Source organism: Euleptes europaea, chromosome 1 (assembly GCF_029931775.1).
Source record: "Euleptes europaea isolate rEulEur1 chromosome 1, rEulEur1.hap1, whole genome shotgun sequence".
NCBI lineage: Eukaryota > Metazoa > Chordata > Lepidosauria > Squamata > Sphaerodactylidae > Euleptes > Euleptes europaea.
Window position 1 is genome coordinate 10,460,807 of NC_079312.1, and position 71,707 is coordinate 10,532,513.

The 71,707-nt window shown below is 45.9% G+C and overlaps 1 protein-coding gene and 1 non-coding gene across 2 annotated transcripts; both read left to right on the top strand.

The window, feature by feature from the left end:
• The first annotated feature begins 12,439 nt into the window (after positions 1 to 12,439).
• LOC130488556 (zinc finger protein 665-like) lies at positions 12,440 to 28,458 on the top strand. Its single transcript, XM_056862224.1, has 5 exons — positions 12,440 to 13,490; positions 13,659 to 13,750; positions 13,835 to 14,086; positions 27,075 to 27,162; positions 28,421 to 28,458. Exons 1-5 carry the CDS (start codon positions 12,440 to 12,442, stop codon positions 28,456 to 28,458), a joined length of 1,521 nt encoding a protein of 506 aa, XP_056718202.1.
• Positions 28,459 to 33,268: 4,810 nt separating this feature from the next.
• Positions 33,269 to 33,398, top strand: LOC130493653 (small nucleolar RNA SNORA55). Its single transcript, XR_008934015.1, has one exon. It is a non-coding gene; the product is annotated as a small nucleolar RNA SNORA55 (small nucleolar RNA).
• Positions 33,399 to 71,707: the final 38,309 nt, after the last annotated feature.

Below are 71,707 nucleotides of genomic sequence, written 5' to 3' on the forward strand. Positions count from 1 at the left end.
ACTTTGGCATGAGGCGGAAGGGTTTTTTTTTAGGTGGACAAACCCCTCCCATTTTTGCATCTACATAAAAGGCTCTGCCGGTCCATCTGTCTATGGCTGACATAACTCATCCAGAACTAAAGCTAGGGGCCTCAAAATTGGCCACCTGCGTCAGGGCGATGGTCAGATTGCAGTGCCAAAAATATAGGGAATCTGAGCATCCTGGCATGGATCAACTGCACAACATCCCTCTGGTGCTTGCGATGGAAGCAAAGGTTGACTGATGAGAAGCCAGGTAAGTGCCAGCAGCACAGATGGAGAGGGTGGAAAATACTTCCTCGTGAAAAAACACGGGGAGAGAGGGTGTTTACTTGATCCTTAGAGTCATCATGAAGAACAATGCCACACTCGTCCTCCTGATGCTTCAGTTATGCCGATCTACCTATCTTCATCTATGTCACTGTAGGCTAGGAAGCTAAGAGGTGTGATGTGCCCCAGACAGCGTCCCAGCTCCCTTGCCCTCAGCCGCCCTTCCTTTGGCCTCAGAATGGGGTCAGGCTGCCAACCGGGCGTCCTGGCTCCACCAGCTGCTCGGTTCCAGCCTCACCTGAACCGGCCAGCCTGCTTCCTCCTCGACCATCTGGGCCTCCGCCCTTTTATGCTTCTCCCTCCCTCCATCCTTGTCCCTAAAATCATAGAGTTAGAAGGGGCCATACAGGCCATCTAGCCCAACCCCCTGCTTAATGCAGGATCATAAGAACATAAGAAAGACCCTGCTGGATCAGACCAAGGCCCACCAAGTCCAGCAGTCTGTTCACACAGTGGCCAACCAGGTGCCTCCAGGAAGCCCCCAAACAAGACAACTGCAGCAGCACCATCCTGCCTGTGTTCCACCGCACCCAAAATAATAGGCATGCTCCTCTCATACTAGAGAGAATAAGTGTGCAGCATGACTAGTATCTATTCTAACTAATGCCCTCCAAGCTGGCAGCCATCACCACATCCTGGAGCAGGGAGTTCCACAATTTAACTGCGTTGTGTGAAAAAATATTTCCTTTTATCTGTTTTGAATCTCTCATCCTCCAGCTTTAGCAGATGACCCTGTGTTCTAGTATGATGGGAGAGGGAGAAAAACCTCTCCCTGTCCACTCTCTCCAAACCATGCATAATTTTATAGATCTCTATCACGTCTCCCCTTAGCCGCCTTCTTTCCAAGCTAAACAGCCCTAAATGTCTTAACCGCTCCCCATAGGACAGTTGCTCTAGTCCCCTAATCATTTTGGTTGCTCTTCTCTGCACCTTCTCAAGCTCTGTAATATCCTTTTTGAGGTGTGGTGACCAGAACTGTACACAGTATTCCAAGTGTGGTCTCACCACAGATTTGTACACGGGCAGTATGACATCAGCAGTTTTATTCTCTATTCCTCGTCTAATTATGGCCAGCATGGAATTTGCCTTTTTTACAGCAGCCGCACACAGGGTTGACATCTTCATTGAGCTATCCACTACCACCCCAAGATCCCTTTCTTGGTCTGTCGCTGCCAGCACAGATCCCATCGGTGTATATGTGAAGTTGGGAATTTTTGCCCCCATTATGCATCACTTTACACTTACTCTGAATCTCATTTGCCATTTTAATGCCCATTCCTCCAGTATGCAGAGATCCTTCGGGAGCTCTTCACAGTCCGATTTTGTTTTAACCACCCTAAATAATGTGGTGTCATCTGCAAACTTGGCTACTTCACTGTTTAACCCCAACTCCTGGTCATTGATGAACAGGTTGAAAAGCACCGGTCCCAACACAGATCCCTGAGGCACCCCACTGCCTACATCCCGCCATTGGGAGAACTGACCATTGAGTCCTACTCTCTGCTTCCTATTTTTCAGCCAGCTCTCAATCCATAAGAGGACTTCTCCTCTTATCCTGTGATGACGATGATTTTATTATTGCGGCGATAGCCAGATAAACCACAAACTTTATCAATTAAAATCGATTACAAATTTAAACAATTAAATCAAATTAAAACCTCTCTATACCAAATATAAAGTTATAACAATTAATAATCACGATAATCACAGGCATAAGGCGATTAAAATCAATTAAAACCACGAATACCCTTCTCCGACCGAATTTTAATAGCTACAGAGCAATACTTGGCTACTTGCAAAGATCGCTGAGAGTGACTATGACGTTTGCTTAGCGGTCTTTGGTGGGGGACTTTGTCAAAAGCTTTTTGGAAATCCAAATACACAATATCCACAGGCTCATTCAGCATCTCTCCAGCTGGTCCCTCTTCACGCAGTGGGGCCGTCAGAGGAAGCTGCAGCCCCAGAAGAGCCAAGAAACCCCCTCTGTCCAAAGACTTCTCTTCTGTTCCTCCCTCTGGGGCTGGTTGTTGCAGGGAACTACATTTCCCACAAGGCCTTGCGGGCACCATTGATCTCAACCCTGCCTTTCCCACGTGTTGGATGGGGCGGCTCTTCTCAGAGAGGGAGAAGGACGATTGTGGGCAATGGAGCCCCTCGGGGTCTCTCCTCTTTCTGGCTCCCCCCGGCTGGAGGGAGGGTCTGGCTTTTGCACGTCTGCAGGGGAGGTGAGTCGGTGGAGGGTTTCATGCAGCAAAGATCTTGGGCAAGAAGAAGGGAGGGGAGAGAAGACACGTGTGAACCGGAGGAAAAGAGGGAGAGGGGGCCGGAGGGAGCACCGAGAGCCTTCCCCGGGCAGGATCTGGGCATGGGGGGCGGGGAGGGGGAGTCTTGTTCCCCCCCCCCCTTGGGGATGTTTCCTGCAACCAGCCTGAGTTTATTTCAGGGTCAGCAGCTGGACGGACCCTGGATCTGACCCAGCAGGGCTCCTGGACCCTCACTGCCACCCCACCCCCCTGTGGCTCTGGCGTTTGGCCATCATATTTTGCTCAATGCATTTTCCGTGCCCAGCGTTGCTTTCTCTGCAGGATCCCCACGAGCATCATCCTCCAGGAGACCAACGAACTGGCAGCTGGTTTGTGAGAAGAGTGGATCTAATTCCCGCTCCCTGCCTATCTGGCCTCTGGAGAGTCACCCATCGCCTCCATTGCAGAGTATTGGATGGACTTTCTCTTCTCTGAGAAGGATGGGAGCCAGCATGGTGTCGTGGTGAAGAGCGGTGGTTTGGAGCAGTGGACTCTGATCTGGTGAACCGGGTTGGTTTCCCCACTCCTACACATGAAGCCAGCTGGGTGTCTTTGGGCCAGTCACAGCTCTCTTAGGGCTCTCTCAGCCCCACCTGCCTCACAGGGCGTCTGTTGAGGGGAAGGTGATTGTAAGCTGGTTCGATTCTCCCTTAAGGGTAGAGAATAGAATCCAACTATAAAATCCAACTTTTTCTTCTTCTTGTTCTTCTTCTTCCATTCACTGCATTTTTGCATTGCAACTCCTACACTCCTACACTCATTATGATGCTGGTGCCATTTTGATATTCTCAATGTTCATTTTGTTGTTATATGTAAAAATACCAGTAATCCCCTCCCATTTTGTAAATCTTCTGCAGTATGGTAATCTGTTTCTATTATATGACATTCTATATCTGTTGAGACGATGCAGTATCCTCCTTGCAGTTGAAAGGTGCCTTCTCCAAAAGGCAGCGATTCCACAGTGTGCAAATATCTGGAAAGGTCTCTCAGGTAGTTTGTGCTGGATGTTCTTTCCCCTGCATCTTTCCCCTGCCCATGCCTGAAGGATCACCTGGCCTGGGATTGTTAGGGGGGAAAGAGAACAGAAGGCAGGATGGATTTCATTAGAAGAAATGTTGGTTTTTATATACCGACTTTCTCTACCATTTAAGGAAGAATCAAACCGGCTTACAATCACCTTCCCTTTCCCTCCTAACAACAGACGCTGTGTGAGGTAGGTGGGGCTGAGAGAGCTGTGACTAGCCCAAGGTCACCCAGCTGGCTTCATGTGGAGGAGTGGGGAAACAATCCAGTTCCCCAGATTAGCCTCCTCCGCTCACGGGGAGGAATGGGGGATCAAACCCAGTTCTCCAGATCAGAGTCCACCGCTCCAACCAATTGCTCTTAACCACTACGCCATGCTGGCTCCCGGTTTATGTTTGCAGAGCTGGATGTAAGCTTAAAAGTAACACAGAAGACCTCTTCAGAAGTTGGCAGTTACATATGCAAGGTAGTTCAGTTGTTGAACCCAGTATACCATCAAATAGGAGTTGTTTGGGTTTGTTTTTTCATTTTATTGGACTTGACCAAGAGAAGGCGAGTTCTGTGCAATTTTATGAATTGGTATTTCTTGGCAGAGGTTGGAAAAAATGGTTCCAATTTTTATTGCTCTCAGTTTGACTGACCAATGGGATTCTTCTTTCTTGAGTACTCGGGGACAGGAATCGATGTTCAACTGGGCCATCTTTTCCTCTTGCAGAGATCCCCAGTGTCTCTTGAGGAGGTCGCTGTGTTCTTCACGGAGGAGGAATGGGCTCTCCTGGATCAAGGACAAAGAAAACTCTTCTGGGAAGTTATGGAGGAAAATTATGAGAATGTGGCCTCTCTGGGTAAGGATCTTTTTCTTTTTACTCTGAACGCATAAGAGAAGGGAGGGGTAGCAGCTTCCTTTGGCCCTCTTGACTTTCTAGACACAGTTGTGTTTGCCACAGAGGAACGGGCGGAGGTCCCACATCTTGGAATTTAACAGCACCTGAAAAAGAAATCATCAACATTTCATGCTGTAAAGAGAAATGTATTGATAAAGAGGGTTCTGAGTGGGAGAGACGGGCTATATCCAGTCATGTTCCTCTTAACAAGTCTCTGACTCCTGTTTTCTTCTCTGTCTTTTCCATGTTGGAGTGGCTGAGGCTGATGGGGGGAGAGGAGGGATGGCCTTGTTGATTTGACTAGGCCAGAGGAGGGGCCCTCGCTCAGCGGCAGAGCTCCTGTCCTGCATCTCAAAAGTCTGGAGTTTAGTGCTGGCATTTAGGATTAAGGGAGGAAGATTTTGGTTGGCAGGGCTGGGAAAGGGCCCTGCCTGAGACCCTCCTGAGGCACCACCCCTTTCATTGGCAAAATGGCATCTGGCCCTGGGCCTCCGAGATCCTTCTCAGACAGTCTACCCACTGAACCTAACTGGCTCTGAGGGACATTTTTACACACACACACCGTGTTTTTTCAGAGTGGAGATTTTCCACCCTCGTATCTCTACTACTGACAGTTTCTTGGCTTCTCATGAGTAAACCTTTGCTTCCCTGGCAAATAGCGGAGGGGTGTTCTCTGTGTGTGTGTTAAGTGCCGTCAACTCGCTTCCGACTCATGGCGACCCTATGAATGAAAGTCCTCCAAAATGTCCTCTCTTTGACCGCCTTGCTCAGATCTTGCAAACTAAAGGCTGTGGCTTCCTTTATTGAGTCAATCCATCTGTTGTTGGGTCTTCCTCCTTTCCTGCTGCCCTCAACGTTTCCTAGCATGACTGTCTTTTCCAGTGACTCTTGTCGTCTCATGATGTGACCAAAATACGATAGCCTCAGTTTAGTCATTTTAGCTTCTAGGGTCAGTTCAGGCTTGATTTGATCTATAACGCACTGATTTGTTTTTTGGCAGTCCATGGAATCCGTAACACTCTCCTCCAACACCAAATTTCCTTCACTGTCCAGCTTTCACATCCATACATAGGAATAGGAATACGATGGCATGAATTAATCTAGTCTTGGTGGCCAGTGACACATCCTTTGAAAATTCCTAATCCAGTCCACTTTAATTCACTTACTCCGAGGACTGAAATGTCCATACATTCCATTTCTTGTTTAACAATTTCAAGCTTACCCTGATTCATGCTTCTCACATTCCATGTTCCTATTATATGCTTCGAACAGCTTCGGACTTTCCTTTTGCATCTATTCATGTCAACCACTGAACCTCCTTTTGGCTTTAGTCCAATCACATCATTACGAACGGCGCTACTCGTACTTGTCCTCTGCTCTACCCCAGTAGCAGATTGAGTGCCATCCGACCTGGGGGTCCCATCTTCCAGCACTATATCTTTTTTCCTTTTGGATTGTCTCATCATAGGGTTTTCAAGGTAAAGGTTGGTCAGAAGTGGTTTACTTCTGCGCAGTACTAACCAGGGTTAGCCGTAGTGGCCCTGCCGTTGTCAAAGAAAGATCCTCCGCCGGTGTCACCTTCCACTACTGCTGCTGCCCAGTAGCTAACCTTCAGGGATTCCTCTGCGCCCATCCCCATTGGAACTGCCTGTTCTCTTCTGCGGATGCGGCCATTGATCCCTTAAGGGGGTGGATGCATCTTCGTCTGGTGTCTCAGCTGTGACCATTCCGTCTTGAGTTACTCTGCTAGGAGTTTAGTCCCTTTCTGGAGTCTAGACCCCTTACGGTATTGCTCTCAGCTTCCCTGACACACACAAACCCCCTCACCACGTTAAGGTGTGCATCCAGAAGGGATGTTCTGGAGCTGCTCTTTGCCAGGATGGTCTGATTCCGTTCCTTTTTGGCCCTGCAAGTCGCATCGTCATCCTGAAGCGAGGGGCCCATTTGGAGACCCCTCCTGGCTTTCTTTTCTGATGAGTTCTGCCCTCCACCATCAACCCTCGCTTCCAGTGCCAAAAGCACTTGGCCGGGGGTGGGGTCTGGGGATTCGGTGGTCCCGGATTTTCAGTTCCTTCCATGTTTGGCCTGGCTTTTTTTTTGGGGGGGGGGAGGGCTCATGATTACTCTCTCCCCTGTTCCACATTTTTTCCTTTTTGTTCTTGTGGTATAAACCTTCCCCTCAGTGACTTGGACAGCAGGGTTGTTTCATAAAACAGCAAAGATTTATTTATTGATATACATGTGAAGTTGCCCCACAGAGCCACAAACGTACAACGACACCTTTTCTTCCGCTTTCCCCAATTCTTTTGGTTATTTAGTCGTTTGGGGTTTTGTTGCAGGGAACTACACTTCCCAGGAGGACTTGCACACACCAGAGAAGTCAACCCTGCCTTTCCTAGGTGTTCATGGGTTCGTTTTTCCACAAGGCAGAGAAGGAAATGTATGGAATATGGAGTTCCATGGGGCCTCTCTTCTTTCTCATTTCCTCCGGCTGGAGGGAGAATTTGGCTCTTCCATCTCTGCAAGAAAGGTGAGTTGAGGATTTCATCAGCATCATGAATAGGGGAGGGGACGTCTGTATGAATGGGAGGGAAAGAGAAAGAGGGAGCACTGAGAGAGCGGCTTCCCAGGCGGGATCTGTGCATGGTGGGTGTGCTTGTGTTTTCACTCTCTTGAATGGGTTCTGTGCAACCAGCCTGGGTTGATTTGATGGTTAATCGCTAGATGGGCCCCTGGTCTGATCCAGCAGGGTTCATTTTCTGTTCTTTTTGGCCCCTGTAGGTCATTACGCTTACAATGGTGCTTTTTGCACGCTGCACAGGCTAACCCCCAAACATATTTTACTCCTCTAGTGGAAGCGTTTTAAGTCCCAATTGTTGTATCCTCTAGAATGGGATTCCCACGAGAATCTCCTTAAGAAGACCTCTGAATGGGCAGCTGATCTGACGGTTTGTTTTGTAACGGAGGGGATCTAATTCACCCTCCCTGTCTGTGCCGCCCTCCACCTTCCTGGCATCTTGCAAGTGAAGCTTTGCTTCCGCTTCTAATAACACAGGGATATTGTGGAGGTAATCTGGGCCAGCATATTGTGATTTCCATAATTTCTGGCATCACAACTCCCACAGTCATCCTGAATCTCACGCCAGTTTTGATGCTCCTACTTTTCATTTTATTGTTGGAGAAAAATTAGTAAGCGGGGGGGGGACATTTTTATATATAAGATTTTGTTGTTGTATACCATCCTCAAATCCCAAAATCAATTAGATGATGCAGCAGGTTGCTTGCAGTTGAAGGGTGTGTGTGGTACAAGCTGCAGCCATTCCACCATCCGCAAGTATCTGGAAAGGTCTCTGAGGCTGCAAGTTTGTGGTGGGTGTTTGGTGCCGGCATCTCTCACCCACCAAGCCCCAATGATCACACGGCCTGGAGTGAATGGGGTTTAGGTTTGTTTAGGGACAAAAGAGAGCAAAAGACACAATGGCCTTTATTAAACTAGTTTATGTTTAGAGAGTCGGAGGCAAGCTTTAAAGTAACACAGACTGCCTCTGCAGACAAAGCAGAAAGCTTCTCTGGAAACATAATTTTAATGTGTTTCAGAGGTTAAATGTGCAAGATAGTAAACCGGTAGTCAGTCAAATATGGTATTCTTTAAACATTTAATTGGACTTGGCCAAGAGAAGCCCAGTTCTCTGCAATTTCCTGAATTTCTCTTTCTTGGAAACGTTCAGTGTATTATATTTGCCAGAGGTTCAAAAAACGAATGCAATTTGCCTTGCTCTTGCTTTAATGCAGTGGTTCCCAACCTTTTTTTGACCAGGGACCACTAGGACTTTTTTGTTCGGTGCAGGGACCCCAAGGTTCAAAATAAAAATTCTGAGAATTTGAAAATAAACTTTAATCATAACTGTTAGTTAAACATTAAACTTAGAATAATATTTGAATATATATTTTTATAATAGAGAACTTTTAATTGAAAATATTAATTTATTATGGGTTTATAACTTTGTTTAGCGGACCTTAATTTAGTTCTTGCGGATCCCTGGGGGTCCATGGACCCCCGGTTGGGAACCAGTGCTTTAATGTATTGCGTTCTTTTAATCAACTGAGAGTCTGATGGGATCCTTCTTTCTTTCTTGAATGCTGGGGGCAAGAATCAGTGATAAACTGGGCCACATTTTCCTCTTTTCAGAGATCTCCCGTGTCCTTTGAGGAGGTAGCTGTGTTCTTCACGGGGGAAGAATGGACTCTCCTGGATCCAGGCCAAAGGAAACTCTACTGGGAAGTGATGAAGGAAAATTACGAGACCCTGGCCTCTCTGGGTAAGGACCTTTTTCCCTTTTATTATGAACACAGAAGAGAACGGAGGGGGTGGCAGCTTCCTTTGGCCCTCTTGAATTTCAGAACACACCTCCATTTGGAACGGTGGGCTCTGATCTAAAGAAACGGGTTTGATTCCCCACTCCTCCACATGAGCGGTGGAGGCTAATCTGGTGAACTAGATTTCTTTTCCTGCTCCTACCCGTGAAGCCAGCTGGGTGACCTAGTCACACTCTGTCAGTCTCACCTCCCATACAAGGTGTCTGTTGTGGGGAGGGGAAGGTGATTGCAAGCTGGTATTATTATTTCTTAAGTGGTGGAGAAAGTCTGCATATAAAAACCAACTCTTCTTCTTCATATTTTAATCATTTTTAACAAAAATTATTTTAATAAAAGCCAAGGTTTTTAAAAAACATTTCTTTTCCTAATCTGTTTTTGTGTGTTCCCGACACAAACACCAGAAAACTTACTGTGGTCTGGAGCACCTTTCTGCAACAGAAGCAAGAAATTCCTTCCCTCTTCCTTTGGTCACCCATTTCTCCTTTTCCAAGATATCTTGGTGTGTGGTTAAATATTGCTGAGGTTTTTCCAGGCCCCAGACATTTGTTGTAGAAAATACCATTGACCACTGACTGTATATGCTAACCCAGGGGTGTGGAACGTATTCGTTAGGAGTGCCGGATAGGACATAAATGTCATTTGGTTGGGCCAGGCAATATTATTTTTTTCCTTAAAATACAAACGTGCTTAAAACAAAAACACTCTTACAGACACCTCTTGGTCTGAGCTACTGCATCAAAATCTGAAGTCAAAGTCTGTGCTGTAGCAGTTTTGAGTATGCTGTTCAGGTGTGTCTCTGTAAGTAGAAAATGTGCTTTTGATTTATTGATGTTCATTACAGAGAAGAGCTGTGCACATGAATATTTTGTCCCAACCATAGACAGAATTTTAGCAGCAAACGCCTTAAGCTTGGGGTAATTAGGGACCAAAAACAAGTAAATGTGTTAATGCCAATTTCAGAAAATGTATCCTTAAGCACAGCATCACACTGCACATCAGTTATTTCCATCTGGAGCTCCTCTGGAACCTCATGGATATCCACCGAAAATGGAATATGGAAAATTCCAAAATCTCTGTAGGTTTCTGAAGGCCGAAAACCTTCCTTGGAATTGATTTCTGAGTTTTTCCTCCTGTCCCTCTTCAAGAGCCACTGTCCAGTCTTCTGCCTTCCTGACCTCCATGTTCCCATTAAGTGTCACACCCTGCCGGAGTTCTCTGCACACTTTTGCCCGCTCTGTTGATTGCTGACCCAGAGCTCCCCCTCCATAGTCTCTCTGTGGAAAACCCCATCCTGTACTCTAGGTCAGGGGCGGGGCCTCTGAGAGGAATTTTATGAGGTGGTGCTCCAAAAATTTCAGGGCCCCTTCTCCATTAGGCATCTTTTAAATCCTTTTTATAGAAGGTGAGAATGGAGCTCTTCATTGATTTTCTACATTTGAAGCCTTCTGTCCTATGCTCCCTCCTACAGAATAAAGAATGAACAGAGGGGTCAGAGAGAAGAATGCACGTTTGAACATCTTTATATGCTACAATGCAGATCGGGCGAAAAATATTCACATTTGAACATCCTTTTATTTATACTACAATTATGCAATGTATTTATATGAAAGAATTACTAATCAAAAGAGAAACACAACAGATTTTGTATTTACTTAAAATGAGCTTTCCTTGCCTTTAAAAAAATTCTTAATCAGCTTGAGTTTGCTAAATGATTTCTCTGCAGAAGCTGCTGTTGCTGGAATTGTTAAAAGAATTCATAAACTGACACAAACTTTTGGGAATACTTTTGGCAATGAGATGTGACCATTGGTAACATACTTTTCTATTTCATTTTGAGAAGGAATCGCAGTTGTGATGCAACCAATGTCGAGGCCTATGGTATTCTTCTCATTTTCCAAGCTCGCTTCCACCTGAGCCTGCTTTCTATTTCTTTCAGCTCATTTTTGTCATTTTCTGCATGTCTCCTTTTCAAAATCCTGTATATTATTACCCAAATCAACTGCTCCTTGTTTGGAGATAAGGTTTTCAAGAGTTTTTCCTCGTTCTAGTTCTATAGGTGGCTTGAATGAGAATTTTTTTGAAGGCGCCCTTAATCCAACTTGAACGATCTTTCGTTGCCCCCTTTTTCATGTTCCTCTCGTTCTTTCTTTTCCTTTCTGAGCTTCTGATTTGTGAGGATACATTTTCGATGGATGATTTATAATTTCTTCTTTTATATCTAAAAAAGGAAAAATTAATTCCTGACCAGCTCTGATCATTGTCATGTTGCTTCAACAAATCCTGAGCCTAATCTTACAAAATTTTAAAGTGAATGAATCTGTGAAATTGTAGCCTAATGTCACTAAAGTGATTAAGGAAAAGGATTAAAACATACCTTCCACTTAACTGTCCAAATTTCCTCTTTAAAGATGGTTTTTGAAAGTACTAGCGCACCAGCCCTTCCACTACAACAGTGGCCACCGGCCTAAACGTTTTGCCTGGCTGGCTGGAGTGCAGAGAGTCATGTCATCTTCTGACTGGTACATTCTGCCCCTGATGGAAGACCTTGCGAATGTAATGTAACGGACTCCAGGAAACCCCCGTTGGGCCTTCTTTGGGGCCCCTGTGGGATGCACCTGCTGAACCCCCCTCTCATAGGGCCTGGTCAGGGGTCTGTCATTCCAGTCACAGAGCACCTATTCTCTTCCTAGGGCCTGTCATTCCACTCTGCGACCTGTCATGACAGTCCCAAAGCACGGATTCTGTTCCTGGGGAATGTCATTCCACTCCCAGAACACTTCTGCTACTCCTCAGAGCTGTCATTCCACTCACTGACCTTGCATTCCAGTCACAGAGCACTGAGCCTATTCCCAGGGACCCCCATTCCTCTCTGTGACCTGTCAGTCCCCAGAGCCCTGATTCGATTGCTAGGGACTGTCATTCCACCCTGGGGGCTGTCATTGCAATCCCAGAGTAGTCTTATCTGGGCCCAGACACCTTAATTTTCTTTGCAACTGTGCTGTAATGTATTTCAATGGAGCCCATGCAGTTCAGTTGGCATTCCTGGCTCCCCTTCTCTCTAGCGGGCATTCATGCCTCTCCAGTTGTTTCCAATGGGCAATGCTGTCATACCTTTTAGTACATCCCTCAGGAGACGCTTGCCAGCCCAGTGTTGTGGGTAACTGTCTCCGCTGGCTCGTGGGCCAGATTTGGCCCACGGTCCATATGTTTAACACCCATGTGCTAACTAGTATTTGCACATTTTCATTCTTATTTGATTTCTGTCTCTCTCTTTCAGTCGCAGATATGAGGGAGATGGTGTGTGAGATAGCATCCGGAAGGAGAATTGTGGAAAAAGACAACAATCTGCAAGTAAAAGCAAAATCTGGAGATCAAGCAATACCAGTGCGAGAGCGCAGAAGGAAAAAGGCAAGGAAAGATTTGGTTGTCTGTCAGAGCAGAAATCATCCTGAGGCCTCAACCCAAAATGTAATATGTAAGAGGAAGAGAAGGCATAATGGTCCCATGAATCGGAAAGGGCTCAGCTGCGAATTCAGTGTTAAAACCTATGATAATGTTGCAACCTGCTGGAAAAAATGTGGAGGCTTGGAATACAGAAAGAGCTTTAGCAGGATTCGTGCACAAAAAGAACATGAAAGGATACAATCAGGGGAGAAGCCCTATACATGCTTAGTGTGTGGAAAGTGCTTCTCTCATAATTGCAACCTAACTACACATCAAAGGGTTCACACAGGGGAGAAGCCATATAAATGCTTGGCGTGTGGAAAGTGCTTCTCTCAAAATGTCCACCTAAGAATACATCAAAGGGTTCACACAGGGGAGAAGCCATATAAATGCTTGGCGTGTGGAAAGTGCTTCTCTCAAAATGTCCACCTAAGAATACATCAAAGGATTCATACAGGGGAGAAGCCATATAAATGCCTGGACTGTGGAAAGTGCTTCTCTTGGAATGTCTCCTTAACTACCCATAAAAAAATCCATACAGGGGAGAAGCCATATAAATGCTTGGAGTGTGGAAAGTGCTTCTATAGGAATAGCCATCTAACTTCACATGAAAGGATTCATACAGGGGAGAAGCCATATCAATGTTTGCAGTGTGGTAAGTCCTTCTCTAATAATAGCAACCTAACCTCACATGAAGGGATTCATACAGGGGAGAAGCCATATAAATGCCTGGACTGTGGAAAGTGCTTCTCTCGGAATGTCTCCTTAACTACCCATAAAAAAATCCATACACTGGAGAAGCCATATAAATGCTTGGAGTGTGGAAAGTGCTTCTATAGGAATAGCCATCTAACTTCACATGAAAGGATTCATACAGGGGAGAAGCCATATAAATGCCTGGACTGTGGAAAGTGCTTCTCTTGGAATGACTCCTTAACTACCCATAAAAAAATCCATACAGGGGAGAAGCCATATAAATGCTTGGAGTGTGGAAAGTGCTTCTATAGGAATAGCCATCTAACTTCACATGAAAGGATTCATACAGGGGAGAAGCCATATCAATGTTTGCAGTGTGGTAAGTCCTTCTCTAATAATAGCAACCTAACCTCACATAAAGGGATTCATACAGGGGAGAAGCCATATAAATGCCTGGACTGTGGAAAGTGCTTCTCTCGGAATTTCTCCTTAACTACCCATAAAAAAATCCATACACTGGAGAAGCCATATAAATGCTTGGAGTATGGAAAGTGCTTCTATAGGAATAGCCATCTAACTTCACATGAAAGGATTCATACAGGGGAGAAGCCATATAAATGCCTGGAGTGTGGAAAGTGCTTCTCTAATAATAGCAACCTAACTGCGCATCAAAGGGTTCACACAGGGGAGAAGTCATATAAATGCCTGGAGTGTGGGAAATGCTTCTCTCATAGTAGCCACCTAACCACTCATCAAAAGATTCATACAGGGGGGAAGCCATATAAATGCCTGGAGTGTGGAAAGTGCTTCTCTAATAATAGCAACCTAACTTCGCATCAAAGGGTTCACACAGGGAAAAAGCCATATAAATGCTTGGAGTGTGGGAAATGCTTCTCTCAGAATGGTGACCTAAGTAGACATAGAAGGATTCATATAGGGGAGAAGCCATATAAATGCTTGGAATGTGGAAAGTACTTCTCTCGCAATGCCTGCCTAAGAATACATCAAAGGGTTCACACGGGAAAAGCCATATAAATGCTTGGACTGTGGAAAGTGCTTCTCTCAGAATGTCTCCTTGACTGCCCATAAAAAAATCCATACAGGGGAGAAGTCATATAAATGCTTGGACTGTGCGAAATGCTTCTCTTGTAATTGCCAAGTAACTTCACATGAAAGGGTTCATACAGGGGAGAAGCCATATAAATGCTTGGAATGTGGAAAATGCTTCTCTCAAAATGCCCACCTAACTAAACATCAAAAGGTTCACACAAGTGAGAAACCATATGAAAGCTTGAAGTGTGGAAAAAGGTTCAGTCAGAGTTGAAGCGTTATCTTACACCAGAAGAGTCACACAAGCAAAGAGCCATCCAATCAAACTTAGGATGCAGGATACCAGTTGAAGTGGCTGACATGCCAGGATGTAGCCCTGACCTATCTTATGGTAGTTGCTCTGAACAAGACCCATCTCTATGCCCACTTCCCTCCTTTCTATCCCCCTGCCTTCTCCTTAACCTAATATATGTAGCTCCCTATTGAGCATAATCTACCTCTTTTTCACCCTCCTACTATATTCTCTGTAAAATCCTGTTATGTTAATGGGTTACTCACTAAGGAATTGAGATTGATTAATACCTTAGATTACCTCTTACAAAATGGAAGAGTGATGTTCTTTTCCAACGTGGATGTAGAACATTCTGGAACGGTGCCATATGGTGGATTAAATTTCATGGAGGACCGGTCTATCAGTGGCTACTAACCATGGTGACTAAAGCGAATCTCTATGTTCAGAGGCAGTCAATCTCTGAATACCAGTGCCAGGAGGCAGCATCAGGGAAAGGCCTCGGCCCCTTTGCTTTGCTGTTGGCCCTCCAGAGGAACTGTTTGGCCCCTGTGTGAGATGGTTTGTTGGATTAGATGGACTTCTGGTCTGATCCAGCAGGGCTTTCCTGAAGTTCTTACATTCCTAAATATCTGTCCTCCCCTTAGAAGACCAATGGCCAGTGTCAGCGGTATCCATCAGCGCTACAATATCCCTTTGTAAGAAGAAGAAAGTACCAAAGCAGAACTACACCTGAACAACAAGAAGATAAAAATAATGACTATTGGGGAATTACTCAACTTTAAGGTTGAAAACTTTAAGGTGGAAATTGCAATTGTTCAGGACTTTCTCTCCTTTGGCTCCATCATCAACCAAAAGGGAGACTGCAACCAAGAAATCAGAAAGAGATTGAAACTGGGGAGGCAAACGTGAAGGAGCTAGAAAAAGTTCTTAAATGTTAAGGATGTGTCACTGGCAACCAAAATCAAGCTACTTCATGCCATACTATTCCCTGTTACCTGGTATGGGTGTGAAAGGTAGACGGTGAAAAAAGCTGACAAGAAGAAAGTAGATTCCTTTGAAATGTGTTGGAGGAGAATTTTACAAATACTGTAGACCCCCCCCCATGCGCGCGCACAACAGGCACCTTGTGAGGTCAGTGGTTCTGAGAGAGATCTGAAAAAAAGGACTAGCCCAAGGTGTCCCAGCAGGCTTCATGTGGAGGAGTGGGGAATGCAATCTGGTTCTCCAGATTAGAGTCCGCTGCTCATGTGGAGGTGCGAGGAATCAAACCACTCTTAACGATTGCACCACACCCTAGGTTCTAGATCAAATCAAGCCTGAACTGTCCCTAGAAGCTAAAATGACTATACTGTGGCTATTGAATTTTGGTCACATTATGAGGAGACAAAAGTCACTGGAAAAGACAATAATGCTAGGAAAAGTTAAAGGTAGGAAAAGAGGAAGGCTCATGATGAGATGGATTGACTCTCTAAAGGAAGCCATGGCCCTAAGTTTGCAAGACCTGAGCAAGGCTGTTAACGATAGGACGTTTTGGAGGACGTGGATTCATAGGGTTACCATGAGTCTGAAGCGATGGCACAACACACGCACAAGAAGAAGGCTCTTTCCTTGAGCCGGAATGTCTCAAGGAGTTTGATGGAATAAAGCAGGGGACCTTCTGCCCTTGAATCCTTGTTCCTGGCTGATGTTCGATAGGTTTTGGGGTGTTTTGCAGAACACTACTCTGACGCAATGACGTCACTTTCTATTTCACACCAGAAGCAATGTTGAATATCTTTGTTGCTCCATAGTGCTCCCCCAGTCCCCGAATTCTCCAGCCTGAATGCCCCTGTCAGCTGGCAGCCACATCTGCTGTACAGGACTCCTTGGGAGAAAGGGTTTCCTCCAGAATCAGTAAAAGAAGGCAGGAGTTGGGAACTGCTAGACTAAAGGGAGGATAAAAGGCTGGAGCAGGAGGGATTGGGGGTCTGGCACAGGATGGAAGCTAAGTAGTAAACCAGCCAGTCAGGGCAGGCTGGGAGTCCTTGCACCTGGAAAGAAGTATAAGCTTGTTTAGATCAGAGAGGTAGGATCGCTGCCCAGATATACAGTCAGTAGCCTCTCCAAGGACCTTGGGACACTGGCCTCCTCAAGGCATCCCTGTGCAGGAAAGGGGCAGTGACTGGAAACTGCTGGAAAGGACCATGGGAAGGGGCTCTGCCTGAAGCAGCTCTTGAAGCAGGAGTGGAGGAAATGGGAGAATGGGCCTTTTGGCTCGAGCAGGACTGATCGTGGAAAGAGTTGGCTGTGATACAGGGTGAGAGAGTAGTTAAAGCGACTTCTCTGCAATTCTCTGGTTTGTGGGTTGTCTGTGCTGGAGACTTGGGAGCATGGGATACCCAATGGAGGAGTGGCCCTGGGATGGGTATTCAACCTTCAGTCATTTCGTGCTTTCATTTTCATAAGCCATTGGTATTGGCTATTTCATATTGGTTATTTAATTACTTTAATTGCAGTTCTTTGTGCATGTAGATGTGAGGAAGGCAGACTACAAATAACAAATAAATACACAAAATGGTTGAATATAATTAATATTAGCATATTTGTTAAACTGAATTATGTTACATTCTGGATCAGAAATGCATAATATTTGAAATGGGAACCAGCAGGAGCTTCAGGGGAAGTACATGGGGATTGTGGGCAGAATTATCTTTTCCAGGGCAATACTTCCAGGAAAAACCTGGAAGGGATGTCGGGTGGCTCTAGGAATTTCAGGAAACGCCATGGTTTTCCCTGGAAGTGACGTTGTGGCACAGATACGCTGTTTTCTCTTTGGTAATGAGGGCCGCTGGTGGGCTGGCTGCTTTACCCTGTTGTGTTTGCAAGTAATTGGTATTCGATGGCTAATATTTGTAATTTTCCTCACAAAATTTTCCACATCATTTTTGAAATGAGGCCTCCAGAACTGCACACAATACTCCAGGTTTGGCCTGACCAATATTATGTACAGCGGAACTATGACATCTTGCGATATGGATGTTATGCCTCTGTTGATGTACCCCAAGATTGCATTAGCTTTTTTTGTTGCTACATCGATTCAGCTGCTTGTATTTAACTTATGGTCCACCTGTACCGCAAGATCTTGTTCACACACACTGCTACCCAGAAGTGTATCCCTCATCCAGTATGCACGTCCCTAATTTTTGTTACCCAGATGTAGAACTCGGCACTTATCCTTGTTGAATTGCATGTTGTTCACTCCTACCTGACGACCTGTCACTCAGACCCCTTGAAGCAGTTCCATTTGGAAAAGAGGTGGTAGGGGGTAGCAGGTGCCCCCCCCCCATGTTCCCACCCTGGACCAGAGGGGGCAGCAGCCGTTTCCACTCCTCTGCAAAGACAACGGCTCAGCAGCACCTCCCCACTGCCTTGATCTGTTACAGGCTTTGACATATTAGGGCATATAAACTACTGTATTAATGTCGTACATGTGCAGCATTGTTCAATGTAAAACCCTAACAGCTCATAAAAGCCCCTTTAAAAGATACAAGCCTGAGCATTCTTGACCAAGGACAAATGTGACAAGCCAGAACTATGCTTGCACTTTATCCTCGAAAGACTTAAATGTCCCCTAGATTAATGCTCATCCTTTATCCTTGAAGGACCTAGAATACTGTTTGCATCCTATCCTTGAAGTGTCATGCAGGAATTACGCTTGTATTCCTGTACTAAAAGGACATCACCTTCACAACGTTTGTCCTACAACCTTGTATTTTGCTGATTAATGTATTGTAACATTATATTGGGTTTTAATACGATAAAATTATGGTAGAAACTTATCAATAGGTTCATTTTATTTGTATTATCCAGGAGATGAGAATGATGGTAAAATTAAAAATATAGAGAGATAACAAGACTCAAAACGGACTGTTTAAAGTTTAGCAAAATACCCTGGTGGAAGGGGAAGTCCTTATATGGTAGCCTGAAGGGAAGCCACAGAGCGTGTGCAGTAAAAATGTATCCTACTCGAGCTCAAGGTTCAAGCCCACTGGAGGTGACTTAAACAGTATAAATAAAAAGGGCAAGAGTCCAGTAGCACCTTAAAGACTAACAAAAATATTTTCTGGTAGGGTATGAGCTTTCGTGAGCCACAGCTCACTTCTTCAGATACAACTAGAATGTGAATCCATTGGTCTTTAAGTAGAAGAACAGTATGTAAATGTGAATAGCAGGCTTGATGGGATTAGGTGTGATATGCAGAAGAGTCTGTGAGAGATGGGTGTGGAGAAATCAGCATTGGTAATGAGCCATGAATGCAAAGTCTTTATTCAGCCCAGGTCAATGCATTGACTTTAGTTTGAATATCAACTGTAATTCAGCAGTTTCTCTTTCCAATCTCCCTTTGATATTCCTTTGTAAGAGAACTGCTACTCTTAAATCTGCAACAGAATGTCCTGGAAGGTTGAAATGTTCTCCCACTGGTTTTTGAATATTGTGGTTTCTGATGTCAGACTTATGTCCATTTAATCTTTGTCTAAGAGGCTGACCTGTTTGTCCAATGTAGATTGTGGAAGGGCATTGCTGGCATGTGATGGCATAAACCACATTAGAGGATGAGCAGGAATGTGAACCTGAGATAGTATGGCTGACATTGGTAGGTCCAGAGATGGTGTTCCTAGAATCTATATGAGGGCAAAGTTGACACCTTGGTTTGTTGCAGGCCTTTTTGTTAGTCTTTAAGGTGCTACTGGACTCTTGCCCTTTTTGACTACTGCAAACAGACTAACACGGCTACCCACTGTGAAGTATAAATAAAGGCACAGAAGGGCTAGAATCTCAGACCTCTCTCAGAGGGTCTCAGAACATTGGCTATTGGGTATGGATGGTTTTAAATATATTTTTCTTGATATTGTGAATCAGAATTTTTGAACTAAATCAGACCTTTAACTGTTATAAGTATTGGGTTTTAAAACTGAATAGTAAGTAGAACTTGCTTGCTTTATAGTATACATTGTTACTGAATTGTAAGACTTTGTAATACTTGCATATTGTCAGATAGGGCTTCTGACAGCCCCGGCCCCAAACAAGATGGTTCCCCCGCGAACTAAATGGAGTTCTCCGTGCACTCCCCCCCCCCGTTTTGCACACGAGCTCCAGCCAGGGATTTACAATTGTATTGGGACCCGCCCGTGTAAATCTCTGATCTGATATCGGGTCCCACACACAAAGCCGGGAGCTCAGCCATCTCCTCCACTGATTGCCCTTAAGTGTTTCTGTTTCAGTTTATCTTAAGTCGTTACCAGGAGGAAGCGACTTCATTGTTTTCTTTGTTACTGTAACCCAACCTTATCCATTGTATCAATCCTATATATGTATCCATATTGCTCCTGCCATGCATTCCAGCTTTGTTCGTCTCCTTATTGAAATCACTGACTTTCAGAATAAATCTCTAAATCACTGCTCTGTCTGGGTTTGAGTTGTATTGACTGAAACGCCGTGCATTTGCTGAAGCCTGACACATATACACATATATGCACATAATTTCATTGGAGCACATCAATAAAAAGACTCATTTTTATGTGAGTAAAGTAGTTGAGTCCTGTTTTGTGGGTGACTAACTGAATAAGATAACATACCACTTCTCAGGAAGTGGTCGATTCTAAGAGCATAGTCATCTGAAACGCGCTGACCCGCTTCAGATCTTGCTTGAATCCGGCTTCAGTCACCCCGACTCCCAGGGCCGCTCTTGGGGTCAGCTAGGATTGAGCCAATAAGCTGCCGGCCAGGGTTTGCTTGCCAGCAGGCCTGAGGGAAACATCCCGTCCCTTTAACAGAGGCTTAGTGAGTTGAAATCGGCAGTGGAAGCTTTTCACAGCAGGGAGAAAAATCACATCGCCAGGTAAATAACCGGTATCAGAAGGACAGGGCATTTTCTCTCCAGGCAGTTGGCAACCGCAGGTGGAAGGGGCGGCAGGCAGGGCTTGAAATGCTGCCCACCCCCTTCAGTCATCTGTGAGAGGAGAACGAAGGGCTGAAACCTGCCCTCTGAGCTCCAGAGCTTAGGGAGGGGAAGAGCAACCGTGCTGGGTGAGACCACGGGGCCCTCTCAGCCAGCATCCGCTCCCTGACAGGGGGCCTGTCAGATAACCTTCCCCAAAGACATGCAAGCCCAATTCTTCCCCTACTATTGGCCCCAAGCAGATGGCCTTCAAAGGTACGCTGCCCCCAAACAAGGAGGGGCCGTGGCAGAGCATCTGCTTGGCATGCGGAAGCTCCCAGGTTCAGTCCCTGGCATCTGCATCAGGTCGATGAAGGGTCTACCCCAGGGAAAGGCAGGTTCATTTCGGGAGGCCAAAACCTGGTGTCCCTCATCTCGCCCGCATTCGCCCACCTGAATCCCTGCGAAAGAGAGGCTGACGCTGGCTTTCCACCCTGCCAAGTGATCTCCTGAGGCCTGGGCCAGGGGCGACGTGGTAGTAGGGTTGCCAGTGCCAGGTCCCTCTTCACCACCGGTGGGAGGTTTTTGGGGTGGAGCCTGAGGAGGGAGGGGCGGGACTTCAATGCCTTAGAGTCCAATTTTTCTCCAGGGGAACTACCGGTAATCCCTATCGGCTGGAGATCAGTTGTAATAGCAGGAGATCTCCAGCTAGTACCTCGAGGATGGCAACCCTAATAACTTAACCTCTTCAGGGCACAAAGAAGAGACCATTTCCTGCCTCTGCCTCTCCTGTTTCCCAGCAGGAGTGGGAATGACACGGATTCTCCCTCTGCTCAGCCAGGAAGGAAACGTCCTGCCCTGTTTTTTTGAGGCCAGGCCTTCCTCTTCCCTCCAGCTCCCCTCATTTACATGAAGGGGAGAGAAAGAGGGAATCCTTCCTGCCATCTTTTGGGGGAAATGTCGGTCCCTTTAATGGGGTTGCCAACCTTCAGGCTGGGCCTGGAGATCTCCCGCTATTACAAATGATCTCCAAGAGAAAGAGATCAGTTCCCCTGGAGGAAATAGATGCTTTGGAGGGTGGGACTCTAATGGCAATGTAAACCACTGATGTCTAGGGTTGCCAACCTCCAGGTAATCAGCAGAGATGCGAAGATGTATAAACCAAGTACAAAAAAGGTAAGTATTCAGCAATTCCTTGCTGCACTTTCTGTATCCCCTCCCTCCTCAGGCTCCACCCCAAAAATCTCCTGCCGATAGCGAAGAAGGACCTGGCAACCCTACTGATGTCCCTATCCTCAGGATCCATCCCCAAATCTCCGGGGGTGTGGGGCTGTGGCTCAGAGGCAGAGCATCTGCTTGGCATGCAGAAGGTCCCAGGTTCAATCCCTGGCACCTCCAGTTAAAGGGAACTAGGCAGGCAGGTGATGTGAAGGACCTCTGCCTGAGACCCTGGAGAGCCGCTGCCGGGCTGAGCAGACAATGCTGACCTTGATGGACCAAAGAGGGTCTGATTCAGTAGAAGGCAGCTTCGTGTGTGTTCAAGTGTCCCCCAGCCAGAGCTGCAACAAAGTGCTGCAACAAACCGTAAAGACTTCGGGGGGAAAAGGATTTCAGCATCTCTCCAGCTGGTCTCTTATGCAGTGGGGCCGTCAGAGGAAGCTGCTCCCCCTCTTTCCACAGACTTCTCTTCTGTTCCTCCCTCTGGGTCTGGTTGTTGCAGGGAACTACATTTCCCACAAGGCCTTGCGGGCACCATTGATCTCAACCCTGCCTTTCCCACGTGTTGGATGGGGCGGCTCTTCTCAGAGAGGGAGGAGGATCATTGTGGGCAATGGAGCCCCTCGGGGTCTCTCTCCCTTCTGCCTCCCCTCGCCTGGAGGGAGGATCTGGCTTTTGCACGTCTGCAGGGGAGGTGAGTCAGTGGAGGGTTTCATGCAGCAAAGATCTTGGGCAAGAACAAGGGAGGGGAGAGAAGACACGTGTGAATCGGAGGAAAAGAGGGAGAGGGGGCCGGAGGGAGCACCGAGGGATAAGAGAGCCTTCCCCGGGCAGGATCTGGGCATGGGGGGCGGGGAGGGGGAGTCTTGTCCCCCCCCCTTGGAGATGTTTCCTGCAACCAGCCTGAGTTTATTTCATGGTCAGCAGCTGGACGGACCCTGGATCTGGCCCAGCAGGGCTCCTGGACCCTCACTGCCCCCCCCCCCGGTGGCTCTGGCGTTTGGCCATCATATTTTGCTAACTGTATTTTCCGCGCACAGCGTTGCTTTCTCTGCAGGATCCCCACGAGCATCATCCTCCAGGAGACCTCCGAACTGGCAGCTGGTTTGTGAAAAGGGGGGATCTAATTCACGCTCCCTGCCTATCTGGCCTCTGTAGAGTCAACCATCGCCTCCATTGCAGAGTATTGGATGGGTTTTAAGACAACGGCTCAGCAGCACCTCCCCACTGCCTTGATCTGTTACAGGCTTTGACATATTAGGGCATATAAACTACTGTATTAATGTCGTACATGTGCAGCATTGTTCAATGTAAAACCCTAACAGCTCATAAAAGCCCCTTTAAAAGATACAAGCCTGAGCATTCTTGACCAAGGACAAATGTGACAAGCCAGAACTATGCTTGCACTTTATCCTCGAAAGACTTAAATGTCATCTAGATTAATGCTCATCCTTTATCCTTGAAGAACCTAGAATACTGTTTGCATCCTATCCTTGAAGTGTCATGCAGGAATTACGCTTGTATTCCTGTACTAAAAGGACATCACCTTCACAACGTTTGTCCTACAACCTTGTATTTTGCTGATTAATGTATTGTAACATTATATTGGGTTTTAATACGATAAAATTATGGTAGAAACTTATCAATAGGTTCATTTTATTTGTATTATCCAGGAGATGAGAATGATGGTAAAATTAAAAATATAGAGAGATAACAAGACTCAAAACGGACTGTTTAAAGTTTAGCAAAATACCCTGGTGGAAGGGGAAGTCCTTATATGGTAGTCTGAAGGGAAGCCACAGAGCGTGTGCAGTAAAAATGTATCCTACTCGAGCTCAAGGTTCAAGCCCACTGGAGGTGACTTAAACAGTATAAATAAAAAGGGCAAGAGTCCAGTAGCACCTTAAAGACTAACAAAGACCCATCTCTATGCCCACTTCCCTCCTTTCTATCCCCCTGCCTTCTCCTTAACCTAATATATGTAGCTCCCTATTGGGAAGACCCAACAACAGATGGATTGACTCAATAAAGGAAGTCACAGCCTTCAATTTGCAAGATCTGAGCAAGGCTGTCAAAGATAGGACATTTTGGAGGACTTTCATTCATAGGGTCACCATGAGTCTGAAGCGACTTGATGGCACAACACACGCACAAGAAGAAGGCTCTTTCATTGAGCCAGAATGTCTCAAGGAGTTTGATGGAATAGAGCAGGGGACCTTCTGGCCTTGAATCCTTGTTCTGGGCTGATTTTCAATAGGGCTTGGGCTGTTCTGCAGAACACTGCTCTGACGCAATGATGTCACTTTCTATTTTACACCAGAAGCAGTGTTAAATATCTTAGTTGCTCCATATTGCTTCCCCCAGTCCCTGAATTGTCCAGCCTGAATGCCCCTGTCAGCTGGCAGCCATATCTGCTTTAGAGGACTCCTTGGGAGAAAGGGTCTCCTCCAAAATCAGTAAAAGAAGGCAGGAGTTGGCAACTGCTAGACGAAAGGGAGGATACAACGCTGGAACAGGCGGGATTGGAGGTCTGGCACAGGATGGAAGCTAAGTAGTAAACCAGCCAGTCAGGGCAGGCTGGGAGTCCTTGCACCCTGAAAGAAGTATAAATCTTGTGAGACCTGCGAGGTAGGATCGCTGCCCAGATATACAGTCAGTAGCCTCTCCAAGGATCTTGGGACACCGGCTTCCTCAAGGCATCCCTGTGCAGGAAAGGGGCAGTGGCTGGAAACTGCTGGAAAGGACCATGGGAAGAGGCTCTGCCTGAAGCAGCCCTTGAGCCCGAGTTGAAGCAGGAGTGGAGGAAATGGGAGAATGGGCCTTTTGGCTCGAGCAGGACTGATCATGGAAAGAGTTGGCTGTGATACAGGGTGAGAGAGTAGTTAAAGCGACTTCTCTGCAATTCTCTGGTTTGTGGGTTGTCTGTGCTGGAGACTTGGGAAGATGGGATACCCAATGGAGGAGTGGCCCTGGGTGGGTATTCAACCTTCAATCGTTTTGTGCTTTCATTTTCATAAGCCATTGGTATTGGCTATTTCATATTGGTTATTTAATTACTTTAATTGTACTTCTTTATGCATGTAGATGTGAGGAAGGCAGACTACAAATAACATAAATAAATACACAAAATGGTTGAATATAATTATTAGCATATTTGTTAAACTGAATTATGTTACATTCTGGATCAGAAATGCATAATATTTGAAATGGGAACCAGCAGGAGATTTAAGGGAGGGACATGGGGATTGTGTGCAGAATTATCTTTACCAGGGCATTACTTCCAGGAAAAACCTGGAAGGGATGTAGGGTGGCTCTAGGAATTTCAGGAAATGCCATGGTTTTCCCCGGAACTGACGTTGTGGCACAGATATCCTATTTTCTGTTTTCACCTTGGTAATGAGGGCCGCTGGTGGGCTGGCTGCTTTATCCTGTTGTGTTTGCAAGTAATTGTTATTCGATGGGTAATACTTGTAATTTTCCACACAAAATGTTAAATTGTATTTCATTTGCAGTATATTTCTATCACAAGCCAAATTCCAATGTATCTTGGGTTAGAAAATGTCCCACCATACAAAAAAATGTTCGTGTTCAAAGACTTCTATATCAGGAAAAGTGTTCAAACAAATCATCAGTTAGTCCTTGAGCATTTAGGAAGGATGGATCTGATCACTAAGAGCCAGCATGGGTTTCTCAAGGATAAGTCATGTCAGTCTAATCTTATCTCCTCCTTTGAGAAAATTACTACCTTGCTGGATCAGGGGAATGTTGTAGATGTAATTTATCTAGATTTCAGTAAGGCTTTTGATAACGTTCGACATAGTATTCTAGTTGACAAATTGGGAAAATGTGGTTTAGATCCTATTATTGTTAGGTGGATCTGGTTGACTGATAGTACCCAAAGAGTGCTAGTTAATGGTTCTTCATCCACTTGGAGAGAAGTGACTAGTGGACTTCCTCAGGGATCTGTGCTGGGCCCTGTGTTGTTCAACATCTTTATAAATGATTTGGATGAAGGAATAGAGGGGATGCTTATTAAATTTGCAGATGATACTAAATTGGGAGGGGTAGCAAATACGGTAGAAGACAGAGCAAAGATGCACAATGATCTTAGCCTGAAGAGGAGAGGACTGAGAGGGGATATGATAACCATGTTCAAGTACTTGAAGGGCTGTCATATTGAGGATGGTGCCAAGTTGTTTTCTGTTGCCCAAGAAGGTCGGACCAGAACCAACGGGTTGAAATTAAATCAAAAGAGTTTCCGTCTAGACATTAGGAAGAATTTTCTAACAGTTAGAGCAGTTCCTCAGTGGAACAGGCTTCCTTGAGAGGTGGTAAGCGCTCCTTCCCTGGAGGTTTTTAAGAAGAGGTTAGATGGCCATCTGTCAGCAATGCTGATTCTGTGACCTTAGGCAGATGATGAGAGGGAGGACATCTTGGACATCTTCTGGTCACTAGGTGTTGGGGGGAGGTGTGAAACTCCTGTATTGTGCAGGAGTTGGACTTGATGACCCTGGTGCTCCCTTCCAACTCTGATTCTATTATTCTAAGTCATTGGCAATTCCAACAATTCCCAAGTTTGAAACAGCACTTTGATACGAGGCAGAAGGGTTTGTTTTTTTTAGGTGGACAAACCCCTCATATTTTTGCATCTACATAAAAGGCTCTGTCTGTCCATCTGTCTGTGGCTGGCATAACTCATCCAGAACCAAAGCTAGGGGCCTCAAAATTGGCCACCTGCGTCAGGGTGATGGTCAGATTGCAGTGCCAAAAATATAGGGAATCTGACCATCCTGGCACAGATTAACTGCACAACATTCCTCTGGTGCTTGTAGATTATCCGGGCTGTGTAACCGTGGTCTTGGAATTTTCTTTCCTGACGTTTCGCCAGCAGCTGTGGCAGGCATCTTCAGAGTAGTTACTACTCTGAAGTAGTAGTAGTTACTACTCTGAAGATGCCTGCCACAGCTGCTGGCGAAACATCAGGAAAGAAAATTCTAAGACCACAGTTACACAGTCCGGATAACCTACAAGAACCAATGAACTCTGACTGTGAAAGCCTTTGACAATATTCCTCTGGTGCTTGCGATGGAAGCAAAGATTGACTGATGAGAAGCCAGGTAAGTGCCAGCAGCACAGATGGAGAGGGTGGAAAATCCTTCCTTGTGAAAAAACACGGGGAGGGGGGGTGTTTACCTGATCCTTAGAGTCATCATGAAGAACAATGCCACACTCGTCCTCCTGATGCTTCAGTTATGCCGATCTACCTATCTTCATCTGTGTCACTGTAGGCTAGGAAGCTAAGATGTGTGTTGTGCCCCAGACAGCGTTCCAGCTTCCTTGCCCTTGGCTTTGGCCACCCTTCCTTTGGCCCCAGAATGGGGTCAGACTGGCAACCTTCCTCCCCTGGCTGCTCAGTTCCAGCCTCATCTGAACCGGCCAGCCTGCTTCCTCCTTGACCATCTCTTGCCTCCGTCCTTTTATGCTCCTCCCTCCCTCCATCCCTGTCCCTGGTTTTCTGCCAGGCCTGCTCCACTGCTGGGGCCTATGTCGCTGTCATAGAGGCCTGCCCCACATGTCACGCGTTCCACAGCAACATCTTCTCTGGCCATGGTGGGTCCGCTGGGCTTCCCTGCCTTCTGCTGGGGTTTCTGCCAGCTGCCAGCCTCCCCCTGCCCCTTTCCTGGATACGTGCTGGACCAGCAGGAACGTCCAGGGAGGTCACCTTCAGACAGACATTTTTAGTTTATTGCGTCTACTCGCTTTGCCTTATGTTTGCACTTTTTATATTCCTTTTCCTAAAGCCGAATGCATTTATTGGTGTTTACTGCGTATGCAGGAGTCCCACCCAGACTCGGTTGAGCTACCTTAAAGAGAATTAAACCCTTGGTCCCAGGTCCAGGACAGGGGGATTGAATCACCCCAGTAGGTTGGAAACCAGTCAGATAATCCCCTCAGAAGGCGTGCAAGCAGGGCCGCACAGGTCCAGATCTTCCCCTAATATTAGCCCCTAGCAATTGGTCTTCAAAGGTATGCTGTCCCCAAACAAGGAGGGGTCGTGGCTGAGTGGCAGAGCAAACGCTTGGCATGCAGAAGCTCCCAGGTTCAGTCCCTGGCACCTGCATCAGGTAGACCAAGGGGAAAGGCAGGTTCATTTCGGGAGGCAAAAAGCAGGAGTCCCTCATCTCGCTCACGTTCACCTACCTGAGCCTCCGTGAAAGAGAGGATGACTCTGGCTTTCCACCAGGGCTGCTGAGGCAGCAGACCTGTAAGAGTTAAACATTGAGAAATATTATTAAAAAGCTCCAAAATCAGAGGGCCTCCGGAGGAATATATTTAGAAGTTAGAAACAGACAGTAGAAGGAGCCAAAAAGAGATTACTGTTGAAACCAGACAGTGTTGTTTGTTGTGCTCAAGGTTGACTAGGGTTGGAATGAACAAGAAGGGCGCCTTTCTGTTGGGAATGTCAAGGGAGTAAAAGATTAATTGTAACTAGATAAAATACCAGGTACACTAATAATAGCTTTAAACAAGTATTATCTAAACCAATGGAATTATTCTTATATTTCTGTAAACCAATGATTTTCCTTATTTTTGTAACCAATGAAAGTTATTCTGATTTGTATTATAAGCCAATGGAATCATTCCCTAGAACTCTGAGCCAATGACAAGTTACTATGTAATATGCGGTTAGAATATTATAATGAGCTAATTAAACGGTTATATAAGTCTAAACACACTTATGTCCGGTGCTCCATCTCCATCTTGAAAAGCCTCTGAAGGGCAGAGTCTGGAGACTCAAATAGCTATTTGAAATAATAAATCTGATTCTTTCAGAGCTGACTTTGAGTCTTTGTGTTTGAAAATCTAGCTCCTAAAGTCTCCTACAACACTGCCCCTGAAAAGTGACCTACAGAGGCTTGGGCCGTGGTGATGGGGTTGGGACATACCTTTTTCTGTGAGTCCGCCTTGCCATGGCTGTAGGAGGGGGACTCAAACCCGCATCCCCGGAGCTCCCTGGTGGGTGTTTATCCTGCCCCCTCCCACTCATGCCCGAACCACCCAATTGCTGTGTCCTTCCTGTGGGCAACAGCATGCTGATCAGTGGCTGCATCAGGGCACCCTGGTTGGCCGCTTCCATCTCTGCCTGTCACAGGGATGTCTGTGCCATGATTGGTAAATACTGGCGGCATTTCTGTGGATGCCAGTGGTATTGCTATGCTCTCCACACCTTGGCATTGGATGTTGACTTTGATCTCCTCTGCTGGGTATGCACTGGATTCCAACTAGGGTCCCCCTGGTACCGCACCAGCCATGCATCGAGATTTTAGGTTTAAGCTAGGTTTGCTAAGCTCCAGAGTCTAGAGATCTCCTGGAATTTCAACCAATTTCCGGCCTACAGAGAGAATGGACTCTATGGCGCTGTACCCTGCTGAGGTACCTCCCTCTCCAAATCTCCAGGAACTTTCCAACCCAGCGATGACAACCCTAGGTGAGGCTATTGTGAATTCAGATCCAGCCTCAACGGAGGGTGGACTCTACGGCAGTGTAGCCCATTGATGTGTTGGCAGTTCAAGACTACTCATAGCAGGTAGATTGCTGTAATCTAAGTGACAGCCAGGTGACTGCTGGTGTCCCATGACTGCCCAGTGACTTGGCAGTAAATCTGGGCAGAATTGGTTTGTGCAAGTTAGTCCTGGCTACTGGGCAGCTTACTGTTGATTGGCTGCTGGACAGAGCCAGATATGTATATAGTCTGTATAATACTTGCACAGTTGTGGTGTTGTGAATTGGAGATGCTAGGGGGAGCATGCTGTCACTGTAAATAAAAATGGCACTGGTTTATACGTGCTGAGACTGCTGTGTTCACTTGGAGCTGAGTTGACTAGAACATTTCACACCCGCCATCATGATGTCCCTGTCCTCATCCCCAGATCTCCAGGAATTCCCCCACCCAGAGCTGGCAGCCCTACCCTATAATATGTCGATCCCTGGAAAAGTGTCATTCCCAGCTGGAGAAGAAAGTGCTGTAACAAACCCTAAACATTTGGGCAGAAAAGGTTGGTTCCCTGTTGCCTTCTGTCTCTTTTTCAGCACCTCTCCAGCCGGCCTCTCCTGGTGCAGTGGGGCCGCCAGAGGAGGCTGCCCCACACAGCCCCAGAAGAGCAAAAAAAAACCCCTCTTTTTTCCAAAGACTTCTGATCTCCTGTCTGGTTGTTGCAGGGAACTACATTTCCCACAAGGCCTTCCAAGAAGCATTGAGGTCAACCCTGCCTTTCATTCATGGGGAGAATAAGGACATTTGGGGGTGATGGAGTCCATTGGGGCCTCTCCTCTTTCTGGTCCTCCCCAGCTGGAGGGAGGATCTGGCTTTTGCACGTCTGCAGGGGAGGTGAGACGAGGGTTGCATGCAGCAAGATCTTGGGCAAGGAGAGGGGGAGGGAAAAGAAAATCCGTGGGAAAGAGGAAGAGGTGGCCGGAGGGGGAGCACAGAGAGAGCAGCTTCCCCAGACAGGATCTGGACAGGGGAGCGGGGGCTTGTGTTTTCTCCCCCTTGAATGTGTTTCCTGCAACCAGCCTGAGTGTATTTTATTGCCAACAGCTGGACGGACCCTTGATCTGATCCAGCAGGGCTCGTGGGCTGTTGCTGGCCCCCATGGCTCCATGCTCTGGCGCTTGGCCATATTTTGCTAATTGCATTTCCAGTAGATGACGGTGGGTCGCCATGCTAGTGTGTCTGCAGAAGTAGAAAAGAGCAAGAGTCCAGTGGCACCACTAACACAAACATTGTGGTGGAGTATATGAGCTTTCGTGAAGAAGTGAGCTGCGACACAGGAAAGCTCATACCCTGCTAAGGAAAAAATGTTGTTAGTCTTTAAGGTGCTAATGGACTGTTGTTGTTTTGTATCTTCAGTACATACGCTTGCTTTTTCTGGTGTATGAACCCAATGAGCATCATCCTCAGGAATATCTCTGAATTGGCAACCGGTCTTAAGGTGTGCAAAGGAGGGGATCTAATCTAATTCACTCTCCCTGTCTGTGCTTCCGCCACCGTCTGGGCTTCTGTGGAGTGAACCGTCACTTCCATTGCAAAACATTAGAGGGATTTTCTGTTTTTAATCTGGGTAGAAATCAGAAGGAGATTGAGACTGGGAAGGGCAGCCATGAAGGAGCTAGGAAAGATTTTGAAGTGTAAGGATGTGTCACTGGCCACCAAGACTAGATTAATTCATGCCATCGTATTCCCTGTTACTATGTATGGGTGTGAAAGCTGGACAGTGAAGAAAGCTGATAGGAAGAAAATAGATTCCTTTGAAATGTGGTGTTGGAGGAGAGGGTTACATATACCCTGGACCACCAAAAAAACAAATCAGTGGGTTTTAGATCAAATCAAGCCTGAACTGACCCTAGAAGCTAAAATGACTAAACTGAGGCTGTCGTATTTTGGTCACGTCATGAGACGACAAGAGTCACTGGAAAAGACAGTCGTGCTAGGAAAAGTTGAGGGCAGCAGGAAAAGAGGGAGACTCCACAAGAGATGGATTGACTCAAGCAAGGAAGCCACGGCCTTCGATTTGCAGGATCTGAGCAAGGCTGTCAAAGATAGGACATTTTGGAGGACTTTCATTCATAGGGTCGCCATGAGTCGGAAGCGACTTGACGGCACTTAACACACACACACAGAAAGGAAAGGGGGCACACCAAGGCAAAACGAAGGGAGGAAAACAAATGGTGCAGAGGAAAACCAATCCTTTAATAATTCTTGCAACCCCTAGTTGTTACACATGCAGCTTCGTCTGGGGGAATCTAATAAAGTGAAAAAGTAACACAAAATAATAGTATAAGCATATTAGGTACATAATTTAAAACATTTTAAAAGTTATTTAGATATATTGGACAAAGGACAATTAATCTGGACCGGAATGTTTCCATTCCATTCCCTGCATTTTTGGCATTGCAACTCCCACAATCATTCTGACACCGGTACCAATTCTGAGGCTCCCAGTTTTCACTTTGTTATTCTAGATATTAATAATCTCTCCCCCTATTTAGTAAATCTTCTGCAGTATGTAAATTTTTGCCTGAAACCGTTTCTATTGTATGATTTTCTACATCTGCTGAGATGATGCAGTAGCTTACTTGCAGTTGAAAGGTGTTTTGTACAAACTGCAGTCATTCTACAGCGTACAAAGGTCTCTGAGGTAGCAGGCTGGTGCTGGGTGTTCTTTACCCTGCATCTCGGTCCTGCCAAGCCCTGAGGATCGCACGGCCTGGGTTTGTTAGGGGGAAAAGAGAACAAAAGACAGGATGGCCTTAATTAGGCCAGTTTACTTTTGCAGAGCTGGATGCAAGTTTAAGAATAACATACGGTAGAATGGTTCTGCAGAAAAATATGTGTGAAGCAGAGTCCTTCTGTGGAATTACAATTTATGTATATGTCTGCGCTTCAGTGTGGAAGGTAGTACTGTTATTGAACCTGATGTATGGTCAAAGAGAGTCCCCTCCCCCCTTCATTTAAAAGGCCTTGACCAAGACAGTTTTCTGAATTTATGTTTCTTGGAGATTTTCACTATATTATAAATGGCAGAGGTTGAAAAAAAAATGAATGTAATTATCCTTGCTGTCGATTTCATGCATATCATAATCCAGGGGTGGGGAACGTCAGGCCCTGGAGCCGTTTAGGGCCTGCGAAAGCATTTGGTCTGGCCCTTTGTGGGTCCTGGCAGATCTCTAGCTCAGAAGGATCTAAGACTGGCGATCTGCCCTCTCCCACGGACAGGAATAGCCTATATTCAAGGCAGGTGTGAGTTTGTTTTGCCCAGAAAAGGAACCTTTTTTCCCCCTTGCAGAAAAGAGTCATTAGCTATGGAGCTGCTAGGATCTCCCAAGAAACCGTGTTAACCCTTTCCCACCCCAGCCATGGAGAAACCTATTCCCTCTGTACTACAAGAGGGCTGGGGGCAGAAGTGGCGACAATGGAGGGGATAAAGGGGGCAGGGCCAGAATACGCTGGGGTGAGTTCTTAGCCTGTGTGTCCTCATTTCATCCCTGCAGAGGGAGTTAGCAGGAGCCGGCTGTAGAATCCAGCCCCGACCATGCAGAACAGGAGCAACTCCGGCGTGTGGCTGGATGGCTATGCCCGGCTGGTGCAGCAGACCATCCTGTGCCACCAGATGGGCGAGTGCGCCACCGGTTGGATGCCTGCCTGCTTGCCCATGTGCGGGGTGGGCAGTGTCATCTGGGGCAGCTGCCTGCTTGGGGCTTGGTCGGCTAATTTGTAAGTTGATAATTTTGTATGGCCCGCGAATGAGGTTATAAATATCCAAATGGCCCTTGGCGAAAAAAGGTTCCCTACTCCTGTATAATCATTCTTTTAATCAGTTGACTGGCCAATGGGATTCTTCTTTCTTTCTTGAATGTTTGGGGATAGGAATCAATGATGGCAACATTTTCCTTTTTCAGAGATCCCCAGCGTCCTTTGAGAAGGTAGCTGTGTTCTTCACAGAGGAGGAATGGGCTCTGCTGGATCCAGGCCAAAGAAAACTCTTCTGGGAAGTAATGGAGGAAAATTATGAGACCGTGGCCTCTATGGGTAAGAATCTTTTCCCCTTGTTTTACGAACATGGAAGAAAAGGGAGGTGTGTGGAAGCTTCCTGTGTCACTCTTGAACGTCTGGACACACTTTCATTTGCCACAGAAGAAAGAAATGGTGCTCTCTGCATCTGAATCTTTCCCACTTTCTGCACAGTGCAGGCCTGGGGGCATGTGATGCTAAAGCAGTACAGAGCAAATCCAGGCAGGTCTGTCTTATTTTGCAAAGAGACTTGTCTCTACAGCTCTGAAAAGAAAGAAAGAAAGAAAGAAAGAAAGAAAGAAAGAAAGAAAGAAAGAAAGAAAGAAAGAAAGAAAGAAAGAAAGCTCTCACTCCCAGGAATGTTTAAGGTAAAGGTCCCCTATGCAAGCACCGGGTCATTCCTGACCCATGGGGTGATGTCACATCCTGACGTTTCCAAGGCAGACTTTGTTTACGGGGTGGTTTTCCAGTGCCTTCCCCAGTCATCTTCCCTTTTCCCCCAGCAAGCTGGGTCCTCATTTTACCGACCTCGGAAGGATGGAAGGCTGAGTCGACCTTGAGCCGGCTGCCTGAAACCAATTCAGGTCGTGAGCAGAGCTTGGACTGCAGTACTGCAGCTTAACACTCTGCACCAGGGGCTCGTTTTCCCAGGAATGTTACAGCGCCTGGAAAAGAAAGCGTTCAACATTTTATGCTGTAAAGAGCAATCTGTTGATGATGATAAGGGACACAACATATTAGATTTTGAATTAATCCTTTTCTACATTAGATTTTGTATTAGCCCATGCCATGATTACACTCTGGCCTACTGGGAAGGAATGTTGTGGAGAAAGAATGTTGACAGGGAAGGCTCCTTGAGAAAATGCCAAAGGGAGCCTCTGTAAAGAACAGTATGTTATGTATAAGATAGAGAATTTGAGGCACCAACAGAGATATCTGATTTTAATTGTTTATAGAACATCCCAAGGCTAGTACAGTGAGTATCCGAAGGGTATGTTAATGGATGTGTGTCCTGAAGTAATGATGACAATCTGACAGCTATGCATATCAGTATAACACACATTTGAAAGAGTGCCCACACATTTCAAAGAGACCCCAACAGTCAATGCATTCCCAGTCCACATTCCAATATATTGATTATACTAACTCATGTGTCATTATTACATTTTATTATCATATTAACCAACTGCTGTATGTCACTTGTGTGTCATAATGTGTTATTACTACACACCACCCAAAAGGTGGTGGGAGGGGCCGTGGCTCAGTGGTAGAGCCTCTGCTCGGCAGGCAGAAGGTCCCAGGTTCAATCCCCGGCATCTCCAGTTAAAGGGCTAGGCAAGTAGGTCTCTGCCTGAGACGCTGCCAGTCAGAGTAGACAATACAGACTTTGATGGACCAAGGGTCTGATTCAGTATAAGGCAGCGTCATGTGTTCATGTGTATGTGTATATAAGATGACATTGTGCTTGTACTCGATGCTGTCTGCACTGGCAACCTTTGTCTTGCTAGCAGTGGCCTTTATTGTGCGCAATAAACTAAAGATTTACTTTTTGCCTTTGCCTCTGGTTCATTTTGTACTTGGACGAAGCACCAAGGGCTGAACCTTAGCGCAACCTGCAGGTGGTGCTATCAATGAAGAGGGCTCTGATTGGGAGAGATAGATCTCCAGTTAGGTTCCTGCTAGCTAATCCCTGGGGCTCCTGTTTTTTTCTCTGTCCTTTCTATTTTGATGCAGAGTGGTTCTTCCACAGTCCTTTTTTTGAGTGACTAAAGGAGGAATGGCCCACTATTTAATATCATGAACAAAGATGGATTGTGTGTGTGTGAGGGGGAATCCCTTCTCTCATCCCAGCTGAGCACTTAAGGGAATATATATCTGGAAGATTGGAAGAAAAAGGAAGTTAACTTTGTCTTCCCAAAATCATCCTAAAACTAGCAGCCAAGTTTCCAGAGGAGGTAGGCCTGCCACAAAAAGATAGGCAGGCAGGTCCCTTTATTGATACAGACTCGACCCCACCCGCTCACTCCCTTCGCCAACCCCAAAGCTTGCTGCATTCGCAGTATTGCTTTGTAGAGGAAAAACCACTGTGCCCTCCGTGAGTTAACGCCTGAAGTTTTGTTTAGCTAAGTTATATTTTTGTCCTGAAATTGTATTTTCAATGCAATTCCCTCCTCGTAATGCTTCCTGTACAGGATGATTCTACTGTCAATCGTGCTCAAGAAGACCTCTTCACTGGCAAGGTTATCCTGGCCCAGGTGACCTCCCAAGAAACCCCACCCAGTTTCCAGTTAGTATAGATGGGAACCCACCCCTTCTCACTACGCTTCCCAATCCCATAGTTCGCTGCAATTACCATATTATATTACTAGACGTATGCTTGCAATTTACAATGCTAATTTTCATAGTGATTGAGCAGCTCTGCCTAGGAATGCCATCCTCCAGGTGAGGCCTGGAGATCACCCTGAATTATTTCCAGACTACACAGATCACTATCCCTGGAGAAAATGGCTTATATGGAAGGTGGACTCTATGCCTTAAGGCATAGGACTCTGACAGAAGAGTTGGAGCAAGACTGTACTAAGGAACAGCCTGAGAGATCATTCTTTCCTGGCAAACTGCAGGCAAAATTAGATGTACAACAAATGCCATACCCCACTTTCTTCCATGTGGGGCCCGAAGTGGCTTAAACTGTTATTTTCTCCATTCTGTCCTCCCCACAACCCTGTGAGGTAGGTTAGGCTAAGAACGTGAGCCGGGCCCACACTCAGCCAGCAGCTTTCATTGGTAAAGTGGGCATTTGGCCCTGGACCTCCAAGATACTGGTCAGACAGTCTACCCACTAAACTTAACTGGCTCCAATAACTGAGGGCCTTTTTTAAACCCTCCCCACCCATGTTTTTTCATAGAGTAGAGATTTTCCACCCTCATGTCTCTACTACTGGCGCTTTCTTGGCTTCTCATGAATAAACCTTTTCTTCCTTGGCAAATAGCGGAGGGATGTTCTAGAGCAGTGGTCCTCAACCTTTTTCTGACTGCGGCCCTCTTCTGACCTTGGTTCCTTCCTGTGGCCCCCCCGTCCTACCGGTAGAAAGGGAGCTATTTAAATGTTTTGTTTGTAAATAGCCAAGGAACAAAGGAGCGTAAACAGCCACACAAAATGCACACATGCAGTTCTTATTGGAAAACTGAAATGTACCAAAAAAAATACCCCCCAAGAAAGGAAATACAACACGCTAATAAGCAACAATGTTCACGTTTAAGGGAGATAAAAGCTTCTACCACTGTTGCACAAGATTACAGCGATACAAAAATCCACAGTTGCCAACGATGCATAGAAGGGCAATGAAGGAAGTCATGCGTTAGGTTTTCATGTGTTTCTGTTTTCTTCCCTTCTCACTTCCCACCGTGGCCCCCATTTATGCAATTTTCACCTGTGGCCCCCTTGGAATATCCTGGAGGTGCCCGGAGAGCCATATGGCCCCAAGTTGAGAACCGCTGTTCTAGAGCCACTCTTTGCCAGGACTCTCTGATTCAATTCCATTTTTGGCACTGCAAATCGCATTATCATCCTGAGACCCCTGGCTTTCTTTTCTGATGAGTTAGGCCTTCCACCATCCTCCGTAGCTTCCAGTGGCCGGGGGTGGGGTCTGGGGATTAGGTGGTCCAGAATTTTCCAATTCCTTCCATCTTTGTCATGGCTTTTTTGGGGGGGGCACTCACTATTGCTCTATCCTCTGTTCCACTCTGGTATAGGAAGAAAATAGATTCCTTTGAAATGTGGTGTTGGAGGAGAGTGTTACGGATCCCGTGGACTGCCAAAAATCAAATCCGTGGGTTATGGATCAAATCAAGCCTGAACTGACCCTAGAAGCTAAAATGACTAAACTGAGGCTGTCGTATTTTGCTCACGTCATGAGACGACAAGAGTCACTGGAAAAGACAGTCATGCTAGGAAAAGTTGAGGGCAGCAGGAAAAGAGGAAGACCCAACAAGAGATGGATTGACTCAACAAAGGAAGCCACAGCCTTCAATTTGCAAGATCTGAGCAAGGCTGTCAAAGATAGGACATTTTGGAGGACTTTCATTCATAGGGTCGCCATGAGTCGGAAGCGACTTGACGGCACTTAACACACACACACACATAAGCCTTCCCCTCAATGACAAGATGTTCTTAGGGTAAGAAGTGTACAGATTTTGGGTCACTGCTGTGAGGTAAGTTTTGTATTGAGCTTGAAGAGGACAGAAATCACTGAAGCAGGGGGTTTCAGAAAACAGCAGATTTAAAAAATTGATAATGCTTCCCCACCAGTGACAAATGAACAACGAAACCTTTTCTTCCACTTTCCCAAATACTTTGGGTTTTTTAGTCATTTTGGGTTTTGTTGCAGGTGACCACATTTCCCAGAAGGGCTTGCAAGCACCAGAGAAGTCAGCCCTGCCTTTCCTAGGTATTCATGGGTTGGTTTGTCCAGGAGATGCTGGAGGAAGTGTATGGAATAAGCAGTTCCACGGGGCCTCTCTTCTTTCTCATTTCCTCCAGCTGGAGGGAGAATTTGGCTCTTGCACCTCTGCAGGAAAGGTGAGTTGAGGATTTCATCAACAGCTTGAATAGGGGAGGGGAGAGGAAGTCTGTGTGAATGGGACTGAAAGAGAAAGAGGGAGCTCCGAGAGAGCGGCTGCCTGGGCAGGATTTGTGCGGTGATGGGTGGCGGTTGCATGCATTTTCACTCTCTTGAATATGTTCCATGCAACCAGCCTGGGTTTATTTTATTGTTAATACCTGGATCAGACCCCTGGTCTGATCCAGCAGGGATCATTGTCTGTTCTTTCTGGCCTCCGTAGGTTGCTACCCTCATAATTTTGCTTTTTGAACACTCCTCAGACTAACACCCAAAGAGGCGTTTGGCCATATTTTACTCCTATAGTGGAATTATTTTAAGTACCAACTGAGATTCCCATGAGCATTATCCTCAAGAAGACCTCTGAATTGGCAACTGGTCTGAAGGTTTGTTTTGTGACGGAGGGGATTTAATTCACCCTCCCTTTCTGTGCTGCCCTCCACCTTCCTGGCTTCTTGCAAGTGAACCTTTGCTTCCATTCTTAAAAACATAGGGGTGTTCTGCAGGTAATCTGGGCCAGGATATTGTGGTTTCCATCATTTCTGACATCACAACTCCCCCAAGCATCCTGAATCTCATGCTGATTTTTGTCGGACTACAGAAACCAAGTTTACAGAATGTCAAGTGTTAAGAAAGAATTGGTACGAAATGTTTTTTAGGTGGTACATCACACCTAAAAATATAGCAAAAGACAACACAGCTTTAATGGGAAATGTTGGACATGTCATAACACAGATTTAATATTTTATCATATGTGGTGGACATGTAAGAAAGCCAGAAAATATTGGATAACGATACAGGATGAAATGTAAAAGATATTAAAAGTTAAGTTTGCGTTGGATCTGAAAACCATGTTGTTAAATATTTTGTCAAGCAATATTTCAAAAACATATAACTAACTATTTAAGTACATGGTGACAGCGAGAAGAGTGGTATATGCAGCAAAATGGAAACCAGAACAATACCCAGATTTAGAAGAATTAGAAGAGTTGGCTTTTATACCCTGCTTTTCTCTACCAAAAGGAGTTTCAAAGCAGCTTACAATCACCTTTCCTTTCCCCCCTCCCCCCCCACAACAGACACCTTGTGAGGTAGGTGAGGCTGAGAGAGTTCCGAGAGAACTGTGACTAGCTTAAGGTCACCCAGCAGGCTGCATGGGGAGGAATGGGGAATTTAACCCAGTTCTCTGGATAAGAGTCCATCGCTCATGTGGAGAAGTGGGGAAACAAACCTGATTCTTCATATTAGCGTCCTCCACTCTTAACCACCACACCACACTGGGGGTTACCGCACTTGTATTCCCAGCGATGTATTAAGAGTTTGAAAATGTTATAAAAAACACTGTTTGCACTTTCTGTGTATTCCCACCAATGTATTAAGAGTTTGAAAACGTTATAAAAAATACTGTTTGCACTTTGTTTGGCCCCTTTAGCTGTGAAGACGTCTTCCAACCATTTATAAGCCGTGGTATCCAAAAACCCTTTTAAAGCGATATTTTTAACATTTTCAAACTCTTAATACATCGCTGGGAATACAAAGTTCTGTAACCCCCTCTGGCCCTCAATGGATTAATAAATGAACAGAGTATGCAACTATATACATAACAGATCAATTTCAAAAATTAAGGACAAATTGAAATTTTAAAAATTATATAGCTAAAATTTACAGCAGAATTAAATCAAATTAAAACAGAATAAGAAAGATCCAGTAATAAATATGTTATCAGTTATGGGGGGAAGTTGAGAAGAAAGAGTAATGTAATTTAAAAATGTTGATAACTGAGTTGTAATTTTGAATGGCAAGCTCCATGCATATTGTTATATTATGTGTATGCATTAATGTTGGTATTTTTTTGTCTGTGTGTGAAAAATAAAACTTTAAAATTAAAAAAAGAATATTCCCTCCCCCACTTAATGATTTTAATGCAGGATGTTTATCTTTGCCGTATACTATTGCTTTTATGTGAAATCCCAAAATCTGTGGAGAGGATGCAGCGGCTTACTTGCAGTTGAAGGGTGTGTGTTGTACAAGCTGCAACCATTCCACAACCCCCAAATATCTGGAAAGGTCTCTGAGGCGGCAGGTTCCTGCAGGGTGTTTTACACCCTGCACCTCTAACCCGCCAAGCCCCAAGGATCACACGGCCTGGAGTGAACAGGCCTTGGGTTTGTGAGGAAATAATAGAACAAAAGACACCATGGACTTAGTTAGGCCAGTTTATGTTTACAGAGCTGGGGGCAAGGTTTAGAGTAACACAGACTGCCTCTGCAGACACATGAACACATGATGCTGCCTTATACTGAATCAGACCCTTGGTCCATCAAAGTCAGTATTGTCTACTCAGATTGGCAGCAGCTCTCCAGGGTCTCAGGCAGAGGTATTTCACATCACCTACCTGCCTAGTCCATTTAACTGGAGATGCCGGGGATTGAACCTTGGACCTTCTGCATGCCAAGCGAATGCCACTGCATGCCACTGAGCCACGGCCCCACCCCAAGCAGAATCCTTCTCTGGAGACATAATTTCTGTGTATTTCTGGGTTTAAATGTGCAAGATAGTACAGTAAACTGTGGTAGTATAGTAAACAGTGGTAGACAGTCAATTAGGGTATCTTTTGAACATTTGATTGGACTCAACCAAGAGAAGCTCAGTTCTTTGCAATTTTCTGAATTTGTATTTCTATGAGACGGTCAATATACTGTTAAGTGTCAGAGGCTGAAAACAATTAATGCCGTTTTCCTTGCCATTGGTTTGATGAACTTCATTTGTTTAATCAACAAATGTCCGATGGAATCCTTTTTTCTTTCTTGAGTGCTCAGGGACAGGATTTGATGATTAATAGGGACACGTTTTCCTCTTCCAGAGATCCCCAGTGTGCTTTGAGGAGGTAGCCGTGTTCTTCACATGGGAAGAATGGACTCTCCTGGATCCAGGCCAAAGGAAACTCTACTGGGAAGTGATGAAGGAAAATTACGAGACGGTGGCCTCTCTGGGTAAGGACCTTTTCCCCTTTTATTGTGAACATGGAAGAGAAGGGAGGGGGTGGCACGGCATCTGTGCAGCCACTCATTTCCCACCGTACCCCCTTCCCCACACTATTACTTTTTTCCTTCCTCCGTTTCCGCACCCTTCCTTTTGTTCATCTTTCCTTCCCACACACCCACCAACCTACCTTTATTTCTTCCCATCTTCAGCTTTCCTTCCCGCTGGTAGCCTCTACCTGGGAGAAATCTGGTCTGGTAATCTGTCTGCCTAGCCGCTAGAGTGGGCCCTGCTGCATGATCCTGGTCTGGCAGGGCCCAGTTCCTCAGCGGGGAACTCCTAGGATTTGTGGAGAGTCCCTTATTATCCCTTTTATCTCCCTCCCTGCACCGTCTGTCTCCTCCTGGCAGCCTCCACATGCTCGGTTTTCCATGTTTCCCTCTCTAGCATGGTGTAGTGGTGGTTTGGAGTAGTGGTCTCTAATATAGTTAAGAGTGGTGGTTTGGAGCGGTGGACTCTTAAGCTGGAGAACCGTGTTTGATCCCCTACTACTCCACATGAGCGGTGGAGGCTAATCTGGTGAACTGGATTTGTTTCCCCACTCCTACACATGAAGCCGGCTGGGTGACCTTGGGCTAGTCACAGCTCTTAGAGCTCTCTCAGCCCCACCTACCTCACAGGGTGTCTGTTGTGGGGAGGGGAAGGTGATTGTAAGCCAGTTTGAGTCTTCCTTAAGAGGTCGGCATATAAAAACCAACTCTTTTTCTTCTACTACTATACATCCACCCATCTTTTAACAGCCCCCCATGTTCAGCTATATTGAGGATTTATTTGCTTTATACTCCCATCTTTTTTTTCCCCAGTAGTGGTTCAAAGCAGCTTCCATATTTCTCTGCTCCTGCATTTTATCCTCACAACAACTCTGTGGAGTAAGTTAGGCTGTATGTGTGTGATTGGCCCAAAGTCTCCCAGTGATCTTCTAGAGCAGAATGGGAATTTGAATCTGAGTCTTCCAGACCCTATTCTGAAATTCTAACTACTCTGCCACACTGACATTCACGGTGTGGCTGCTGTGGAACAGTAGCGAGCAGCCAGACCTGAGTGATTCAAGCACGTTGTGTGCTGTAAAGTTGTCTGGCTTTGACAGTCGCCTGCCTTTGCCCTGAACTGACAGAAATCAAGGCTTGAGGGCTGACAGTACTCTGTAGAGGCCTAGAAATGGCCAATGAAGACATTTGTTTCTCATGTCACAGTCATTGCTTCTATTATTTTGGGCTGTAATAATCCCCAATGTACTTCCTTTTCAGATTTTCTGCAAGCCTGGGTCATATTCCAGGTTTCTAGAAAGCTCTACCTTAGCTGTCCATGTCTCTGATCTCTAGATTTATTTCAGTAAAATTCAAGATTTCCAAAAAGCGTTTATTTTCCTATTCTGTTTCTTTGTGTTCTCTGAATAAACACCAGAAAACATATGTAGTCTCATATGTAGTCTTCATGTAGTCTCAAGAGCAGCTTTCTGCAACAGAAGCAAGAAATCCCTTCCCTATTCCTTTGGTCATCCACTTCTCCTTTTCTAAGACATCCTGGCATGTGGTTAAATCTTGCTGAGGATTTTCCAGGCCCCAGACCTTCATTGTAGAAAATACCATTGACCACTGACTGTACCTGCTAACTGGTATTTGTACCTTTTCATTCTTACTTGATTTCTGCCTCTCTTTTACAGTTGCAGATGTCAGGGAGATGGTGTGTGAGAAGGAATCCGGAAGAAGAATTGTGAAAAAAGACAACAATCTTCAGGTGGAAGAAAAATCTAGGGATAAAGCGGTACCAAAGCGAGAGAGCAGACAGAAAAGGCAAGGAAAAGAGAAGGAGAGGAAGGATTTGATTGCCTGTCAGAGCAGAAATCAACCTGAGGCCTCAGGCCAAAATATAACATGTAAGAGTAAGAGAAGGCACAATGGTTCCATGAATCAGAGTGGGTTTAGCTACAAATTCAGTGATGAAACATATCAGAATGTTGCAACATACTGGAAACCGTATAAATGCTTGGAATGTGGAAAGAGCTTCGGCAGGAGTAGTTCACTAAAAATACATGAAACGATACATTCATGGGAGAAGCTATCTAAATGCTTGGAGTGTGGAAAGTGCTTTTCTCATAATAGCAGCCTAATTAAACATCAAAAGATTCACACAGAGGAGAAAACGTATAAATGCTTGGAGTGTGGAAAGTGCTTCTCTCAGAGTGCCCACCTAATTCGACATAAAACGGTTCACACAGGGGAGAAGCCGTATAAATGCTTGGAGTGTGGAAAATGCTTCTCTCAGAATGGCGACCTAACTAAACATCAAAAGATTCACACTGGGGAAAAGCCATATAAATGCTTGGAGTGTGGAAAGTGCTTCTCTCATAATTCCTTCCTAAATAAACATCAAAAGATTCACACAGGGGAGAAGCCATATAAATGCTTGGAGTGTGGAAAGTGCTTCTCTCATAATTGCCACCTAACTAAACATGAAAAGATTCACACAGGGGAGAAGCCATATAAATGCTTGGATTGTGGAAAGTGCTTCTCTCAGAATGCCCACCTAACTGCACATCAAAAGATTCACACAGGGGAGAAGCCGTATAAATGCTTGAAGTGTGGAAAGTGCTTCTATAGGAATAGCCATCTAACTTCACATCAGAAGATTCATAAAGGAAAGAAGCCACACAAATGCTTGGAGTGTGGAAAATGCTTCTCTCATAATGGCAATCTAACTGCACATCAAAAGATTCACACAGGAGAAGCCCTATAAATGTTTGGAGTGTGGAAAGTGCTTCTCTAGGAATAACCATTTAACTTGACATCAGAAGATACATAAAGGCGAGAAACCACACAAATGCTTGAAGTGTGAAAAATGGGAAAGGTTATGGACAAGAGACTTGAAACTTATATCCTCCCATTTACTAAGAGAAAATGTGTATAAAATGATGTATAAATGGTATTTAACACCAAAGAAGTTAGCAAAATCTTTCCTACAATGTCACCAAACTGTTGGAAATGCAATAAAGAAGTAGGATCCTTTCATCATATCTGGTGGACTCGTGAAAAAGCCAAGAAATTTTGGGAGATGATATATAATGAAATAAGATTGATTTTACAACAAAATATTTATAAAACACCTGAAATGGTGCTGTTAAGTATGATACCGGATACCATTTATACCCATAGACTTTTTTTGATATATGCTACCATGGCTGCACGTTTGATATATGCAGCTAAATGGAAGACTGACGAGATACCGACTAAAAAAGACTGAATAAGTAAGATGCTGGAACTGACGAAGATGGCGAAGCTCACAGCTTTGATTAATCAAAATGATAATGTACAATTTTTGGGGGAATGGGAGGCGTGAAGAATTTACTGTGAAAATCAGTTTTTGACGGGACCTTTTAAAGGATATTCTTTGATTTAATCCCTTATAAACATATGTTAATATGATGAAATTAAGGCATTGAATGAAAATTGGAAGATTAGATAAGTATATGTTAATTAAAATATAATGGGGATTAGTATTGTTAGCAAAGGTATACACAATTTATTTTAAGATAGAAGAGAGTGAGGGGGAAGTCAATTTATTTTTTCCTTTTTGTTATAACTAATAATGTTACATGTTTTAATTGTTTTATATTAGCCTTAATATTATCTGTTCATTTATATGTTACTATATTAAACAAAAAACAATAAAAATTATTTAAAAAAAACAAATGCTTGAAGTGTGGGAAATGCTTCTTTCATAATGGCAATCTAACTGCACACCAAAAGGTTCCCATGGGAGAAGCCATATAAATGCGTGGAGTGTGGAAAGTGCTTCTTTCATAATGGCAATCTAACTGCACACCAAAAGGTTCCCATGGGAGAAACCACACAAATGCTTGAAGTGTGGAAAATGCTTCTTTCAAAATGGCAATCTAACTGCACACCAAAAGGTTCCCATGGGAGAAGCCATATAAATGTGTGGAGTGTGGAAAGAGGTTCAGGCAGAGTGGAAGTGTTACCTTACACCAGAGGATTCCCACAAGCAAAGAGCCATCCAATCACAGCATGCAGGAAACCAGCTGAAGTGACTGACCTGACAATATGTATCCCTGACCTCTTTTATGGTAGCTACCCTTGACAAGACCCATCTCTGTGCCTGTTTCCCTCCTTTCTTTCTATTCCCCTCTCCTTTTCCTCAACCAAATATATGTTGCGCCCTGTTGAGCAAACCCTACATATTTTTCTCTAAATTTTTCTTATGTTTCTCTGTAAAACCCTATTATCTTAATGGCTCATTCATCAAGGCGGTGATAGAATCATAGAGTTGGAAGGGACCACCAGGGTCATCTAGTCCAACCCCCTGTACAATGCAGGAAATTAACAACTCCCTCCCCCCCCACATCCCCAGTGACCCCAACCCTCCCCCCGCCATGCAGGATCCCACAATCAAAGCACTCCCGACAGATGGCCATCCAGCCTCTGCTTAAAGACCTCCAAAGATGGGGACTCCACCACCCTCCGAGGCAGTGCATTCCACTCACCGTCAGAAAGTTCTTCCTAATGTTTAGGCGGAATCGCTTTTCTATTAGTTTAAATCCATTACTCCGTGTCCTAGTCTCTGGAGCAACAGAGAACAAGCTAGTTCCCTCATCAACATGACATCCCTTCAAATATTTAAACATGGCTATCATGTCTCCCCTCATATTAATACCTCATATTACCTCTTACAAAATGGAAGAGTGTGTTAATTTTCCATCAGGAAGTTAGAATAATCTGGGACAGTGTCATATTTTGGATTAAATTTCATGGAAAGCTGGTCTATCAATGGCTACTAGCCACAGTGACTAAAATGAACCGCCATGTTCAGAGGCAGTCAACATCTGAATACCAGTGCCAGGAGGCAACATCAGGAAAAGGCCTCGGCCTCTTTGCTTTGTTGCTGGCCTTCCAGGCGAACTGTTTGGCCACTGTGTGAGATGGTTTGCTGGACCAGATGGACCACTGGTTTGATCCAGCAGGGCTTCCCTGAATGTCTTACTTTCCTAAATATCTGTCCTCGCCTTGAAAGACCAACGGTCAGCGGTCTTCTTCTGTATCCATTAGGGCTACATTATCCCTTTGTAAGAAAAAGAAAGTGCCAAAGCAGGACTACAGCTGAGCAGCAAGAAGACAAAAGTAATCACTACTGGGGAATTAGTCAACTTTAAGGTTGATGATGACGAAATTAAAATTGTTCAAGACTTTCTATCCCTTGGCTCCATCATCAACCAAAAGGGTGACTGCAGCCCAGAAGTCAGAAGGGGATTGAGACTGGGGAGAGCAGCCATAAAGGAGCTAGAAAATATTCTTAAGTGTAAGGATGTGTCACTGTCAACCAAAATCAAGCAAATTCATGCCATAGAATTCCCTGTTACTTGGTATGGGTATCAAAGATGGCCAATGAAGAAAGCTGACAGAGATTGCTTTGAAATGTGATGTTGGAGGAGAGTTTTGCAGATACTGTGGACCACCAAAAAGAAGACGAGTTGGTTTTTATACCCACTTTTTCTCTGCCGTATGGAGTCTTAAACCTTCCCCTTTCACCCCCCACAACAGGCACCTTGTGAGGCAAGTGGGACTGACAGAGATCTGAGAAAACTGTGACTAGCCCATGGTCTCTCATCAGGCTTCATATGGAGGAGTGGAGAATCCAATCTGGTTCTCCAGATTAGAGTCGGTCACTCATGTGGAGGAGCAATCAAAGCCAGTTCTCCAGATTAGAATCCGCAGTTCTTAACCACTATACCCCACTCTAGGTTCTACATCAAATCAAGCCTGAACTGTCCCTAGAAGCTAAAGTGACTAAACTGTGGCTATCATACTTTGGTCACTTTATGGGAAGACAAGAGTCACCAGAAAAGTCAACAATGCTAGGAAAAATTGAAGGCAGTCTCTGACATACTTATGGTATTCTGTGAACATGTGCAGAATTAATTCCATGTAGAGCTAGTACACATCATGCAAACTGAGCCACAAACTGCAGAGGTTTGTGTAATGTGTAAAGCCTGTGTAATGCTGACAGGCTGACAGAATTCTCTCAAGGTCAGCTCTATCAAGAGCTAACTAATAAGTCACTCTGTTCTTGTCCTTGAAGGGACAGAGCAGAGCACCTTTCCTTATCTATCAATAAGATGTGACTAAAATCACCTTTCTGACTCAGCTGCCAGATGTCAGAATCTCAAAAGCAGAACACTTTTGCCCTTCTCAAGGTCTCAAGATATCTTAATGTACTAAGAGTGCATTAATAGCTTAAACTGTGCTTTTTATAGCTTTTTTTTTTTTTATAAATATTTTTATTGATTTCTGATATTAAATGGGGATACAGGAAAGGAAAAAGGGTAAGGGAGATTATTAACAAAAGGAAAATACATGTTTTTACCCCCTTAACAGGATTCAAATAGTCAACGTTTTTTAACATGTCATACTTTGTCTCCTTTATTTTCATAACGTCTAAGTAAAATTAGAAAAAAGAAAAGAGCAGAAAAAAATTTTTTATCGTTGTTTTATGGTTTGAATAAATTTGTAGAAACTGTGCCATTTGTCTTTATTTGAATTTTGGGTATCTGGTTGTAAAAGTTCTGTTAGATGCGCCATTGTTATGAATTCATATGCTTTATCAATCCAGAGTTCAATTTTTGGTATTTTTTCTGTTTTCCACAGTGAGGCTAGGACTATTCTTGCCGCTGTTATTAGGTATTTTAATATAATCTGATGATCTTTACTGCATTCGACTGGTACTTTACTTAGAAGAAAGAGTTTAGGGTCATATATAATAGGTTGGCCAATTATAGTTTCTATATTCTTATGGATTTTTTTCCAAAATTTTTGGACTGATGTACATGTCCACCAACAGTGATAAAAAGTGCCTCTAGCTTTCCCACACTTCCAACACAAGCCTGATGTTGAGCTGTTCATGTTCTGGATGTCGCTCGGCGTTATGTACCACCTGTGTAACATTTTCAGCCAGTTTTCTTGAATTCCTTGGCATAAAGTAAATTTAAGGTTGGCACGGAATAGTTGTTCCCATTCGTCCGTTGTTATGATCTCTTTGAGATTTTCCATCCATTTGATTTGGCAAGATTTTATTTGTTCGTCTTCCGTGTCATATGTCAGTAACAATCGATAGATTTTGCCTAAAAGATGATCTGTTGGCTTGCTTATCAGCTGTTCGAAATCTGTTTTACCTTGTGCTTTTTATAGCTTGAAGGCATTAAAGTTCTCTCAAATATATGAGTAATATGCTTTCTTGCTCTTCTGTAATCTCGCTCAAGGCTATGCAATTGACCAATGTAAACAATGTCACTTTGAAAGTGACAATGTAAACTATAATTGTGTTTTATGAGTTATATAGTCAAATATTGTACTACAGATTTCTAAATGGTCTCATTTAATGCGTATTGTCCTAACGAAGAGGATGGTATAAAAATTAAGTATGTAACATGATCATGAAGATCAGAAATAAGTGTTTATACTTTAAGCTAAGTGGACTGAAAGGAAAGGAAGTCCATATATGAACATAAGGACATGAGCAGTTGCTACTAAGCCATTTCTGCACTGCTCCTGATATCTGATAGAGGGAATAAAAGGTGTCCCTCTTGATGGATAAGAAAGAGGGGATAAAAGATTTCTCTTCACTCTTAATGCGTCTAGAAACAGTATAAATACAGCCACAATACAGCCAGTACTTCAGAGTGTTATTGCTGGCAGACTGCAGCTTGATGTAACATTTCTCCATCTCAGAGGCCTGAGATGTAAAACATTGAAACTCTGATCCTTGCGAGGACAGCAGTTCTCTGAGGTATCTTGAAGTATCAAGATCTGGATATTTCAACATATCTTACTTACAGTCTTCTTGTGAGACTGCTCTATTCCTAGAAGAGGATAGAGACCCTTAGAATTCCTATTCTTTGAATGGGAACCTAAGTGCAGTGATCTTTCCATATATTGGAACCCTGAGAGTCAGTGTCCTTCAGTGTTACTCCTCTGAAGATGCTGGCCACAGCTGCTGGCGAAACGTCAGGAAAGAAAATACCAAGACCACAGTTACACAGCCCGGATAACCTACGAGAACCAAAGAAAAAAGGAAGCTCTCCACACAATGCTTAGTTAAATTGTGGAACTCCCTGCCCCAGGATGTGGTGATGGCTGCCAACTTGGAAGGCTTTAAGAGGGGAGTGGACATGTTCATGGAGGAGAGGGTTAGGGCAGTACAGCAGAACATGTTCAATAGACTCTGCTTTCTCATTATTGCATGTACAGAGTAGTTGAGAAAATGGGACATGATAGTATCTGCCTTCCAGATGGGCTGAAGGTAAAGCTTTAAAACGTGCCAGTGTAAAAATTATCCGATATGTGGGGATCTCAAGAGACCTAAGATACTCTGCTGGTTGAAAATATTGGGTATGCTGCAAAATAACTGGATATTTCTGTATCTGTGCCCTGTCTGACTGTAAGACATGATTCCAAAGCCGCTGTTTGTTTATTTTGCTTTTGGGAGCCCAAGGCACAGTAGAACTTGAGGCTAAAGGCCGTGCTCCTGGAATTTCCCCCCAACTGCTATTAGTCAAGTTGAATGGTATCTGTTGGTAAGGATCAAAGGCATTAGACCCCTAGGATTTAAAATATGTTTTAGCCAGTAGGTGAATGCCAATAACCACATATGTATCTCCAAAGAGATCACCCAAGCCTCTAGTCTGAAAAGGGCATTCTGAATGCATCAGGGGACTCCAAAAATCTTTTGTCGAAACTTAGATTGTACAACTTCCAATAAGTGCCTTTCCTTGTACATACAGACAAAGATGGGCGCAATGGCAGCTTCCTCAGAGGGGGAGAGCCAGGTTTCGGTCAGGGCAAGGAGATGGAGAGGCTGAGAAGGATTCAGTGATCAAACTCTCTTCTGAATGAGGGAGTGGCTATTCAAGAGAGAGCAGAAGAAAGGAAGGCAATCGATGGGGATGAGGTTAACAGAGTTGGTTTGAGAACACTGGGAAAGATGGCAGCTGGGATGGTTGAACCTTTGGAGATATCGCATATCCCAATTTCTCCCAGGTCCTTTCCTTGACGTGAAGTCAGGATTTCATGGCAGCAGCGGTTTCCTCAAACCACATGTTGACACCGTGCGCTTGTGTGAGTTTCTTGACCAAGGGTTTGTGTTTGAACAGAAGTCCTTCCTGCATAGAAGGTCACATTATGAGAAGGCAAGAGTCCCTGGATAAGACAACAGGGTGCTGTGGAACACAGGCAGGATGGTGCTGCTGCAGTCGTCTTGTTTGGGGGCTTCCTAGAGGCACCTGGTTGGCCACTGTGTGAATAGACTGCTGGACTTGATGGGCCTTGGTCTGATCCAGCAGGGCCTTTCTTATGTTAATACTTGGAAAAGTTGAAGTCAGCCGGAAAACATGATATAAATTGATTTTATAAGGGAAGCCATAGCCCTCCGTTTTCAAGACCTGAGCAAGGCTGTTCACGACAGAACGTTTTGGAGGACACTGGTTCATAGGGTCGCCATGAGTCGGAAATGACTTGACAGCACTCAACACACAAGGAACCCAGGGAATGCGAAGGGGGTGAGAATGACCAGGCCCCACCTGGAGGTTGGCAACCCTAACATAACCCCTTCAGGGCACAAAGAAGAGACACTTCCTGGCTCGACCTCCCCTTTCCCCCAGCAGGAGTAGGAATGGCACTGACTCTCCCTTTGCTCAGCTGGGAAGGAAAGGTCCTCTCCAGCCCTGGTTTTTAAGGTCCCATCATTTACTTGAAGGCGAAAGACAGAGGAAATCCTCCCTGTCCTTCCTTCTGAGAGCCAGCGTGGTGTAGTGGTTAAGAGCAGTGGTTTGGAGTGGTGGAGTCTGATCTGGAGAACAGGGTTTGATTCCCCGCTCCTCCACGCGAGCGGCTGAGGATCATCTGGTGAACTGGATTTGTTTCCCCACTCCTCCACACGAAAGAGGATCCCCTCTTTCTCTCTCCTTCAGCATGGTGTCGTGGTTAAGAGCGGTGGTTTGGAGCGGTGGGCTCTGATCTGGAGGACCGGGTTGGATTCCCCACTCCTCCACGTGAGCGGCGGCGGAGGCTCATCTGGTGACCTGGATTTGTTTCCGCTCTCCTACTCACAAAGCCAGCCGGGTGACCTTGGGCTAGTCACAGTTCTCTCAGCCCCACCCACCTCTCAGGGTGTCTGTTGCGGGGAGGGGGAGGGAAGGTGATTGTAAGCTGGTTTGATTCTGCCTTAAGTGGTAGAGAAAGTCGGCATATAAAAACCAACTTTTGTTCTTCTTCTGGGAAACCCTACCTCTTAATGGTAGGGTTGCCAGGTCCCTCTTCACCACCGGCAGCGGTGCTGATCAACTCAGCGTTGATGCCAATACCTGGAGGTTAGCGAACTGGAGGTTGGCAACCCTACTTCACAGAGTGGCCAGCCTTCAGGTGGGGCCTGCAGATCTCCCACTGTTCCACAGAGATCGGTTCCCCGGTCCTCCCCAGGCCCCATCCCCAAATCTCCAAGCATTGCCCCATCTAGAGCTGGTAACCCTACAGCCTTTAGTATGCCGGTGCCAGGAAAACCGTTGTTCCCAGCAGGAGAACAAAGTGCTGTAACAAAACACTAAAGTATTGTTGAAGGTATTGTCGAAGGCTTTCACGGTCAGAGTTCATTGGTTCTTGTAGGTTATCCGGGCTGTGTGACCGTGGTCTTGGTATTTTCTTTCCTGACGTTTCGCCAGCAGCTGTGGCAGGCATCTTCAGAGGAGTCACACTGAAGGACAGTGTCTCTCAGTGTCAAGGGTGTAGGAAGAGTAATATATAGTCAGAAAGGGGTTGGGTTTGAGCTGAGTATTGTCCTGCAAAAGTAATGTGCTAAAGGACAATACTCAGCTCAAACCCAACCCCTTTCTGACTATATATTACTCTTCCTACACCCTTGACACTGAGAGACACTGTCCTTCAGTGTGACTCCTCTGAAGATGCCGGCCACAGCTATTGTTGAAGGCTTTCACGGTCAGAGTTCATCGGTTCTTGTAGGTCATCCGGGCTGTGTGACCGTGGTCTTGGTATTTTCTTTCCTGACGTTTCGCCCGCCGCTGTGGCCGGCATCTTCAGAGGAGTCACACTGAAGGACAGGGCGAAAACGCACGGTTGCTTTATCCTCCTTTCATCCCTGTTTTAGCCAGGATCGAAAGCACATTAAGTGAAACGCATGCATTCGATCCAGGCTGAATCCTGGCTGAAACAGGGATGAAAGGAGGATAAAGCGACCGGGCGTTTTCGCCCTCAGTGTCAAGTGTGCAGGAAGAGTAATATATATAGTCAGAAAGGGGTTGGGTTTGAGCTGAGCCATGGTCCTGCGATGACAAGGACAAAACACTAAAGATTTGGGGACAAAAGGTTTCTCCCCTATGGCCTTCTGTCTCTTTTCCAGGATCTCTCCAGCCGGCCTCTCCTCGTGCAGTGGGGCCCCCAGAGCCCCCCCCCAGAGCCCCCCCACAGCCCCTGAAAAAGAGCCAAGAAGCCCCCTCTTTCCAAAGACTTCTGTTCCTCCCTCTGGGTCTGGTAGTTGCAGGGAACTACATTTCCCAGAACGCCTTGCGCGCGCCATTGAGGTCAACCCTGCCTTTCCAGGGAGGGGGGGGGAGAAGGAAATTTGGGCAAGATGGAGTCCAGCAGGGCCTCTCTTCTTTCCCCCCGGCTGGAGGGAGGATCTGGCTTCTGCACGTCTGCAGGGGAGGTGAGTCAGTGGAGGGTTTCATGCAGCAGATCTTGGGCAAGGAGAGGGGGAGAGAAGACACGTGTGAAGCGGAGGGGAAGGGGAGGCCGGAGGGAGCCCCGAGAGAGAGAGAAAGGGGGGCTTCAACCCGGCTGAGTTGTGTTTCCTGCAACCAGCCGGAGTTTCTTTTATTCTTTGACAGCTAGACGGACGCCTGATCTGATCCAGCAGGGCTCCTGGCCTGTCACCGCCCCCCCCGGCCCCCACCCCCGTGGCTCGATGCTCTGGCGTTTGGCCGTAATTTTGCTAACTGTATTTTCATTGTATATTCAATCAAGGAAGCCACAGCCTTCAATTTGCAAGATCTGAGCGAGGCTGTCAAAGAGAGGACACTTTGGAGGACTTTCATTCATAGGGTCGCCACGAGTCGGAAGCGACTTGACGGCACTTAACACACACACACACACAGATGCACATCTAGATGCAGGAAAAGAGGAAGACCCAACAAAAGCTGGATGGACTCAATGAAGGAAGCCACAGCCTTCAGTTTGCAAGATCTGAGCAAGGCTGTCAAAGACAGGACACTTTGGAGGACTTTCGTTCATAGGGTCGCCACGAGTCGGAAGCGACTTGACGGCACTTAACGCACAAACACAGATGCACATCTAGATGCAGGAAAAGAGGAAGACCCAACAAGAGATGGATGGACTCAATAAAGGAAGCCACAGCCTTCAGTTTGCAAGATCTGAGCAAGGCTGTCAAAGACAGGACACTTTGGAGGACTTTCGTTCATAGGGTCGCCATGAGTCGGAAGCGACTTGACGGCACTTCACACACACACACTTTCATTGCACGCTGTTGCTTTCTCTGGCGTGTGATCCCCAATAAATTTATCATCCTCGGAAGATCTCTGAGCTGGCAGCTGGCCTGAAGCTTTTGCAAAAGGAGGGGATCTAACTCGCTCTCTCCCTGCCTATCCGTCCTCCGCCTTCCTGGCCTCTCTGAAGCGAACCCTCACTTCCACTGTAAAATATTAGACTGGGTTTTCTGTTTTTCATCTGGGCCCAGATGTTTTAATTCCCTGGATTTTGGGTGCTGCAGCTCCCAATATCATTCTGATACTGGTGCCAATTTTGAGGCTCACCATTTTCATTTTGGTATTCTAATAATAACCCCCCCTCCATTTAGTGAATCTTCTGCCATATAGATAATTCACAGTGGGTCGCCGTGTTAGTCTGTCTGCAGTAGTAGAAAAGGGCAAGAGTCCAGTAGCACCTTAAAGACTAACAAAAATATTTTCTGGTAGGGTATGAGCTTTCGTGAGCTCATACCCTACCAGAAAGCTCATACCCTACCAGAAAATATTTTTGTTAGTCTTTAAGGTGCTACTGGACTCTTTCCCTTTTCTACTACTTCTTTCATATGTTAGTCTTTGCCCGAAACTGTTTCTGTTGCATGAAATTTTACATCCATTGAGACAATATAGTAGCTTACTTGCAGCTGAAAGGCGTGTTGTACAAACTGCAGTCATTCCACAGTGCACAAATATATAAAAAAAAAATCTCTGAGGCAGCAGGTTTGGGCTGGGTGTTCTTTACCCTACACCTCTCACCTACCAAGTCCTGAGGATCACACAGCTAGGGATTGTTAGGGGGAAAAGAGAACAAAAGACAGGATGGCCTCACTCAGGCCAGTGTACGCTTGCAGAGCTGGATGTAAGCTTAGGAGTAACACAGAATGCCTCTGCCAAAAAAAACATGTTTAAAGCAGAACCTTCTGTGGAATTATGATTTCTGTGTACCTCTGCAGTTAAATATGCAAGGTAGAACTGTTGTTGAACCAGATGTACAGTCAAGTAGGGGTTGTTTTGGTTTGGGTTTTTCCCCCCCCATTTAAATGGACTTGACCTAGAGAAGCGCAGTTCAGTGCAATTTTCTGATTTTGTATTTCTTGGAGACTTTCAGAATATTCTGCTTGCCAGAGATTGGAAGAAAATGACTGCAATTTTCATTTCTGTTGGTCTGCTGTATATCATTCTATTAATCAGTTGACTGGCCAATGGGATTTTTCTTTCTTTCTTGAATGCTCGGGGACAGGATTAGATGATCAACTGGGCCATAATTTCCTCTTTCAGAGATCCGCGGTGGCCTTGGAGGAAGTAGCTGTGTTCTTCACGGAGGAGGAATGGGCTCTGATGGATCCAGACCAAAGAAAACTCTTCTGGGAAGTTATGGAGGAAAATTATAAGACCGTGACTTCTCTGGGTAAGGATTGCTTCCCTTTTATTATGAATTTGGAAGAGAAGGGAAGAGGTGGCATCCTCCTTTGACCCTCTTTGATTTCAGGGCACACTTTCATTTGCCATAGAGGAAAGGATGGAGCTCCCACACCCGAGAATTTCAAAACACCTGGCGGGGAAGCATTAAACATTTCATGCTGTAAAGAGCAATCGGTTGATGAAGAGGGCTCTGATTGGGAGGCACAGATGATCTCCATTTAGGTTCTTGCTAGCCAATCCTTTCAGTTCCTGTTTTCTTCTTTGGCCTTTCTATTTTGGCGTAAACTGTTTCTTCCACAGTCCTTTGTTGGAGTGACTGAGGCTGATGGGAGGAGAGGAGGAATGGCCTTGTTGATTTGACTAGGCCAGAGGAGGGGCCCTCGCTCACTGGCAGAGCTTTTGTTTTGCACCTCGAAAGTGTGGAGTTCAGTCCATGGCACTTGAAAAAGGGTTCAGACAGGAGGGTCTTTGGTTGCAGGGCTGGGAAAGGCCCCTGCCTGAGACCCTCTTGAGGCACCACCCCTTGGGATGGAATCGGCTGGGCTTGATGGAAAGTTGCAGGCAAAATCTTGGCAGAGGGAAAATGGGAGTCGTCTCTGAGCACTTCTGTTTTGTGAGAAGTATGGTGAGGAGGGAAGGTTGTATGTAGAGGAAGAGAAGCCAGGCAAGAGACGCAGAAGCCAGGTTTCCAGGTGATGAATGGAGACTTGGGAGTCAAGTACTTCTCTTCATAATGTTCTGCTCTTCTTTGGCCAGCCCAGAGCAGGCCCAGGGAACCCAACCCAGGTACAGATTGGGCCCACAATTTAGTAGAATTAGCAGAGACAAAGATGGATTTGGGGGGGGGGATCTGTTCTCTCATCTCTGCTCTGCCGTTCAGGGAATCTCTCTCTGGAAGTTTGGAAAAACATATTTTTCTTGATGAGGTAATTTTGGCCTCCAAAGATCATCCTAAAACTGATGGCCAAGTTTCCAGTGCCTAGCCTGGTTTCCTGAGGAGGTAGGCCTGCCAAAAAAAGACAGACAGACAGGCCAGTCCCTTTAGTAATAGAGACAAGACCCCACCCGCTCCCTCCTCTCACCAACCTCAAAGCTCGCTGCACTCTCACTATTTTTTCATAGAGGGAAGACCTCTGGGCCCTCCATAAGTTAACCCCTGAAATTCTGTTTACCATAGCTATATTTTTGCCTTTGTAAGTATTTTCATACTTACAAAGTATGTAAGTAAGGATGTGTCACTGGCCACTAAGACTAGATTAATTCATGCCATCGTATTCCCTGTTATTATCTATGGGTGTGAAAGCTGGACAGTGAAGAAAGCTGATAGGAAGAAAATAGATTCCTCTGAAATGTGGTGTTGGAGGAGAGTGTTACGGATTCCGTGGACTGCCAAAAAAACAAATCAGTGGGTTATAGATCAAATCAAGCCTGAACTGACCCTAGAAGCTAAAATGACTAAACTGAGGCTGTCGTATTTTGGTCACGTCATGAGACTACAAGAGTCACTGGAAAAGGCAGTCGTGCTAGGAAAAGTTGAGGGCAGCAGGAAAAGAAGACCCAGCAAGAGATCGATTGACTCAATAAAGGAAGCCACAGCCTTCGATTTGCAGGATCTGGGCAAGGCTGTCAAGGATAGGACATTTTGGAGGACTTTCATTCATAGGGTCGCCATAAGTGACAAGATGTTCTTAGGGTAGCAAGTGGTTTTGGGTAACTGCTGTGAGGTAAGTTTTGTCTGCAGCCTGAAGAGGACAGAAATAACTGGAGCTGGGCATTTCAGAAAACAGCAAAGATTTATTTATTGATATACACGTGAAGCTGCCCCACACAGCGACAAATGAATAATGAAACCTTCTCTTCCATGTTCCCAAATACTTCATGTTTTTTATTCTGTTTGGGTCTAGTTGCAGGGAACAACATTTCTCAGAAGGCCTTGCAAGCTCCAGAGAAGTCAACCCTGCCTTTCCTAGGTGTCCATGGGCTGGTTTTTCCAGGAGATGTAGAAGGAAGTGTATGGAATAAGCAGTTCCACGGGGCATCTCTTCTTTCTCATTTCCTCCGGCTGGAGGGAGAATTTGGCTCTTGCATCTCTGCAGGAAAGGTGAGTTTTGGATTTCAGCAGCATAATGAATAAGGGAGGGGAGAGGAAGTCTGTGTGAATGGGAGTGAAAGAGAAAGAGGGAGTATTGAGAGAGCGGCAGGATCTGTGCATGGTGGGTGTGCCTGTGTTTTCATTCTCTTGAATGTTTTCCATGCAACCATCCTGGGTTTATTTTAAGTGGTGCTAGCTGGATGGAACGTGGTCTGATCCAGCTGGGTTCTTTGTCCTTTCTGGCCCCTGTAGGTCAGCTGCTACAGTCACATTTTTGCTTTTTACATGCCCTACAGGATAACCTCTAAACATGCATTTGGCCATATTTTACTCCTATAGTGGAAGTATTTTAAGAGCCTTCTGTTGATTTCTGTGGAATGGGATTCCCATGAACATCATCCTCAAGAAGACCCATGAATTGGCAACTGGTCTGAAGGTTTGTTTTGTGACGGGGGGAATCTAATTCACCTCCCCCCCCCCCCCCCCGTCTGTGCTGCCCTCCACCTTCCTGGCTTCTTGCAAGTGAACCTTTACTTCCATTCCTAACAGCTCAGGGATTTTCCAGAAATAATCTAGGCCAGGATACTGTAATTCCCATCTCTGGTATTACTACTCTCACTATTCTCCTGTCATGCCAATTTTGAGGCTCCTAGCTTTCCTTTTGTTATTATAGATTTGAATATTTCCCCGCATACACACACTTATTAATTTTTCTGCAAGATATTTATCTTTGCCATACAAGGTTGCTTTTATTTGAAATCCAACAACACACAATGCCTCTGTTATCTCAGTTTTGTACACTATTACAATTCTGAGGCCTCTTTAGTGGAATATTTACTGGAAGACAGGGTGACTCTTATTTCGCACTCTGTAGCAAAATTTTGCTCCTATGTCTGTTGGAAACAGGAGGCATTAATGATGAATAAAGGTCTAACTCGGGTGTCGAACTCATTTGTTCAGAGGGCTGGGTATGACATAAATGTCACTTTGTCGGGCCGGCCATGTATATCCAATCAAATAAACATATAAATAAATGAATAAATAAACAAACAAACAAAAGCTACATTCATTTCAACATTGTGGGGGCACCTTTCATCATCCTTCTCCCAAGGTAGTGAACAGTTGGGAGTTATGAAAGTTCTCTGAGATTAGAATATTTATTCTTAATAACCTCAGATGGCAATAATGTGTTGTGGAGGAAAACCAGGACTGGCTTGTGGCTTTGAGGAAGAATAAAATTGTCACCAGGAAACAAATTGTAAGGTACCATGACATGCATCATCATATTTTGGTCACGTCATGAGATGACAAGAGTCACTGGAAAAGACAGTCATGCTAGGAAAAGTTGAGGGCAGCAGGAAAAGAGGAAGACCTAACAAGAGATGGATTGACTCAATAAAGGAAGCCACAGCCTTCAATTTGCAAGATCTGAGCAAGGCTGTCAAAGATAGGACATTTTGGAGGACTTTCATTCATAGGGTCGCCATGAGTTGGAAGCGACTTGACGGCACTTAACACACATGACATGCACGGCTGCCATGCTGAGAAGCACAGGACTAGAGTTTTCTTTCAACTTGTTACATTCAGGCCCATGTTAAGGCACTGGTGTGCCCTATACCAGTTTGAAACTACTTGCTCCCATTGTTTACTCTTTCTTAAGTAGAAGCAGTTGAAGTGAAAATGTCTTTCCTGCCTTTCCACTACAGATTTCTTTCACCATTATGTCACATTCAGCAGAAGTATGATGGCAAAGATAAATGCACTGATACAACTCCTCTTTTTTTAGGCCTAGTCCACAGCTCCCAGGATAGCAGCTAACATCAGGTTCACATGGAGTTCAACCTAACCCCCACTGTAAATGTCCTGCCTACATTCTTCTGCCTACTTTCCCTCCACCCAGTTTGCAGCAAAAAACTCCCCCTTTTTATACCCCCCTTTGTCATCAGCAAACATACCTACCTGCACACACACCAAAAAGGGTGGACTACCGCAAGTCTGGTGGCAAGTCTCCTGGCCCTTTCTTGCATGCCCAGGGTGGTTCCGATTGCCACTGTGGGATCAGGAAGCGGTTTTCCTCCAAGCAGCATCAAGCTGCGTTCAGGAGTAATGGAGGCAGAAAGACAGGCTACCTTTCTTCCTCTGCTGCCCCCTCGTTGCTTGAGAACGCAACTAGGGGCTGCTTAGAGGCTCTTAAGTGCATGTGCACTTGGAAGCCTGCAAGCAGCACAGAGCTGCGGTCACAGGCAACGGAGGGACGGCAGAGGAAGAAAGGCAGCCTGTCTTTCTGCCTCCGTTGCCCCTCAGAGCAGCTAGGAGCTGCTTGGAGGCTCTTAAGTGCACTTGCACTTGGAATCCTGCAAGCAGCGCCTAGCTGCATTCACAGGCAGCAGAGGCAGAAAGGCAGACGGGGTGAGGTAGGTAGTTGGGTGGGTGTGCGCGGGAAAGACGGAGCAAGGTGGGGTGTGTGTGACCGTTCTTAGAACCGCTCTTAGAATCATAGAGTTGGAAGGGGTCACCAGGGTCATCTAGTCCAACCCCCTGCCCAATGCAAGAAATTCACAACTATACACTCCCACGCACACACACCAGTGATCTCTACTCCATGCCCAGAAGATGGGGGGGGGGGGGGAAAGAAACCCTCCAGGATCCCTGGCCAATGTGGCCTGGAGGAAAATTGCTACCTTATCCACAATTCTTGCCCAGCCCCACAAGATGTGTCCCATACCATCGAGCCTTAAAGTTGGGGAAACAGCTTTTCCTTTCCCCCAACTTTAAGGCTCCATGGAATTATTATTAATAATAACAACAACATTCTATAAAACCCCTTTCACCTCTGTCCAGATTAACTTGTAGGACCCATAACTCTCTGCCATGCCCCTAAACAGCCCCCACCCAGCCAATCTGTGCTGCTATTCTCCCTCCCCCCCAAACCCATTCAAGTCTCATTGGAAGGAAGGAAGGAAGGAAGGCAAGAGGAGAGAAAGAAAGAAGGAAGGAAAGGGAGGAAGGAAAGACGAGAAAAGGAAGGAAAGAGGAGAGAAGGAAAGAAGGAAGGAAAGAAGGAGAAAGAAAGGGAAGGAAGGAAAGAGGAGAGAAAGGAAGGAAGGAGAAAGAAAGGGAAGGAAGGAAAGGGAGGGTGAGAAGGGAGGAAGGAAAGAGGAGAGAAAGGAAGAAAAGAAAAAAAGGAGAGAAAGGAAAGGAAAGAAAGGAAAGTGGGCGAGCGCCGGGCTGGAAATCAGGCAGCTCCATCCAATAGGTGCTGGGATGCCCCCAGCCAACCGGCTCTCCTCCAGTACCCCTGCCCCCCGTACCCATCTGGTGAACTGGGTTTGTTTCCCCACTCCTCCACACGAAGCCAGCTGGGTGACCTTGGGCAAGTCACAGTTCTCTCAGCCTCACCCACCTCTCAGGGGAGGGGAAGGGAAGGTGATTGTGAGCCGGTTTGATTCTGTCTTAAGTGATAGAGAAAGTTGGAGTATAAAAACCAACTCCTCCTCCTCCCCCTTCCCCTCCTCCTCCTCCTTCTTCTTCGAAAAGTTTCAGTCTCTTAATGGTAGGGTTACCAGGTCCCTCTTCACCACTGGCAGTGGTGCTGATCAACTTAGCGTTGATTCCAATACCTGGAGATTGGCAACCCTACTTCATAGAGCCACTATTCCACAGAGATTGGTTCCCCGGTCCTCCCCAGGCCCCATCCCCAAATCTCCAAGCATTGCCCCATCCAACCCTACAGCCTTTAGTATGTCGGTGCCAGGAAAACCGTCGTTCCCAGCAGGAGAACAAAGTGCTGTAACAAAACCCTAAAGATAATTCACAGTGGGTCGCCGTGTTAGTCTGTCTGCAGTAGTAGAAAAGGGCACCTTAAAGACTAACAAAAATATTTTCTGGTAGGGTATGAGCTTTCGTGAGCCACAGCTCACTTCTTCAGATACAGCTAGAAAGCAGTTCTCTTGCAAAGGAATTTTAAAGGGAGATTGGAAAGAGAAACTGCTGCATTACAGTTGCTGCATTACTGCTGCATTACCCAGCGACCGGCCCCTCCGAGCGAGCTTTGCAGCGCTGCCCTCATCTCCCGGGGTCCGCTGGGACGTGCTGTCTAGGAGCGGCGAGGCTGGGGGGGGCACTACGCTCTGGGCGGCCCTTTCCGGGCACAGCAAGGCCAGAGCAGCCCCTCCTGGCCCCCCCACACACTCACCTGCGTGGGGTGGTGGTGGGGCTGCTCGGGCCTTGCTGCGCCCAGAAAGAGCGGGGGGCGGGTCCGGCTCGCTGGCCTGGGATTTGACACCCCTGGTCTAACTGGTAAATTTGGGTACCCAAGGTTGGGTGAAAGGAATATATATATATATGTCTATGTATAAATACTGAAAGTATAATTTATTAGAAGCACTATCTAAAAGTTAAAATTCTTTAAAAGCATTAAAATAGCACAATGGCATTTCTGGAGGTTGAGAACTGTAACCACATACCAAGCGCGTTTCGGGTTATGGGGCCGTGGTTAATTAAATTAAACCAGCAATGGTTAATTAAAACCCTTTGTTAAACCTGCACACGTTTACAGAAATACATTAATGAATACAAATACAAACAGTTCAAACCCAACCAGGCATGTGTATATGTTGTACATTCTATTCTCAATTACTCAAACATCTGGTATAATAGGTTCTTGTAATACTGGTTAGTATAAGTCTCTCAAATACTATGTGTGCAGGTATCATCCTAGTAAAGCAATGACATCCCTGGTCTAACTGGTAAATCTTCAGATTAATTAGCACAAATGAGACGCTGTAAGCATGAACTGTATAATTTTAGCATAGGATTTATATTTTATGCTGGCCTTTGTCTGTAATAAAGATGATGGTGAGAACACACAACACCTCTGTAGACAAAAATGATATGTGGAGATGTAATTTCTGTGTATTTCTGGGGTTAAACATGTAAGATAGTATAGTAGACAGCGGTACACAGTCAGTTAGGGTATCTTTCTTAAAAATTTGATTAGACTTGACCAAGAGAAGCCCAGGTCTTTGCAAATTCCTGGATTTATATTTCTAGGAGACGTTCAACATATTCTAAGTGTCAGAGGCTGAAAACAATGAATGCAGTTTTCCTCGCCATTGGTTTGATGAATTGCATTCATTTAATTTACTGAGTGTCATTTAATCAACTGAGTGTCATTTAATCAACTGAGTGTCCGGTGGGATCCTTTCTTCGTTCTTGAGTGGACAGGGTCAGGAATAGATGGTCATCAGGGACATATTTTCCTCTTTCAGAGATCCCCAGTGTCCTTTGAGGAAGTAGCTGTGTTTTTTACAGAGGAAGAATGGGCTCTGCTGGATCCAGGCCAAAGAAAACTCTTCTGGGAAGTGATGAAGGAAAATTATGAGACGGTGGCCTCTCTGGGTAAGGATCTTTTCCTTTTTATGATGACAATGGAAGAGAAGGGAGGGGGTGGCATCCTACTTTGTGTGTGTATGTGTGTGTTAAGTGCTGTCAAGTCGCTTCCGACTCATGGCGACCCTATGAACGAAAGTCCTCCAAAATGTCCTATCTTTGACAGCCTTGCTCAGATCTTGCAAATTGAAGGCTGTGGCTTCCTTTATTGAGTCAATCCATCTCTTGTTGGGTCTTCCTCTTTTCCTGCTGCCCTCAACTTTTCCTATCATGACTGTCTTTTCCAGTGACTCTTGTCGTCTCATGACGTGACCAAAATACGATAGCCTCAGTTTAGTCAGTTTAGTCCTACTTTGGCCCTCTTGAATTTCAGAACACACTTTAATTTGCCACAGATGAAAGAACGGAACTCCCACAGAAATGGAAATATAGCACCTGAAAATGAAAGCCTAATTCTTTCCATGCAGTAAAGAGAAATGTGTTAATGAAGAGGCATCTGATCAGGAGAGATGGACAGTGTCTAGCTAGGGTAGAATCATAGAGTTGGAAAAGACAATACAGGCCATCAAGTCCAACCTGCTGCTCAATGCAGGATCAGTCAGATCATCCCTGACAAGCGTTTATCAGGCATCTGCTTGAAGATTGCCTGAGAGGGGGAGCTCACCATCTCCCTAGGCAGCCCATTCCAATGAGAAATGCTGAACTACTCTTACTGTGAAAAAAAAAATATCCTACTATCCAGCTGGAACCTTTCCATCCCTAACTTATACCCACTGGGGCAAGTACTATCCTCTGTTGCCAACAGAAACAAGTCCCTGCCCTCTATGTGACAGACTTTCAGATATTTAAATAGGGCCATCATGTCCCCTCTCAATCTCTTCTTTTCCTGACTGAACATTTCCAAGTCCCTCGGCCTTTCCTCATAGGGAGACTGCAGCCAAGAAATTAGAAGGAGATTGAGACTGGGAAGGGCAGCCATGAAGGAGCTAGAAAAGATTTTGAAGTGTAAGGATGTGACTCTGGCCACCAAGACTAGATTAATTCATGCCATTATATTCCCTATTACTATGTATGGGTGTGAAAGCTGGACAATGAAGAAAGTTGATAGGAAGAAAATAGATTCCTTTGAAATGTGGTGTTGGAGGAGAGTGTTGTGGATTCCGTGGACTGCCAAAAAAACAAATCAGTGGGTTCTAGATCAAATCAGGCCTGAACTGACCCTAGAAGCTAAAATGACTAAACTGAGGCTGTCGTATTTTGGTCACGTCATGAGACGACAAGAGTCACTGGAAAAGACCGTCATGATAGGAAAAGTTGAGGGCAGCAGGAAAAGAGGAAGACCCAACAAGAGATGGATTGACTCAATAAAGGAAGCCACAGCCTTCAATTTGCAAGATCTGAGCAAGGCTGTCAAAGATAGGACATCTTGGAGGACTTTCATTCATAGGGTCGCCATGAGTCGGAAGTGACTTGACGGCACTTAACACACACACACATGTCTGTTGATAGACCCCAAAACTGCACTAACCTTTTTTGCCACTGCATCACACTGACCAGTCATATTTAGTTTACAGTCCACCTGTACCCCAAGATCTTGTTCACACACTCTTCTACGCAGAAGTGTTTTCCCCATCCAGTATTCCTCATTTTTGTTACCCAGATGCGAGGCTCGGCACTTACCCTTGTTGAATTGTATCCTGTTCACATCCGCCCACTTTTCCAGTGTGTTCAGATCTTGCTGAATTCTATCTCTATTTTTCGGTGCGTTTGCTGCTCCTACCAATTTGTTGTCATCTGCAAATTTAATGAGTATTCCCTCCACACCCTCATCCAGATCACTGATAAAAATATTGAAAAGTACCGGGCCCAGAACCGAACCCTGTGGCACCCCACTGGACACCTCCCTCCAATCAGATGAAATGCCATTGACAACTACTCTTTTAGTGCGGTTCTCCAACCAGTTCCCTATCCACTTAACTATTCGAAAGTCCAGTCCACAGTCATCTAGTTTACCCATCAGAACATCATGGGAACCCTGTCAAAAGCCTTACTGAAATCCAGATAAACAACATCAACCGCATTCCCTTGATCCAGTAAGCTTGTCACTTGGTCAGAGAAGGAAATGGCAGGACCTGTTGGGGACAAATCCATGCTGACTTCCCAGGATCACCAAGTTGTCCTTCAGATGCTTGCAGCTTGCTCTCTTTAATCTCTGCCCCAGTATCTTCCTTGGGACACAGGTCAAAATGACTGGCCTGTAGTTTCCTGGTTCATCCTTCCTCCCTTTTTTTGAAAACAAGGATAACGTTCGCCCTCCTCCAATCTTGAGGCACATCTCCTGTCCCCTGCTGCCAACACAAACAACTCTCTGCCCTTCTCTACGTGACAGACTTTCTTATTTTCCTGACTGATCATTCCCAAGTCCCTCAGCCTTTCCTCGCAGGACTTGGTCTCCAGGCCCCTGATCATCCTCATCTTTCTCTTCTACACCCTCTCCATTCTGTCCACATCCATTTTGAAGTGAGGCCTCCAGAACTGCACTCAGTAGTCCAAATGCGGCCTGACCAAAGCAATGTACAGCAGGACTATGACATCTTGCAATGTTGTGCCTCTGTTGATAGACCCAAGACCGCATTAGCCTTTTTTGCCGCTGCATCACACTGACCAGTCATATTTAGCTTACAGTCCACCCGTACCCCAAGATCTTGTTCACACACTCTGCTACCCAGAAGTGTGTTGCCCATCCAGTATGCACCCTTCTCATTTTTGTCCCAGATTGTAGAACCCTTGTTGAATTGCGACTTTTCCACATCTGCCCTCTATTGCTGTATGTTCAGATGTCACTGAATTCTCTATCTTCTCGAGTGTTCACTACACCTCCCATTTTGGTGACATGTGCAAATTTCTAAAAAATATTGGAAAGTACCAGACCCAAAACCGAGGCCTGTGGCAACCAGCTGGACACCTCCCTCCAATCAGATGAAATGCAGTTGATAACTACCCTTTGGTGTGGTTCTCCAACCAGTTCTCTATCTTAATTATCCTAGAGGCCAGTGCACAGTCCTTCAGTTTACCCACCATGGTGAACCCTGTCAGAAGCTTTACTGAAACCAGCTAAACAATGTCGACAGAGTTCCCAACGTCCAGGAAGCCCTTCACTCGATCAGAAAAGGCAGCAGGTTGGTCTGGCAGGACCTGTTGTGGACAAATCCTTTCCCAGATCACCAAGTTGTCCATCAGATAGTTGGCCTGCAGCTCCTCTTTTCTTCTTTGGCTGTTCACTTTTGACAGGGAGTGATTCTCCCACAGGCTGATGGGAGGAGAGGAGGAATAACATTGCTGATTTGGCTAGGCCAGAGGAGGAATTTCCCACTCTGGTGTTTACAACCCCTAGCTCTGCCTCCTGAGAAAAAAACTGGTAATACTGCAAGAAGCAACAGCCTCCGAAAACTCAGGTACATTTTTCAAACCCCTTTGTTTTGTTAAGGAGGGAATATTTTCCACCCTCCCTGTCTGTGCAGCTTTTCTTCTTTATATGGACACAAAGCTGCTTACGTTGTTCTCCTCCCTCCATTTTACCCTCACAACAATCCTGCCAGGGAGGTCTGGCTGAGAGGGTGACTGGCATCACGTCCCCCAGGAAACGCCCAAGGAGGGTTCAGGGAATTCGTAGCTGTGTCTCTTAGATCCCAGTTGGACATTCTAACCACCACACCATGCTGGATCTGATAGGTCAGGGAAGTTGCTAGATCCCATTTGTTTTGCAGAGGGGAGATATTTTCCACCCTTCCTGTCTGTGCTGTTGCACTTTCCTGGCTTCTCATGAGCAAATATTTGCTCCCTTTGCCAATAGCAGAGGGTCAAAGAGCTAATCTGGGCCCAGGGTGGTCCGATCCCCTTCATTTTTGCCACAGCAAGTCCCACCATCATCCTGAATCAGGAGGCCAATATTGAAACACATAGCTTTTTTTGCGTGCTGGGGTGGGTGGTGGTGAGTTATTCCTAACACTGTCAACTGTAGCTTACAATGCAAAAAGCACATTGCCCAGGGTGGGGAGAGTCTGGGAGTTTCTGGTCCTGAATGTTACTGTTCCTTGAATGGTTGGCACAGCTTCTGGGGACAACTCATTTCCCACTGTATCCGCTTTCCTACACTATTACCTCTTCCTTCCTCGTGGCAACCTCCACTTCCTCACCATTGCTTTTGTTCATCTCCCTTTTCCACCCACCAGCCAACCTACCGTTATTTGCCTTCCTGTCTTCAGCTTTCTCTCCTTCCCTCTCCCTGGCAGCCTCTACCTGGGAGAAGTCGGGCCCAGTTATGATGGGCCAGCCTAGGCTCTGGTTGCGTGGTGTTTGTCGGGCTGGACCCTATTTCATAGTGGGGAAACTGCGAGGACTTGTGGGGAGTCCCTTATTTTTCCCCTTTATCTCCTTCCTTGCATTATCTGTCTCCTCCTGGCAGTCCCAAAATTCTGTTTTTCATGTTTCCTTCTTCACTGCACACCCACCCACCAACCTATCGTTTAACAGCCCCTGTAAGCTCCTGACCCTTCGAACCAGAAATCACCACAGAGTCATATAGAATCCAAGCAGATGGCTTTTACTGGTCAAAAAGGCAATACAGTGCATACAGGGAACTATGGCAGCTATGAGAGTCTTACTAGCCGAACGATAATATAAGGCAGTAAATGGCGGGAGATTATACAACATCAGCATACACAGACAGAGTCAACTTTCCCAGGAGCAGTATTCCCAGGCCTTGGTATGTGTGGTCGGCCTTGAGGCTAGACAGTACAGTACCGACACAGAAACAATACTGAAACCGAGATAGCAGCCTGACATCCTGCTCCCCTTAAGGCCCCCTCCCAGTATGCAAGGGGGATGGTCTGTCCGGGTAGGCAGTGTGAAAGGCATCGATTAGTTTGGGGGCGGAGACATCTCGTGCGCGAACCCATTCGTCGTAGGCAGGGGGGAAGTGTTTCCAACGGATCAAATACTGTAGGTTGCCATGGTGAACACGAGAGTCAAGGATTTTGGAGACTTCGAAGTGCTCTTCCCCCCCCCACCATAATGGGCTGTTCGGGGGGCGGATCGGGATGCCATTGTGGAGAGGCCGTATGGGGCTTCAGGAGGCTAATGTGGAAAACGGGATGTACACGCCTCAGGGTTTTCGGGAGAGCTAATTCCACCGTGACAGGATTTATGACCCGTGTGATCGGGAAAGGGCCAATGAATTTAGCATTGAGTTTAAGGCACGGACGGGTGGAACGTAGGTTTTTGGTGGAAAGATAGACCAATTTACCCACTCGCAGTTCGCCCCCGGGGGAACGATGTTTATCAGCTTGTGCTTTGTATTTGCGCTTGGCTCGGTCGAGATTGCTAACGAGCCAAGGCCAAGTGGTACGGAGGGTGTGTGCCCAGGAAGCAACGTCAGGATCTCCCTCCCCCTCCACATTATTTTTGGGCGTAACAGGACCGAAATCCTGTCCATATACTGCATAGAATGGGCTAAAACCTGTAGATTGATGTACAGCATTATTGTAGGCATATTCTGCAAAAGGTAACAGTTCTACCCAGTTATCTTGGTGGTAGTTTACATAACAGCGTAAATAACATTCAAGGACAGCATTTACACGTTCAGTTTGACCATCGGTTTGAGGATGGTATGCAGTAGACAATCCTTGTTCAACCCCCACCAACTTGAGGAATGCTTTCCAAAACTTGGAAACAAAGCCACTGCCGCGGTCACAGATTATTTTGCGCGGAAACGAATGTAATTTGAAGATATGTGTAACGAAGAGGCGGGCCATTTTTTGAGCAGAGGGGATCCCTGCGCATGGAACTAAATGGATTTGCTTGGAAAACAAATCAGTAACAACCCATAACACAGTTTTTCCCCCGCTGAGAGGGAGATCAGTCATAAAGTCCATAGCAATCACTTCCCATGGTCTGGTGGGTGTTTCTAGAGGTTGCAGTAGCCCCGGGGGTTTGCCTTGTGATCGCTTCACTGTGGCGCAAACAGGGCAGCTGCGAATAAAAGAGTCAACGTCGGAACGCATTCCCCCCCACCAAAATTGTCTGCGCAATAAGTGGAGAGTTTTTAGGAATCCAAAGTGTCCAGCTGTTTTTACTCCATGAGCTAAGTGTAAGACGTCTTTTCGAAGTGCCTTGGGTACATACAATTTAGAGTCTTTGTACCATGAGCCTCCCTGTTCTATTACCCCAGGGGGTAGGGTGTAAGTGGAGCGTTCAGAGAGGCAGTGGTTCCGAAGGGTATTTAAAAAGGATTCGGAGATGGGAACCTTGGTGGGAACCCCCCCCCCCCGGCTATAGTAGTCTTAGGACCAGCTATGGGGGTAGTGCTTACGTGCGGTGGTGCGCAGATTGTAGGCGGTAGGGCAGCCGGTGGGGTTGGAGGAGTGGAATCGTCGGTTCGTTGTTGTTGCGAGGGCGGTTGGGTAGCCGCTCGGGTTGGAGGTGCTGGAGAACTGGGTCTGGGATGCTGTTGCTGAGATCGAGTTTGCACGGCCAGTACAGGAAGGGCTCCACTTTGCGTAGGGGTGAACAGAGAGTCAGTTGGTCTCTCGAGTTTTATCGGGTATTGTGGCAACCGGGAGAGGGCATCTGCGAGAACGTTTTGTTTCCCAGGAACATGCTTTAGGACGAAACGAAACTGAGCGAAGAATTCAGCCCAACGTTGTTGTTTTGCTGATAGTTTATGGGACCCCATGAGGGCAGCTAGATTCTTGTGATCGGTCCAAACCTCGAAGGGGATATTGGACCCCTCTAAGAATTGTCTCCATAGAGTCAGGGCATGGTGAACGGCCGCTGCCTCTTTTTCCCAAATGGGCCAGTTCAATTGTGCGTGCGCAAATTTTCTCGAAAAGTAAGCGCACGGGTGAAGGAGGCCATCCGGACCTTTCTGGAGGAGGGCCCCTCCCATAGCTACATCGGAGGCATCGACTTGCACAATAAACATTTGGTTCGGGTCCGGGTGCTGTAGTACGGGTTCGGATGTGAAGAGGCGTTTGAGAGCCACAAACGCGGCTTGGCATTGATCAGTCCACAGGATTTTTGCGGAGGGTAAGGTAGCTGTGTTTGCTTTCCCTTTGGTTTTTAGTAGATCAGTAATGGGTAGGGCCACTTGGGCGAAGTTAGGAATGAATCCTCGATAAAAGTTTGCAAATCCCAAAAACTGTTGCACTTGCTTGCGGTTGGTGGGAGGAGTCCAATCGAGAACGGCTTGGACTTTGACAGGGTCCATGCGAAGACCTTGGTGGGAGATTATGTATCCTAAAAATGTGAGCTGGCTTTGATGAAACTCGCATTTAGCCAGTTTTGCAAAGAGTTGGTGGTCGCGCAGGCGCTGCAGAACTTCTCGGACTAGAGTTACATGCTCTTCCATGGTTTTTGAATAAATAAGAATGTCGTCTAAGTAAACCACCACCCCGCGATACAGCAAGTCATGAAGGATTTCGTTGATGAGTTGCATAAAGACCCCCGGGGCCCCTTTCAATCCGAACGGCATCACGAGGAATTCATACATACCGAAACAGCTAGAGAAGGCAGTGAGGTGCTCATCTCCTTCGCGGATGCGGACTCGGTAGTAGGCTTCCACCAAGTCCAACTTGGAGAACACCCGGCCCTCCTGTAACTGTCCCAAAATATCAGATATTAATGGGATAGGATAGGCGTTGGTTTGGGTAACCGCATTGAGTTTTCTGAAGTCAATGCATAGACGAAGGTCACCCTCTTTTTTCCGGACAAAAAACGCGGGGGCCGAGTTCGGGGCATTCGATGGGCGAATGAACCCTCTGGCGAGGTTTTTGTCAAGGAAGTCCCGGAGAACAGTGCGCTCGGAAGCGCTCATAGGGTAAATTTTACTTTTGGTTAATGTGCAGTCCTTGACCACCTCAATTGTACAGTCTGAGGCCCGGTGGGGGGGTAAGGTATCACATTCTTTAAGGTCGAAGACATCCGCAAAGTCTCGATATACATTAGGTAGGACTGGAAGTGCTGGGACATCGGAGGCCAATGCTGGTACGGGCGGATATAACAGTGCAAAGTTCTGCCGGTGCTGATTGCACATGGGGCTGGCGAAGGAGATAGTGTTTGTTTCCCAGTTAATACTGGGACTATGTCCTTTAATCCAGTTAATACCCAAGACCACTTCAAAACGGATAGGGGCTATAGTGAAGTCTATTTGCTCCCAGTGGGAGCCAATTCCCATTGCTACCCCTATGGTGCGGTGATCAACTGGACCCCCCTGGAAATGGCTCCCGTCCATTTGGGCAAATTGGACGGGGGCGGGTAAAGCCTCAGATTCGGCTCTGAGTGCAGCAAAAGTGGCTTCGCTTATGAGAGTGCGACAGCAACCGGAGTCGATTAGTGCTTTGATGGGTAGTTGTGGGCCACCGTTAATGTGTTGTAAAACTGCATCCACGTAGACGGTGGAGTCCACTTCTTTGATTTTGGTAGGAGCATTCGGTTTAACAGGAGGATCCTGAGAGGTCTGTGAAGACGCTCCATTCACCACAGACCGGAGCCGTTTTTTGACAAGTCGAGGGGAGATTCCAGGTTTAAGGCTAGAGAATTCCAAGGATTTTCCTCATCCGAAGAGGGAAAGTTGTCCCCCAATGGGGCACTTGTAATCCGAGACCCGGCGGGGTCGTTGGTAGTAGGCAGGGAGGCTGGGTCTCCGGCATGGAGTGCAGAGGGTGTGGGTCTTCCCGGAGCTGCGCTGCGGGTGGCCGCGGTGCCTCTGCGTGGTGGACGATCTCTGGCGCGGGTCGTCGTGCTGGGACGAAATAATTCATGGCGGTGCGGGCAAACAGCTGCAAAGTGGCCCATTTCTCCGCAAGTAAGACAGGCACCTCTCTGAAATCGGACTTCACGTTCCTGGGGCGGACGTGGAGGATTTCGTGGGACGGGCGGTGGTGCCTTGGATTGCGGCTTTTGGGTGCCTTTTTCCTTGTGCTTTTGACGAACTAGGGAAATAAAGCGTCGGCGGCTTTCCACTTCCTCGGCCAATAGAATCCAGTCTTCAAGGGTATCGGGATCGCCCCGCATGTATGACCAGTTCAGAACGTCAGGGTGCAAGGCTTCCCTGAAATGATGAATTAGAGTGGTTTCGGGCCAGCCTACAATTTTGCTTGCCAGTCGTTGAAATTCATCGGCAAATTCTCGAACTGTAGCAGAGCCTTGTTTTAGTTGTAAGAGTTCCGTTTTGGCTCTTTCCCCCAGGAAGGGGTCTTCAAACCTCCTTCTTAGAGCAGTCATGAAGTTGTTGAGGGAACGAATAGCTCGAGAGCGGGTGTCAAACTGGAGGACCATCCAGTCAGCTGCTTTACCTGTCAGAAGGGAAGCTACATAACGCACCCGGCTATCTTCCGTGGGGAAAAGTTGTCCTTGTTCTCGCATATAACTGTCCACTTGATGCAAGAAACAAGGCAAAG

Excerpts from the sequence above, each read along its gene's own strand:
- LOC130488556 (XM_056862224.1), top strand. The coding sequence starts at position 12,440 with ATGAATCGGAAAGGGCTCAGCTGCGAATTCAGTGTTAAAACCTATGAT. Across the intron at positions 13,751-13,834 it reads ACCTAACTGCGCATCAAAGG|ATTCATACAGGGGGGAAGCC; the intron begins GTTCACACAGGG and ends ACTCATCAAAAG. Across the intron at positions 14,087-27,074 it reads GCCTAAGAATACATCAAAGG|GCCTGCTCCACTGCTGGGGC; the intron begins GTTCACACGGGA and ends GTTTTCTGCCAG.